At 46.2% G+C, this 71,824-nt stretch overlaps 3 protein-coding genes and 3 non-coding genes across 6 annotated transcripts; 3 read left to right on the forward strand and 3 right to left on the reverse strand.

The window, feature by feature from the left end:
• Positions 1 to 19,614: 19,614 nt before the first annotated feature.
• On the forward strand, positions 19,615 to 19,721 carry LOC136511148 (small nucleolar RNA R71). Its single transcript, XR_010772652.1, has one exon. It is a non-coding gene; the product is annotated as a small nucleolar RNA R71 (small nucleolar RNA).
• A 15,597-nt stretch (positions 19,722 to 35,318) lies between these two features.
• Positions 35,319 to 35,819, forward strand: LOC136451680 (uncharacterized). Its single transcript, XM_066452369.1, has one exon. It carries the CDS (start codon positions 35,319 to 35,321, stop codon positions 35,817 to 35,819), a length of 501 nt encoding a protein of 166 aa, XP_066308466.1.
• A 9,428-nt stretch (positions 35,820 to 45,247) lies between these two features.
• Positions 45,248 to 48,328, forward strand: LOC136451685 (fe(2+) transport protein 2-like). Its single transcript, XM_066452375.1, has 4 exons — positions 45,248 to 45,304; positions 46,472 to 47,128; positions 47,244 to 47,730; positions 47,877 to 48,328. Exons 1-4 carry the CDS (start codon positions 45,248 to 45,250, stop codon positions 47,972 to 47,974), a joined length of 1,299 nt encoding a protein of 432 aa, XP_066308472.1. The 3' UTR covers positions 47,975 to 48,328.
• A 9,893-nt stretch (positions 48,329 to 58,221) lies between these two features.
• Positions 58,222 to 58,364, reverse strand: LOC136512344 (small nucleolar RNA F1/F2/snoR5a). The gene has a single exon (XR_010773061.1). It is a non-coding gene; the product is annotated as a small nucleolar RNA F1/F2/snoR5a (small nucleolar RNA).
• Positions 58,365 to 58,604: 240 nt separating this feature from the next.
• On the reverse strand, positions 58,605 to 58,693 carry LOC136512051 (small nucleolar RNA Z195/SNORD33/SNORD32 family). The gene has a single exon (XR_010772969.1). It is a non-coding gene; the product is annotated as a small nucleolar RNA Z195/SNORD33/SNORD32 family (small nucleolar RNA).
• Positions 58,694 to 65,695: 7,002 nt separating this feature from the next.
• On the reverse strand, positions 65,696 to 67,297 carry LOC136472059 (uncharacterized). Its single transcript, XM_066469791.1, has 2 exons — positions 66,553 to 67,297; positions 65,696 to 66,032 (listed from the first exon to the last, which is right to left on the reverse strand). The coding sequence occupies exons 1-2, from the start codon at positions 67,001 to 67,003 to the stop codon at positions 65,977 to 65,979; spliced, it is 507 nt and encodes a 168-aa protein (XP_066325888.1). The 5' UTR covers positions 67,004 to 67,297; the 3' UTR covers positions 65,696 to 65,976.
• Positions 67,298 to 71,824: the final 4,527 nt, after the last annotated feature.

The following is a 71,824-nucleotide window of genomic DNA, read 5'->3' on the forward strand; positions in this document are numbered from 1 at the left end:
AGTTTCATACTTCAGTTTGTACAACATGTTCAAACATTATAAACATGTAGAATACGTATATTATTAGCAGCGTAGAATGTGTATTCGAAAACCTATTCGAAAACCAAAATGAATCATCAATTGAAAATAGAAACAAAAAAAATGAAAAAAATGAAAACCTTTAGTCCTGGTTGGTAATACCAACCGGGACTAAAGGGCCGGCCCACGTGGCCAGGCCGAGAGGCCTCTTTAGCCCCAGTTGATATTACCAACCGGGACTAAAGGTGGACCTTTAGTCCCGGGCGTGAAACCGGGACTAAAGGAGGGGCCCTTTAGTCCCTGATTCGTGCTCCCGGTTCCAAAACCGGGACTGAAGGGGGTTGAGAACCGGGAGTACAGCTAGTTTCTCTACTAGTGAAGGATGGTACTCTGTGGATGTGTGTGGGTTACCACCCTCTTAATGCGCTAATAGTTAAGAACAAGTATCCTTTTTCCCGCATAGATACTTTGTTCGATCAACTAGCCGGTGCTAAGGTGTTCTCAAAGATTGACATCCGATCAGGCTATCATCAGATCAAGATCAGACCACATGATATACCAAAGATGGCTTTTTCTACTAGGTATGGGTTGTATGAGTACCTAGTGATGTCTTTTGGTCTCACCAATGCTCCTGCCTTCTTCATGTACATGATGAATTCAGTCTTTATGCCGGAGCTAGACAAGTTTGTGGTAGTATTCATTGATGATATCCTGATATATTCCAAGAATGATGAAGAGCATGCTCAACACCTTTGGATAGTACTGGCTCAACTCTAGGAGAACAAGCTGTATGCCATATTCAGCAAGTGTGAATTTTGGTTAGATGGAGTGCGGTTTTTGGGGCATGTGTTGACACCTGACGGCATTTCGGTAGATCCCAGCAAGGTACAAGATGTGTTGGATTAGAAGTCTCCTAAGTCTGTGCATCAGATTCGTCAGTTCCTTGGTCTCGCTGGATACTATCAGTGTTTCATCCCGGATTTCTCCAAGATAGCCCAGCCAATGACCAAGCTGCTCTAAAAAGAAGCAAAGTTTGACTAGAGCCTAGCCTATGAAGAAGCCTTCCAAGCTCTGAAGACATTTCTGACCACTGCCCCTGTGTTGGCCCAACCAGATATTGACTGACCCTTTGATGTATATTGTGATGCCTTGAAGATGGGGCTAGGGTGTGTGCTTATGCAAGACGGGCATGTGATAGCTTATGCTTCGCACCAACTAAAAAAGCATGAGGTGAATTACCCCACTCGTGACTTAGAGCTGGCTGTTGTGGTCCACGCTCTGAAGATTTGGAGGCACTATCTGTTGGGCAACAAAGTGCATATCTTTACACATCACAAGAGCCTCAAGTATATTTTCACCGAGTCTGAGCTGAATATGAGGCAAAGGAGATGGTTAGAATTGATAAAGGATTACAACTTGGAAGTCTATTATCACCCAGGAAAGGCCAATGTAGTGGCTGATGCTTTGAGCCAAAAGTCACACTAGGTTGAGGAAACACCTTTGTCCTCAACCACACAGAGGTATTGGCTCACATTGCATTGATCTCAGAATTACTGGAACAGATTATTCAGGAGCAAAGGGAAGACCCCAAAGAAATTCCCCACATCAAAAAATTGATTGCTGAAGGGCGTGGCCCCCACTTTAGTGTTGATCAGTAGGGACTAGTGAGATACAAGGATATACTGGTGGTTCCATCCAATGAGCTAAGAAGAAAGATTTTGAATGAAGCTCACCATTCAAAACTATCTATCCATCCTGGCAGCAACAAGATATATCATGATCTGCGCCATTTGTACTGGTGGTCCAACATGAAGCAGGACATCACCCGGCACGTCGCGGAGTGTGACACTTGTGGTAGGGTTAAAGCAGATTATATGCATACTCTAGGATATTTGCAGCCCTTGCCCATTCCTATTTGGAAGTGGGAAGATATTTCCATGCGTATGTTGGAAAAACAAGCGTTGTCACTAGACCGTAGCCTACCATCCAACACGCAGAGCACGGAGCTCATAGCACGTTTGGTGGGATGTTGGACCCTTGGTGTCCTCCGGAGTTCTCATTGCAAAAAACATGCTGTTCAGTAGCCAACTTGAGTAACATGGCGAGGAAAATAGTTCAAGTGGCGTCCGAGCAGTTAGTTCATGCCTAAAATCTAGGCCTTGACTAGCCTGTAGTCCATAACGTCGAGCGTAGAGGCCCTGACACGTGTAGGATGAACAGGCGTGACCAAGGAACCGCAGCCGACCAACCGTAACGCAGAGCGTGGAGCCCCTAAGCGCGCGTAGGATGTAGTCGGAGACTGGGTCTTCTCCATAGAAAACAGAAGGAAAAAACGTGTGCTGCTCGAAGATTGGCGAGCTATGTTTTGAAATTTGGAGCGAAAGATCGTCGTCGTTTTTGGTAGAAAAACCTGTGTGATCCAGAGAAAACATAGTAGGCGATTTATGGGGAAATCGTACTCGGCGAATTGGAGAAATCGTGTTCGGCGATTTTTAGAGTTAACGTGCTCGGTGATTTGGAGAGATCGTGCTCGGCGATTTGGAGAGATCGTGCTTGGCGATTTGGAGAGATCGTGCTCGGCGATTTGGAGAGATCGTGCTCGGCGATTTGGAGAAATCATGCTCGGCGATTTGGGCGTACTTGGCGAGCGTATTGGAGGCCGGCACGGAGTGGCGTATAGCCCGCTAATGGTAAGTGAAGCTTATGATGAAGGAAAAAATGGAGAAAAATTATGGAGACCAGAACTTTATTAATATTAAAGTAAAGAATACATATCTATGTTATTTCAGGGGTAGAAACGTGTAAGGTGCTCTATGTGCCAGGAGTTTGGAACATCGAGTCCATCTAAGTCGCATAAGCGATAAGACCCTGGTCGAGTAACACCTTTTACGACGTAAGGGCCCTCCCATGGTGAAGACAGCTTGTGAAGCCCTTCGGTTTTTTGTTTCCGACGTAAGACGAGGTCGCCGATCGCGAACGAACGACCTTTGACGTTACGGTTGTAATACCTCCGCAGACCTTCGAGGTACTTGGATGTATGAACGCAAGTAATCAGACGTTCTTCCTCGCCCCGATCAATGTCTTCTATCCAAACAGCTGCCGCTTGGTCTTCATCATAGTTTTCTACTCTGGGTGCTCGGAATGCAATATCCGCTGGAAGTATGGCCTCTGAGCCGTAGACCATAAAATATGGAGATACGCCGGTACTGCGACTAGCTTGAGTGCGCAGTCCCTAGACCACAGCTGGTAGTTCTTTGAGCCATCTGCCCGGATGTTTTTCTTCTTTTTGATAGAGCCTTTTTTTTGAGGGCGTCAAGGATCATACCATTGGCTCGTTCGACCTGGCCGTTAGCTCTAGGATGAGCAACGGAAACGTATTTAACAGAGATGCATCGTTCTTCGCAGAAGTCCCAAAAATGATGGCCGGTAAAAGTTGTCCCGAGGTCGGTGATGATGCTGTTCGGGAGACCAAATCTGTGTACGATGTCTTCAAAGAGTTCGACTGCTTTCTTAGCAGTAGCTGCGACGAGTGATTTGTACTCAATCCACTTGGAGAACTTATCAATGGCGACGTACACATACCGGAAACCACCTGGCGCTAGTTTGAAAGGTCTGATCATATCCAGTCCCCAGCATGAGAATGGCCAGGAAGCTGGGATGGTCTGTAGTTCCTGTGCCGGTACATGTATTTGCTTAGCAAAAAACTGACAACCCTCACATCGTCGAACGATATTTTCCGCATCGGAGATGGCCGTGGGCCAGTAAAAACCTGCTCGGAAAGCTTTGCCGACCAGTGTTCTCGAAGCCGCATGATTGCCACATGAGCCAGAGTGAATTTCGGAGAGTAGCTTCACACCGTCGTCTTAGATGATGCACTTCTGCAGTATCCCTTCCTTGGCACTTTTCCTCATCAGGCTGCTGTCTACCAACACGTAGTGCTTACTTCGGTGAATTAGTCGTTCGGTTTTGATTTTGTCGGCGGGTACTTCGCCGTTGGAGAGGTATTTGATGAACTGTTCCCTCCAATCGGCGACCTGCGAAGGTATCGCGAGCACCAACTGCTCGGCAGGGGGTACTTCTACAACTTTCTTATCTTCTTTAATGGATGGTGTCAAGAGGTCCTGAACGAAAACCCCCGGCGGAGCCGCGGTGCGAGAAGATCCTATCTTTGATAGCTGGTCGGCTATTTGGTTTTGATCCCGTACCACATGATGGTACTCGATGCCATAGAATTTCCCTTCAAGCTTCCTGATTTCGGCGCAGTATGCGTCCATCTTCTCACTGGAACAGGACCAATCTTTATTGAGCTGATTGATAACCAGCGCGGAATCCCCATATACCATGAGGCGTTTGACGCCGAGCTCGACGGCTATACGGAGGCCGTGGAGACATGCTTCATATTCTGCGGCGTTGTTGGAGACCGGGAAATGTATGCGAAGAACATATCAGAGTTTATCCTTTGTTGGTGTGATGAACAGAATGCCCGCACCAGCACCATTGATATTAAGGGCGCCGTCGAAGTACATCACCCAGTGCTCGGGGCAAGTGGCGGCGATGGGTTCTTGGATTTCGGTCCACTCAGCGATGAAATCGGCAAGCGCCTGTGACTTTATGGTCGGTCTGCTTCTGAAGTCAATGGAGTAGGTGCCGAGCTCAACAGCCCACTTGATGATACGACCATTGGCCTCTTTATTGCGGAGAATATCCCCTAGAGGGAACTCAGTGACCACGGCGATCTTGTAGTATTTGAAGTAATGTCGGAGCTTGCGTGAGGTGATCAAAATTGCATATAACAGCTTTTGCACCTGAGGATAACGAGTTTTGGGCTCATTAAGTACCTCGCTGATGAAATAGACCGGACGTTGTACCTTGTAGGCGTGTCCAGTTTCCTCGTGTTCGACGACAATAGCCGTACTAACAACTCAAGAAGTGGCAGCGATGTAGACCAGCAGAGTTTCATCTGGTCGTGGCGCTGTCATGATCGGCGATTTTGTTAGAAACAATTTGAGCTGCTCGAAAGCTGTGTCTGCCTCCTCCGACCAAGAAAAAGCTCAGAGGCCTTGAGGAGCTTGAAGAAGGGTAGCCCTTTTTCACTGAGGCGCGAGATAAATCGGCTTAACGTAGCCATGCAGCCTGTAAGCTTCTATATATCCTTGACACACGTCGGCCGTTTCATGTTGGTGATGGAGAAGACCTTATCAGGGTTTGGTTCAATGCCCTGAGCGCTGACGATGTAGCCTAGCAGGATACCGGATGGAACTCCAAAGATGCACTTTGAAGGGTTCAGCTTCCATCGGTATTTGCTCAAGTTTGTGAAAGTTTCTTCAAGGTCGGCAATGAGTTTGTCAGCGGTTTTAGTCTTGACGACCACGTCATCGATGTAGGCCTCGACGTTATGGCCAATCTGTTGGTCGAGGCACGTCTGGATAGCCCTTTGGTAGGTCGCTCCAGCGTTCTTTAGTCCGAAGGACATAGTAGTGTAGCAGTATGCACCGAAAGGCGTAATGAAAGATGTTTTGACCTGGTCTTCCTTCTTGAGGGAGATCTGATGGTAGCCGGAGTAATAGTCAAGAAAGGAGAGCAATTCATAGTCAGCGGTGGAGTCTACAACCTCGTCTATCCGAGGTAGGCCGAAGGGGTCTTTAGGGCAGTGTTTGTTAAGATCAGTATAATCAACACACATTCTCCATTCTTTATTCTTTTTCTTAACAAGAATAGGATTAGCTAACCAATCTGGATGATACACTTCTTTTATAAATCCGGCAGCTAAGAGCCGTTTTATTTCTACCCTAATAGCCTCCTTTTTGTCCGGCGCGAATCGGCGAAGTTTTTGCTTGATCGGTTTAGCGGTCGGTGAGACATTCAAGGAGTGCTCGATCTTCTCCCTTGGTACCCCCGGCATGTCTGCAGGTTTCCAAGCAAACACATTGGCGTTGGCACGTAGGAAGGAGACGAGCGCGCTTTCCTATTTGGGGTCAAGGTGAGCCCCAATTTTCACCATCTTGGAAGGGTTGTCGAGGCCGAGGCCGATCTCCTTGACTTCCTTGGACTTGGCGGAGGCACGAGGAGGTTCCGAGATCTCCATGTCATCAGCAGACGGCATCTTGGCTTTGGCGATCACGCTAGCCATCTGGATGGAGAGGTCGGTGGCTTCGGCGAGGGCGAGACTTTCTGTCTCGCATGCATAGGCGACGGAGAGGTTGGCTCGCAAAGATAGGACCCCTGTGGGCGAAGGCATCTTTAACACCAAATACACGTAGTGCGGAACGGCCATGAACTTGGCCAGAGCCGGTCGCCCTAGTATGGCATGATAGGCGGTGTCGAAGTCTGCGACGTAGAAGTTGATGTGCTCCACTCGGTAGTTGGTTGCCGTGCCAAACTGTACTGGTAGGGTAATCTCCCCAAGCGGTCTGGATGCCCTGCCAGGTACCACGCCCCAGAAGGAGGAGTCTGAAGGTGTGAGATCTTTTGGACTGAGGCCGAGCTCCCTTAGGGCCTCGGTGAAGAGTAGATTCAAAGCGCTCCCACCGTCGGCGAGGACTTTTCTGAAGAGCACCTTCTAGACAGTCGCGTCAAGGACGAGGGGAAAACGCCCTGTGTAGGGTATGTCCGCCCACTGGTCGGCCCTGCTGAAGGTGATGGAGATTTCGGACCATGGGCGATAGCTGGGGTTAGCGGTAGTTTCTTCTGAAACGACGGCGAGCACTCGTTGGGCGGCGAGCTTCCATTCCCTTCTGCTCTTGTTGGAGGCGAAACCCCCGAAGATGGTGGCAACCACCTTGCTGTGGTCCTGGAAGGCATTATTGTTATCCCCAGGAGGTTGGCGTCCTCCGTTCCCGCCATTGTAATCGTTGTACTTTTTCTCCTGGAACTCCTTAGCCAAACCAAGGCAGTCCTTCATCTTGTGTTTGGCATTCTTGTGCAGGGGGCACGGTCCGTCAAGGATCTTCTTGTACTACTCATCGTAGTTACGCTTTGCGTGCGGCTCATTGATGTTGGCAACAAAGTGATCTGGTCGGCGGCGGCGATTTTGACTAGCTTTGTATCCATCTGGCCGATCTCGTCCGCTGTCCCGATGGAAACTGCGGTCATCATAGCGGCGACCGTTGTGCTGTCGGTCGTTGTTACGATCGTCGTGGCAGCGATCATTGTGCTATTGGTCGTCGTTGCGGTCGTTGTGGCAGCGAGGCGGGCGATTAGTGCCCGTATCTTCATTAAAATGCACCTCCGCTTCCTCGGTGTCGGCGTACTGGTTGGCAGTTGTGATCATCTCGCCGATTCCAGTAGGTGGCTTCCTATTGAACTTAGAACGGAGTTCTCGGTGATGAAGTCCTCGGACGAAGGAGGTGATGACTTCGGCTTCCGTGATATTGGGGATAGAATTCCTCATCTCGGAGAAGCGTCTGATGTAGCTACGGAGTAGTTCGGACGGCTTTTGGGTGATGCGGTTGAGATCGTGCTTGGTACCCGGCCGCCTGCATGTGGCCATGTAGTTGTCGGTGAAAACTCTTTTCAGATCTTCCCAAGATCTGATGGAGTCTGGGGCAAGGCTTGTGAACCAGCTCATGGCGGCTGGCGTGAGCATGACAGGGAGATAATTTGCCATGACATTGGTGTCTCCTCCGGCGGTGCGGACGGCGGTGGCATAAGCCTGCAGCCACTGAGTTGGATTCATCCTCCCTTCATAGGGCTCGACCCCAGTGATTTTGAAGCCACGGGGCCACTGGAGCATTTGGAGCGCCCTGGTGAAAGCTGGGGGCCCTTCCGGGCTGTCGGGGCTGACATCGGCAGTATTGCCGGCGGCGATCAGCTCCAGAGCTGAGTCTGGGTTGCCGTACTCTTGCTCGTACTCCTGGCGACGTCATACTTCATCTTCATGGCGTCCAAAACGTCGTTGATCGATACACCGTCGTGCATCCCGAAGGTTACTGAGGTGCACTCTAGCGTCCTGTTCGACCTCTTGGTCGTGCTAGCGATGATGCTCGGTGTGGTGGCCTCCAACTCCCCCCTGGGGAGGTAGTGACTGGTTGGCGAAGCGGCTTTGACTAGGGCAGCGATTAGATCTAGGATCGACTGATCGGCGGATCACGCTCGTGGAGCATGAAGGTCTCTGAACTTCTTGGATCTCATTAACTTGACAGTGTGCCGCTTTAAGCATAGCGGCGACCTTGGCGAGTTCGGGCGTCTGCGGTAGGTGAGCAAGTTCGTTGGTGGCCACGGCCAGATTGGCGCTCGGAGTCTTGAAAATGTCGTGGCCGTCAACGCGGAGGAATTCTTCGTTTAGGTTGCGATGGAGGGGCCTTCCTTCTGAATCGAACTGGTTATCATGAGCAGCCTTGGCCATCGCAATGGCGTGCTCGTTATCACGTCGTTGCGCATGGTTGGCATTCCTGTTTTCATGGGCGGCGCGTTCCTCATCTATTTTGCCATTCTAAGGGGGGCTGTCGATACTGACGTTGAAGATTGCGCCACCCCGGAAAGGCAGGAGAGGAGGTTGCTTGGTGAAGGTCTCGGCGAGGGGCTCGGTGGAGCCTTGAGACTCGGAGTCCGGATTTTCCTCAAGGATAGTTTGGAGGGATGCTCTGGGACCCCGGCTGGTGTGCAGCATGTTGACGGTTGGTGGAAGCTGGTCAGCGAGCTGGTCGACAAATTTGCCTCTCAGGGCGTCCTGATATGTAGCGGCGGTGTTGGCGAGCCCAAAGGGTAGGGCAGCGAGCCCTGAGGTTTCCCGAGCACTAAACACCGACAGATCGGGATCGGAAGGTGGTCGGTGCTGAACAAGGGTGTCCAGAGCTGACTCAGCAATGGAGAGGCAATCGGCGAGTTTCAGGCCGACCTGATCGATAGACTCGATCAGATCGTCATTGTTGACGTGCCTCCTCCGATAGCGAGGAAGCGAGCGGCGAGTGGCTGATGAAGTTAGCCCCAGAAGTGGCTCCGAGATTGGATCTACAGTCGGAGGTGCGAGGGTGGTCGGCGCAGAATGGATCTACACCGGCTCGAGAAGCTCTCCAACTCCATCGGTGTTGATGACCCATATGATGGATCCGACCGTGAAGATCTAGCCGGGCTGTGGGAGGAACAAAGAGTCTATGGAAAAAGCCATCTTGTTCGACAAGAAAACAACACGCACACCCCTACCTGGTGCACCAACTATCGACATAATATCATCGACAGTCCACCGAAGGGTATCCTGCGATGGTAGATTGATCGGCAGAAGAGCGTGTAATCAAGAACAAGAAGGCAACAGAGACACACGAGTTATATAGGTTCAGGCCGTCAGTATGACATAATACCTTACTCCTATGGTCTGTTGGTTTGTATTAGCTATCGTATGATTTGCTATGATTTCGTAGGGGGTCCCTGCCCGCCTTATATAGTCCGGGGGGCAAGGTTACAAGATGGTTAGATCTGAGAGATAACCGGAAAGTAATAATAGATTACAAGAAACACGGGATCGTGCATATCCTATCAGACTACATGACATCTTCCGGATATCCTTCCCATGCCTTGCGGGAGGCGCCGAGCAGAATCGTGCCCCGCAAGGCTCCTTCTCGTGGGCCGGATTGCCCCTGGAGGCGTAGCCCATGTGGCCTGCCATGGGTATCCGGGGTCATACCCCCTACAGCTTGCCTTGCACATCTAAGGGCTATGATTCTATTTGGGTCATTATGGACCGTCTCACTAAGTCAGCTCATTTCATCCTGGTGGACACCAAATATACAGCCAAGAAGTATGCAGAGATATATTTTGATCGGATTGTGACCTTACATGGAGTTCCACTTACTATCATCTCCGATAGAGGGTCCGTTTTTGTCTCCTATTTTTGGGAGCAACTACAACAATGCCTTGGTACTTGCCTCCTCAAAAGCTCCGCATATCATCCTCAGACTGATGGTCAAACTAAAAGGGTGAACCAGGTGCTCGAGAATATGTTGAGAGCTTGTGTCATTTCTTTTCCTCAGAAGTGGGATAAATGCCTAAAATTCGCTGAATTTTCTTACAATAATAGCTACCAAGAGGGCATTCGCATGGCATCGTTTGAAGTTCTATATGGCAAGAAGTGTAGAACACCACTTAACTGGGTTGAAGTGGGCGACCGTGGTTACTTTGGTCCAAAATTCATCAAAGAGGCTCAAGAACAAGTCACCATTATTTGGAGTCACTTGAAGGCAGCTCAGAGCCGACAGAAGTCTTATGCGGACAAGCGAAGAAGGCTTTTGTAGTTTGGAGTGGGAGATTATGTGTATCTCAAGGTGTCTCCTATGAGAGGGGTGCATCGGCTTGGTATCCATGGCAACTTAGCTCCCCGATATGTGGGTCCATACAAGATTTTGGCACAGTGTGGCCTAGTGGCGTATCGACTCCAGCTCCCCAATATCTTGTCTGCGGTACATGATGTGTTTCACGTCTCCTAGTTGAAGAAATGTCTGCGGGTGCCTGATGAAGCTGTGAAAATTGAAGGGCTTCACCTCTAGCCTGATTTGACTTATGTTGAGCACCCTATCAAAATCCTAGACAAGAAAGAAAGAGTGACCAGAAACAGTGTGGTAAAGTTCTACAAGGTGCAGTGGCAAAACCACTCCGAGGATGAGGCCATGTGGGAACATGAGAGATATATATTGAAGCATTACCCCACCTTCTCTCTGGTCCTAATAGTTAGTTGTTGCGTCGAAATGTATTTCCTATCTCCTTCTCACACTAGGCACATGAAATCTCGGGTCGAGATTTTATTTTAGGGGGGTAGATTTGTAACACTCTTGGTGTTACATTGTATAGTTTTTACTAAAACACTGCATGAGCATCATACTTGTTTGTACATGGGTGTATTATACGGTATAAATCAACGTGCGACACTTGAAACGTTCTTCCAAAACAAGAAACAAATGTTACATTTCATGTCGCTTTATAGCGTTTAGTATTCTAAGTGAATTTTTATCGAACAAAAATGCTATAGAACGTTTATGCGAACTTTAATAAAGTTTATAGTAAGAACTTCGTAGGCAATGATAAAATACGTGCGGTCGAGGACGGGGTTCGCTAGCTAGTGTATCGGGTAACTTGAAAATCGCATTCGACGCGTAATCGTTAGGACTTAGCCAAAATTTGCCACATCGGACAATGCGTTGACGAAGCTACGTTCGGCAATTTTTGTAGAACGATCGGGTTAAGAAGTGGCAAGATGCTTTGGCTTAGTTTGATAGCCCTAGGTACCCTCTTGAGTGTAGAATAGCTAGTTTGACTCTTGAATCATTGGGTTTAAGTTTTTGAATGGCTTTAAAAAGCATGCAAGTCACGGGTTGAGCAATGCCAGCGCCTGGGGCGTGGTCACTGCACGGCTCTCAGCACTGCCGCACTAGCCGTAGTCACGCCTGCGCGCGCACACCCACACGTTGGCTCTGCGCTGCCGACCAAGGTCTCCTGCTACCGTGCTCTGGCACACGGCACACGCGTGCTGGGCCCGACCATGCCTGCTTGCTCTACCCCTTCCCATCGCTTCTGCCTGAAGCTGCTACTCACCGCTGTGTCGCGTCGCGTTGCGTCGCTCGCACTGTGCACCGTCCGGCGCTGCCGTCCAGCTACTGCTCCCATTGACGTCGGCTGTGCGCATGTGTGGGTTTGCCCTGCTTGCCTCGGTCTCATGCTTGCACATGAGGCCACGCCAAAAGGTCTAGTCATGTCACTTGGGAGGTCACCGGCCAGCCGAGCCATGCCAAAGCCAACCAATGCACGAGTCCCCTTTCCGTGTACCGAGTATGTTTAGTGGTCGAGTGGAAGGACAACTTCATGCCTAAGTGGCCACTGTTGCGGTGGTACAAGGGAGGGGTGTCAAGTGGAATTTTTGCCGTCACCGGCCGCCATAAGTCTGTAGGTGCTGCCCCTACAATTGGCCTCGCATACTCCACCGTTTTCCAATTAACCGTGCACACTACAAGCTCAGATAGTTAGCTTTCGATTAGAGTCGTCCCGATGTTTGTTTGGCCTACAGTGAGGTGAGGCGGGCGTTCCCCTCATGGTGGTCCGCCATGGCCACCGAAGTGGGCGCACGGCTAGGGTGTCATGTGGTGCTTCGCTGTTTCAATTAGGTTGTGCATTATGCAGTGATTGACTTGGTGACCTCGCTCATGTAGTGGCTTCACCGGTGGAGCCACGGGTCGCTAGGAACATCGTCGCCACTCTCACCACCTGTTAGTGTATTTAGATTACAATTAGCTATGACAATGGTAGGTTCATAAAATTCCAACTAGAAAAGCTTAGTATTATGTAGATTAATAATTGTAGGAATTTTTGTGGTAAATTGGTGATAGCTATAGCTATAAAATTTTTACAGTAGGCTCACTAGATTATTATGTACTTGCTATAAATTTTGTAGCTTTAGAGTAGGTTGATAAATAGAGTAGCTATTACCTTTGCTTTATCATATATAGTGTAAATCAGCATTAGGAGTAAGAATACATGTAGTTGCTATAATAATGTATACCATACTTCATACTTGTTATTGGTAACAATAGATAACTTAGTACCATGGTCGGTAGCACTAGCTTAGTAGTTAGATAGATGTACTTTATTTTAAGAGTTGTTGTAGCTACATTACTAAGTATTGCATCATCATTTCATGCATGTAGATCACGAGTTGGTAGAGTTCATGCCTGTCGATGAACAGGAGTATGAGAAGTCATCGAGGAGTACAAGGAGGAGATCCTCGTGCAGGAGGGAGCCCCAGAGCCTTTTGGTGCTAACTTTGCTGACCCGTCGCCTACCCAAGGCAAGCCCCGGAGCATAACCCCTATTTTATTATCACTTAATATATATACATATGATGTGCATTTAAGTTATAGGCATTTTATGGAAACTACATGCATAAATATATCTACCCTTGAGTCCTACTAGTAAAGGTCGAGTAGCTGTTATGCTCAGGATATCGGTAGCGTGAGTAACCTGCCATTACTCGCAAATAGGTGATAAATATGATCATTCATGATAAAATGGTGGAAAGGAAAAATGGTGACCGAGTAGGGATATGGTTTGGGTACTGTTGGGTGTAAGGGGTTGTGTCCTGCGGCCAACAGGGCATAGCTCGGTTACACTTTTTCCATGTCTGTGTCAATTAAGAACTGGTCATTGCCTAAGTCTCGAGGCAAGTCACAGATCTATTATCTCGAGCACATACTTGGGTATGGGCATAGGGAAGACTCATTGCTCTCTTGTCGTGGATCCGGCTCTTTCTAGACTGACTGATTGGAGGCAGGGATGGTGGAGGTCCTTGCACTACACTGAGTCTGGGACTCAGGAGTGGTGGCTTGGAGTCCAAGTTTGGACGGGGACCTAGACACCCAGGATAGGATGGTGATGGGTTAGTCCTGCTTGTGCCTTGGGTACAAGTGGGGTGTGTGTTTTTAGGGTACCCAGCTGGGGGCATTGATTCATGAATCACCGGGCAATACGGTATGGCTTGTTTTTGGGTCTAGCATCGTAGTAAGAACTAAAACATGGAAGATGATGAAATGGAACTGATTGCTCAACTCCTGCTTGAAAGTAGAACAGTGCTTATATAGACTGGATAGATAATAACTTAATACGGCTGATAATAATAACATAACTATGGACTCACTATTAGTATTGCTTTCTGCTAAAAGAAAACCAGCAAACCATAAAGCTTCTCATATTCCTTGGAGTCAGGAAATTATTCCCACTAGTCGAATAAGTCTTGCGAGTATATTGTGTACTCAGGGTTTATTTACCCATGTTGCACGTGATGCATGAGAAGTATGTTTGTGTGGAGGATTCTTCTGGTGGGCTCAGACAGATCCTCATTCTTATCGCTAGACATTTATTTTAAATTCCACTATTTACCATTCCGCACTCTGACCTTTGGTAATGTAATAATGTAATTTCTAAGAAACTCTGATGTATGAAATGGGCCTGTATTGTAACTCATTCTTATTATTGGATCCTTGGGAAAATGTGGATCTTTCGGGTTCTTCCTTGGGGTGTGCCCGACGGATACCACCGCTGTAACTCGCTCTCGGGGTGCTTAGTGTCTGGTGGAAGACGAGCGCCTCCGTAAGCGAGCTATTTTGGGCGGTTCTGCCACATGAATGATGTTATGCCTTTTCTTCTCCTATAACTAAAGCTTATGTGGAGCTCGTATTAGTGGTAATTGCATAAAGAGAGCATACTCGCAATACATATATTGTAAAGTCAAACATCGGATCCAAAGAGAGTTAAGTCATACAATCAAATCAAGATGTGCATGTGTGTGGAATATGGTGGATATATATAGTGGCTATCCTAATTCTACTATGCTCCTTCAAAATATATCTCTCATTTAAAACTTTGAAACAATTGCAAGAAAATATGGGCTATCTTATTCGTCTTATTTATTTTTTTCAGGCGGGCATCTAAGTACCCATTGTTTTAATACTTTGGACACTTGTCCATTTTTTCAATACTCTTTCTTTTCTTCTTTCTTCTCTTTTTTTAATGAATAACTTTTGCATAGCCCATGCCTTTTTTCTGCAGCAAACTTTTGAGAGATAGCAATAAGAACTTGGAGCATTTATTTGGTGGAAACCTATGAAGCATATTTTTGGTATTTTCTCCCAACATTGGAGTAAAACATTTTTTGGGTGGATCTAGATGGAAGGCATGTTTTTGCGCCTACCCATAGTGTAGGAGTAGTGCATATGTGGGTGATGTGTACGTGATCTTTATTTTAAGAGTATGACAAACCTCTCATAAGGCATCAACAAAGCTTGACTAAACTCAATGCAAAACAAGTAGCATATAAGTGGAAGTTTTCCTAGCCTAGATAAACATGTTTGGCTCTAGTAGGAATTCAAGCTTTATCATACATGATCTCATTATGTTGCTCTTTTATGTTTTTTCAAAAAAAATCTCCAAAATTTAGTATCACTTGGAACAAGATAAATAGCAGCTCAGACCTTCCCATATCATATCCATCAATTACCTAGACTTAGATCAAGCACATGCTACCCATGAGTTTTAAGTTCAAAGCAAATTCTTATGTCAAATCAATTTCATCCAAAACTCGAGAGAATTCAAGGCTGAAAACTAGGTACTTGAAAGGAATTATAATAGAGCAACTATTCATCATTCCCATCATGTGAGATCATCTTCAAGTTCTATTTATTTATTGACTCTTAAAAACAAACTAAAGCACACCTTAAGCAAACTATATACACACTCTTTTTATTTGATTTTCATCATTTTTAGATCATGCCATAGTAATATATATATAAGACTAAGGCAAAATTTTATTTTGTTTTCTTAGTTTTGTATTTTTTAACTAATACAAATTCAAAAATTAAATAAACTAATAAACTAATAAAATACTAGAAAGAAAACTTATCTTAGGTAAATGGGGGCTCCTCCTCCAAGCTGGGTGTTGCTATGGTCCTTTAGCGAGGCGGGTGATCAATGTGGATATGGCCAAACAAGTAGTTCTAGTTGTCATTCTCTTGTTGCTGTTGTTGCTGGATGGCGATGAGGCGTTGTCCTGCTTCTTCTTACCACTGGGAATGTTGGTGAAGAGTGTTTCAGATCTCCTATTGGTTCTCCTCGATGGTGGAGAGCCTGGTGTCAAAATGAGCATACTCCATCTGCTGCTCATGATAACCTATGGGATGGTCATGGTAGCCACGGGCAGAGAAGGACATGCGTCCTCCCTGGTGGCGACTAGAGACCTCATAAGACTGCTGCTAGTAGTAGTCAAAATTGCTGTCCTATCATTGCCCACTTGGGCCTTGTTGCTAGGAACTCTCTGAATGATACGGAGAAGGATGCTCCCACCTAGCATGCCTAGGTTGGTGTAGACAGGAAGATCTCGGCTAGTCCTAGCCTGCATGCATAGGATGGTGCACCTGGGAAGGTCCTGCTTGATCAAATTATATGTAGCCAGTGAAGCCAGAGCCTTCTAGAATGGGGTCATCTCTACAATACCGAGGTTGCAGGTTGCGAGTGATCCTTGTAGAGGCACTCCTGCGAGGTGCTTGCTCTATTTTCTACAAATCAAAGACAAATGAATCTACCACATATAGACCGAGGTTTCGGTCTAGTAACAGAAACTCATTTGTGTAATCCATATACATCATGACTATTTTCCCATCCTCGCCCTTTTTTAACATGTGTGCATGACTAAAATAGCCATAATCAATAATCTATCGGGGACTGTCAATGTATGTAATAGAAGCGTTTGCTAGCAAACCCAAATTTCTAGCTATGCGGGTGACCAAAGAAGTGCACCAAACATCTCCCTTAAGTCCCAAAAATTTCTGCCCATTGTGCCATCATGAATTTTATAGGTGAAACCTTCTTTATTTTAACCATGGCATATAATAACTTTAGTTCATCATTCCTAACTGTGTGGAAGTCATTTCTAGGAAAAAGTGAAAATCCTAGCCATTTGTGCATGAACCACAAAGTAGGGTGGTGAATGTCATTGGTGCGAGGGCGGTAGCAAACAATTTCTTTCAATATCTCCCTCTAAAACTTATTCCTATCAAAGTCTTGTATAGCTGAGTCTACATCAGTTATGCACTAAGCAGGGAATCCTAGAAGCTCACTAAAGTTCTTCTAGGGAAAAGAAAATTGTTTCCCAAAGAACCTAAATGAGACTTCCGAGTCGATGGGTTGTAAAGTGCAAAAAAATTCAATAGTCTAAAGCTTGCACCCTGACTCATCTATTTCCCATGCATCCTCCCATCCTACAGCCTTGAAAATAAGTTCAAATTCGGAGTCCATACCAATGGACTAAAGTAGTGCTGGATCGAAGGCAGGGGTGAGGACAAAATCCCGGTCCTTCAACTTCTTGTAGATGTCTTCTCCCTATTATTCTAGAGCTTGAGCTAGTTTTCTTGTAGAAGAATGTTCCTCTCCATGGGGGCTGATCAGGACGGTGCTCCAACAGTGGGAGATAGAGGATCAACCTCCATGTCAGTGCTTTCTTGGGACGAAGAACTTCTTGTTGAACGGAACGATATCGCCCGCTTGAGCTTGCCAGCGATTTTGCTTATTTTCCTGCAAAATAGACCACAACTCGTGGAACGGGATTAGGAAAATAAAAATGTTAGTGGTTAGACGTTCCAAAACTTAGTCGTCCAGAGATTAGTCGCCCGAGATTGCCTAGTGAATATTCTAATCAAGATTTTGGCACGTCTTCCACCCTAATTCTTTTTAATTTCCTCTCTTGATTTGGACAACACTATCACTCTTAAACTCTATTTTTCTTGCTTAAATTTCAGCAGCACCTCTTCTCTCTTTCTCAAGACTTTAGCACTACTTTCACACTCAAACTTCCTTTCTCCAACACTACTTCTACCAAAGGGAATTCAACTATGAAATTTTGAACTAGAATTTTGAGCTTGGAAGGTTGTTTTTGTGTTGTGTTGGAGGCCGGGAGCAGCAAGGAAGGAGTGGGATTTATAGCTGAGGCAGTAGCAGGATGGCTGGCCTAGTGGTGGGGCCAATCGACCCCACAAGGTGGCCAAATGGCCTCTCCATTTTCCTGGTGGATCTTTATTTCATCCTTAAGCAAAATATCAGCTCCGTTGGTGCTTCTTTCGGTGGAGATATGACAGAATGGAGTTGAGTGGGAATGGAAGTGAATAATGGAGGTTGAGTGGAGATGGAGGTGATGGGTGGTGGTTGAGTGGGTCCCACGTGTCTCCCGTATTTCTACCGTATATATGCAATGCAAAAATATTTTATGATACTATGAAGTATAACAGGATGAATGATGATATTTTTAAAATTTTTATGCCTCCGCGGTAAATATTTCTTATGGGTTTTTACTCCATAAATATTATTTTTATGGGTCGTAATTTTTTAGTATGCCATGATGAGAATTGTTTATTTCATTTTTCTAATGCAAGTTTTAAGAAGTAGATATGCCGAAGTAAAAATATAATGCGAAAAGTAAATATGGATAACTATCGAGTTACCTCTCGGCGAGGGTTTAGAATTTTAAGTCCACCGAACCAGACTTCTCCGTTCGGGTTCATTCTTCAGGTGTATCCTTCGGTCCCAGAGATGGAGACCTTGATACTTGCTTCTCATTCCATTCCAAATTGGAGCATTGTTCCGGTCTTGCTTGAAAGCGAACCACTCTTCCTTTCCGTTAATATGGAATTTGATCTCTCCAACTCCGACATCAATGTGCGCATTTGTAGTGCTTAGGAAGGGTCTCTCAAGAATGAGTGGTGTCTTCATGTCATCCTACATGTCAAGTACCATAAAATCTACAGGAACAAAGAGATTTTGTATTTTTACCAGAATATTCTCAGCGATTCCTGTAGGGTAGCAGACCAATTGGTTGGCTAGTTGTAAGCACATTGATGTTGGTGTGAGCATTGAGTAGTTGAGCTTGTCAAAGGCCTTCTTGGGCATGACACTAACACTTGCTCCAAGATCGCATAACGCATTCTCAAAGTTCTGGCTCCCGATCAAACAATCGATAGTGGAACATCCTGAATCCTTCTTCTTGATAGGTGAAGTGTTTAGGATGGCCACACTACACTCCTCCGTTAACTTGATTACCTCAGTGGAGGGTAGTGGTCTATTATTGTTGAGGATATCTCGGAGATACTTCGCGTAGGTAGGCACCTGTATGGCATCTAGAAACAGAATATTGATATATAACTTTTGAATTACCTCTACAAATGTACCAAACTGCTCATCCATTTTTGGCTTTTCTATTTCTGCATGGAAACGGTAGGAAGGTTGTGTCATAGAAATCTTGTTGTAACTCTTGCTCTTGTGGCCCAACTTCTTTGTCGTTCTCCTTCTCCTCTTCCTACACTACCACTGGTGTCTTACCTGTCCTTGTCGGATATGGTGGATCATGAGTAGACTTGCCATCTCTTGTGGTTATGGCATTGACCTTCTCAAGGTTAGTGGCAAAAGGCAAAGAAGTGGCCAACTAGGCTAATTGAGATTCTATCTTTTTATTATAGCTAAGTTGGTCTTGTATGACAGAAGAAAAACTATCCATTTTAGTATTTATATTTTCTAGGACCTTATCATTAAAAGTAAGCTTTTTAAAAATATTCTCATTAATCCTAGCTTGTTCTAAGATTAAGTCTCTTAAGGATGATTATTTAGGATTGGAAGAATTATAATAATTACCTAGGTACTTACCTTGGTAAGTTGACCATTGTTGTTGTTTCCATCCTTGTCTCTGTTGTTGTGAACCTGAATTGTTGCCAATGATGTTTACATCCTCTTGCGATTTAGGGAATTCAATCCCCAAATACTCTTCACATGTGTTTTGAGCATTGAAAGCATCTTAAATGGCCTGACGATCTTTCTTGTAATTGTCTTACTGTTCGAGCCAATTCAACAAGATGTCCATCTTGGTTGACAGTGCACACACCTCTTCTGGTACTTCTTTGCTCTTATTGCATAATTGAATGTTGCATGATGACCAGCCTTGACTAGAGGCTATCTTTTCCATAAGAGTTTTAGCTTTTCCAAGGGTGAGTGGCATAAATGATCCTCCAGCAGTGGCATCGAGTTGTTCATGGGCTTTCTAAGTCAATCCATGATTGAAACTTTGCATAAGCAACCAATCTTCCATTCCATGATGAGAGCAATCTAAAACATACTCTTGAAAATGTTCCCATGCTTCTGAAATGGTCTCTCCTTTCTGCTGTTGAAAGTTTGAGATCTTTCCTCTTAAGGCATTGGTCTTGCCTATAGGGAAAAACTTTTCTAGGAAGGCCTTTGAACACTTTGCCCATGTATTGATGTGATCTTTGTTGGTGTAGAACCATTGCTTCTATCTTCCCACTAGTGAGAATAGAAATAAGCGAAGTAGTATGATGTCTTGAGCGACGTCCTTGATGACGACCGTGCTACTTATCTCCAGGAAATTCTGAAGATTAGCACTAGCATCTTCATGTGCCTTTTCACTAAATGGGGTAGCTTGCACCATGTTGATGAGGCCTGGCTTGAGCTCGAACTCAAGATTATCGGTTTTGAGTGTTGGTCCAGTGCGAATGTTCTTGGTGTTTGGAGCAGAGAACTCACGTAGAGTCTTGTAAGCTATAGCTTTAGAAACTGGTGTTGAGCTTCCTCATGATTTGGTTGATTCTGATTGATGGAAATTATTGGTAAATCACAACCAATCCTGCAATACCATGTATAAGATATGAACAAAGACAAACACGGGTAAGCCTGCTAAAGCAAATGTTATGATTTTATCAATAAGTATTTATTTGGTCAGTTATCTTAGCCATGCGCCCTTCTCCAGCAACGACGCCAGAAATTCTTGTTGGCATTTCTTAGCATCACTCTTAACTAAGTTGTCATCCCTAGCATGATGCTAAAAATGTAGTATTGATAATTATGAGAACACTTATAAACTATATATATAAGGTATCCGCAAGCACACAGATAATATACCATTGTAGCATTTCACCCGGGAGTATATCGAGTATCATTATTTATTTTTTATCCATAGGGAGGAGCTATGGGGTTATGTTGGCATAGAGATATTGACAAATATGTATACTTATGATAAAACCACTCTTATGCTATGGCAGGGTAAGTCAAGTGATATGTAAATGATAAGTGTAAGGTAATAATGGTGTTCCAGAGATAGAAATAGATACTCATAAAATATAGTAAGGCTAAGCATGAGATTTGTTAAGAGCAAAAGATTCCTAAGTCATTACTTATCTACTTAGTCTTTTGTACAACCAAGTATATACACTCTTGTCTATAGTATAACTAACTTTGGATCTATGCATAAGGAACATTACTAAGGAAGATTAAGAACAGAGCTTGTCTTCCTTCGCAATCATGTTCTACGTGCTCTATAAACGAGGAGTGGACTACAAAGGACTCAATGGGAGTGTCACATCCATAATCTACCACATGACCCAGAGTGCAGAATGCATCCATAGGCAAACAATATCTAAGCACCATGCTTACAGAATGTCGACCACTTAACTCTCTCGAGAATAGAGCTAAGAGCTTTGTGAACATATGCATATATTCATCATTAATCATAACTATATCATGCATATTACTAGAGCAAACTAGGAACATAATAAATAGCAACATAATATTGAAGTAGCACAAAGTCATAAATAAAGAGATACAATAGCTATACCAGTCTCCAGACGGTAGATCCAGAATCCTTAGCGATAGCCCAAACTCTACTTGAACCATGATAGCTAGCCTATACTAGAAACTTGAAGAATTGGAGCTCTCTTCTCTTCTCTCTAGAAACCCTAATTTCTGGTCTAATCTTGACTTATGGCAGCATGCTCTGGAGGGGGCAGGGGCTAGTTATATAGGCTAGAGTGTCCAACATGAGCCCTTAGATCAAACCGACTTAAAGGACGGTGTAGATGCATCCTAGGAGGCGATGGGAAACCAACTTTTGAAGAAGGCTGACAGGTGGGTCCCCTAGGGGTCGAGCGGCCTCCTAGTGGGGCTAGCCAGCCCCACCTAGCAGTGGCTTAGCCCTCGCTTCGGTATGGAGTCCTCTTGAGTCTTCTAGAACCTTCTAGAGTTGATTTTGCTGTGAATAAGCGTGATTTTATTTGATGATTTGATCATCCTTGACGGTTCTCTGGATAAACCCTGCTGAAATCATAGATTCACCAAAACTCATGGAAATTATCAGTTTGAACCCCTAAGTCTATGTTGGTAATCCTTTTTATTCATTTATACAAGTAAAGTTGACTGTTTATGTTGGATGATAACTACCGTCAATAGCCAACTAAGCTGCACAAAAGCTACACCAAGGAGTGTACAAAAGGTGAGAGTGGATGAGGGAGGTGGAGGAACTATACATCTCAATAGTCAACCCCCTCTTGGCCTTGCTGTTCTAGATGGATAGAACTACATATAGTAGTTCTTGGCAAGGTAGTTCCTCAGTCAAATGTCCCTATAGCTGATTGCCATGTTCACAAAGCCCTTGCCAAGGGCCTTGTTCTCCAGCAGGTAGGTGTAGACAATAATGAGAGCTTCAGTGGTGAAGCCAGGCATCTCCAACACTACAAGGTATAGGTCATGATCCACATGTGCAGGCCCAGTCTCTAAGTGCAGAGGCAACATTGTTGACAGCATCAGTCATGTTAGTCATTATGAGCATCTCTTCCTCACTAAAGTTACCCCTCTTTCTCTTGACTCCAACATTGGAAGTCAACAGCTCAGTTGCCTTGCTGCCCTCACCTAGCTCAGGGCTACCTTTGACATCAGCAACAATGGTGAAGCCCTAGCCCTCTATCTTAGCAGCAACACTGTCAACATTATTGACCCCAAGTGGCTCACTGGAACCTAGGGCAAACCTACTAGTGGCCATGGAAGAACCAAATATGGTCTCCATCTCAGTGTAGAACCTGATTGGGGTGTTGAGGAATTCAACATCCTTAGGATGGTCCTGCAGTCATGTGTGCTAAATTAAATAAGCAGGGAAGAAGAGAATAAGTGGCCAGAAGAGGAAGAGAGAAGAGAGAAAGGCAATTGACTCTTTTTCTACCTTATAGTGGCCTATGTAGTGCTCAGGTTCAAGCATTATGGCATTCACAACATGATCAAACAATGCACCACTAAGAACCTTCAACTTCACAACCCTAGCCCACTTCTGCCTCCACTTCCACAAGTGACTGTACACTTGAGTAGGGCTCATAGCTTCACCATAGTACTACTTGAGAGCCTTCGCCACATGGTTCACATCTTTATCCTTGAAGCACTTGTCAGCCCTACTCCCATCAGACACTATCTGGGCCATCCTCCTATGGACAAACCTAGAGGTGTTGTTATTCCATCTCATGGGGGGCCTAGCACCACCAGCACCCCCTAGGTAGGCACTACCTCAGGTGCATTAGCCCCCACATCCACCACCTCTAGTACAGCAACAACCCCAGTTGGCCCAGCACCAGCTAGCCCAGCACAAGCCACAGCAGCCATATTAGTAGCCCCCACAAACTCAGCCATCCTAATAATGTCAGCATCCATGACATGAAGGCAAGTATCAACAATAGATAGTATATGAACAACAGATAGAAGATGAACAAGACAAAGAAGATGAACAACAGATAAAACATTTACACTAGATTGGTCTCAGTCATGTCCATGAAAACAAAATCATCATAAAAATAATTCCACATTGGTCTCAGTCATGTCCCACGGTTATTATAGATGATGAATACACCACATGAGTTCCATATCTAGGGTCTACAAACTGAAATTATACAAGAATGCAAAGCATGAATCAAACCCTAGAAGTACTCCTACCATCCCTCCTATTAGACATGCTAATGGAGTCCTAGGACACCATGTCTCCCATAGGCTGTGTTTCATCACCCTCAGGCTGGCTGCCTAGGAAGCCTTCCTCTTCTAGCACTACTTCGTCCATGCCAAACCCAATGATCCAATTATGGAGAATACAATAGGCCAGTACAAGCTTCACTTGAGTCTTGTATGTGTGGAAAGGTTTGTTGTCTAGGATACGAAATCTGTTCTTGAGTGCACCAAAAGCTCTCCACTGTCACCCTAAGGGATGAATGCCTTAGGTTGAACAGTTCCTTGGCATTGGTAGGATAATTGCGGCTCCCAAATTCAGACAAGTGGTACCTCACCCCCTATAGGGAGGGAGGAAACTAGTGCGATAAGCATAGCCAGCATCTACTAGGTAAAACTTCCCTAAAGTGGACCAAAAGATATACTACAGTGAAGGTGTGTGGCAAGTTAAAGGACAACAGTGTATGGACTAATAATTTCAGTTACCTTCAGGAACTATGAACCCATCATTCCTATCAATTGCATCAGCAAGAATGAGTGCATCATGGGCAGAGCCGTCCCAGCCAGCTAGGACATAGGTGAACTTGAGATCAAAGTCTATAGCAGCCATCACATTTTGTGTGGGGTTGTGTTTCCTACCCCTGAAAGCCTACTGCATGTGTCTAGGCATCCTTGCCAACACATGTGTGCTATCAATGGTACCAACACAGTCCTAAAAATGTGTAGGATAGTGGATAAGTGCAAACACAAAAATTGATTAAACCTAAGGCAGATAAACATGATTAACAAGTACATGCATATATGGGTACCATCTCTGGCTACCTATGATTTTTGGATGTGTGGCAGTGGTAGGAGGCTTGATCATTTCATTCCTAAGCTCACCAACAGCATAGAGAACTTGGTGGAAGACTCTACTAACTGTCTCAATGGACCTCCTAAAAGACTGGTGAACTGCCCTGAACCTCTGGTTGTGACCAACCACATGGAGGAACATTGCAACTTGCTCCTCAATAGAACACCCACTGGTTTCTCTAACAAGGCCTCTACCTCTAAATAGGCTACATAGAGCAAAAAAGGAGCTTTGGTCATATGCAACATAGCCAAACACTCAGCATCAGTGCTGTTAAATATCATTTGGAGGGTGGATAGCCTATGCTGCTGGCTTAATGACCTAGGACCATAAGGGACAAGCTCTAGCTATGCCCTAATTCTTCTTAGTCTAGTGACAAAAAAAGAAAGCATAACCACAACCATGGTAGCTGCTTGCCTGGCCATCATCTCATATTGTGCAGTTGGATCCATCTACATGCATTCAACATTCAAAGATACAACTCAGCTGTAGTAGACCCTGGTTGGCCTCAACATGAAAGTTCAATCATTCATATCAAAAGCTAACAACACGGCTGCATAAAAAGAATGCCTCTAGTGCATTGGACATAATCATCATTCACCATGAAAGAATTAACATTTCAGCATACAGTAGACAGATTCATCATCGACCATATGAAAAGAACCAACAATGCAGCATAAATGTTTCAGTGATCAAAATCAACATTCATAGCAACTACACAAGCATGATGTACCCAAACAATCATTCCACAGAGACAAATCGAAATCAAAATAGGGCAACAGGAAACCCTAGAATGAAAGCAAAGGGGATTTGGGGGGATTTCACCTCAGGGGAGTCGACGGAGACATGAAGAAGCGCAAAGACGGAGAAGAAGAAGAGTCGTAGTGGAAGCAGAAGTAGATTTGGTATGGGATGAAGCAAATCGACCCCAACCGAGACCAGCCGCACCACTGAAGGAGGAAGACGACCGTGTCCACAGAGCCTGACGGGAGGCGTAGTAGCACCACGGACAAGCAGATCCTAACCACCTGAATGAAGATGAAGACCGGAGAGGAAGAAGCCTGCCCCGCCGCGCCGCACCACCACCACACCAACACCACCGGTCACTCAACGCGAATGCAGTGGGGAAGACGGAGCTAGAGGAGGGAGAAGAAGGCAACGAGGGAGGAGGGCGACATATATAAAGGTAGCGGATTTCGGCGAGGAGCGTGGGAGGAAGTTTCATGGTTCCCGCACGAGCTACCACTGCTGCCCCAAAATCACCCGCGCGAGGATGGAGGGAGCCTGGCTCCAAAGAAATGAACCCTAGGAGTGTTCCCCCGAATGCAGGAGAGAGAGTGCGCTTTGCATGCGCGAAGCCGGGCCAGCAGCTGGGCCAAGCAAATCAAGCAGGCCAGGTTATAGCTGGGGAGAGCCGGCCACCCTGTTGGCCCTATAACAAATAGGCCTCAAATGGCGGGTGGCAGCCCGAGCCTGGACCGACCGAGGAGCCTGTTTGGCATGTTTCCCTCCACCCATTTGGTTGCCTTCCTCCCCTTTTCCCTCTTCCTTCTCCAAAGCTTGAGCTCATCCCACAGAGACCTTGATCCGGTGGCAATGAGCTCAATTTCGATGGTTGGGGAGCTCGATTCGGTGGAGGGAAAGCTCGATCCAAGGGCGAAGAGGTCGAATCGGGAGGTGAGGAGTTAGATTCCGGCAAAAAAAGAGGTGATGAGCAGGAACCGGAGTTCAGGGGGTGATATGTTTTCTGGCTAGCTGGGTGCAAGGTGCAAGCCATTGATGTTGCTATCACGGGAGGGGAGCTCGGGGATGGCCAGAGGCAAGAGCGGTCAGCGCGAGTCCACGCGAGTAACCTTGCCGGGCCGGGTGAGATTTCTAGGTCAGGCGAGGCATGCGACTTCTATATTTTTTGTTTGGAGAAGAGGAGCTCTGTCCAAAAAAATTATTCAACAAAATAAGAATTACAAATTCCATCATGAGGCTCTAAAAACCACACATATCTATCTATCCATAAATTTATAGAGCTTCTAGCTAATAAGTGAGCGCCGTCGTTTGATTTTCGTCCCTTGAAAACAAAATCTGCTCTTGTGAAGCTCCTCTGTCTAGCATTGATCTCCCAAACTATGAGACCGTACTTGCTGAAACCCTCACCCAGGATGCTCCTCACCGCGTTGGCAAAATCGCTCGCAACCCTGAACGAGTGTAAGCCAAGATCACTAGCCCAGGCTAGCCCTTCATGGCACGCTACTGCCTCCACGTAGGTGTATCCTTCCATCACGAGAGGGGAGCTCGGGGATGACCAGAGACAAGAGCGGTCAGCGTGAGTAACCTTGCCAGACCAGGTGAGATTTCTAGGCCAGACAAGGCATGAGGCTTCTAACTCAAAAGGAACTCAAAATGCATGTTCCTACTCCTTTTCCTCCCCGCCAAAAGGCCCAATAGGCCAGGAACCCAAATTCTCCCTCAAAATCCACACCAAGAGACATCGACGTCTCCCGCACGCTCGCACTTCTCGGCTTGTTGCTTGCTCCTCCTCATGACCAGTATTCCTTTCCCTATTCCCCAACTCCAAACCCTATACCCTGCTAGAGAGGGAGTCAAGGCGCAAGCACAGCATGGCAGCCCGTAGTGGCAGTTGGGACAGTGCACTAGCCGCCAGTCGTGGATATGGAGTCACCCTAGTGCTGCAGCAACCAACACCTCATTTCGCTTGACAAGTGTCACAGAATGGATGGATCAAGCTTCAAGCTATACAAAGTATGAACTATTGGATAAACATCAATCAATGGGTTCTGATCTGGGAAAAAAGATATCAACTTTGAATATCTGGGCGAGTAGAATTAGAGAAACTAAGGCATAGAACCATTCTGCAAGACAAAAGTGATACTTTTTGCATACACGCGGAGACCTACCATGCTGAACACTCTATTTTACTCTCTTTCCATACAAATGGTTCTTAATACTAGCACCAAACTCGAATGTGCAACGATCATGTTTTCATAAGCAAAGATTAAAAAAATCATTTTTGTCATGCGACAGCATTGCAAATGCATAACCTATCCCTAAAAAAGATGATCCTGTTAGTTTGATCTCCACCAATTGGCCCAATGACCAATTGGGCCCTTGGATCAGCGCTCTAATCGGGGGCGCCCAACCGCTCCATGGTTGGTGGCCCCCTATCGCACAACACTATAAAGGGAGGTGGGGGCAGGGGCTCTATCTACGAGGTTGACCTGAGCTGCTGTAACCCACTCCCAAGAGAAACTCTAATCCAATCAAAGGAGAGCGTGCTGCCAGCGATGGGAAGCTGCCACCGACCGCACCGTCGCTTTTGCAATGCCACCACCACGCCTACGCTGTTACGAAACAGAGGCTACGTCGTTGTAGCACCATGGCTGCAATTGCCCTAGGGGTGAGGTACATCAATGGTTCCCCATCTAAGTAAGAACTTTATTCCCCTGATCTATGATTTTGAGGTACTATGATGCTTACAATGGTATCAGAGCTGGTTTCTAGTGTAGATCTAGATCAGGGTAGTAGCAGTTTAGAACAAGTTGAGAGAGATCCAATTCGGATCAAGGCAGAAGGGTTAACCGAACCCTAACCCTAGAAAACCAAGGACAGAAAGGGGAGGACCTACCAGGGTTTCTCCACCACCGTCGCACCACCACTGCGTGGAAAGAAAGTTCCAACGAGATGCTGACGTGCGGGTTCGAAAGGCCTAGAATATGAATAGTGGGTTTGTCCTAACCCTAACCGGTTGAATCTACGACCGAGGAAGGGGAAGGAGCAAAGAGACAAAAGGTTTGAACCCTAACCCTAACCCTAATCCCCAATCAGCAAAGAACCAAGAAGAACACAGCAAGATCCAAAGACAGAAGAGGGAAAGGGGAAGAGGGGAAGAGGCCTACCTTGGCGCTCCACCGTGCTTGGGAGCACGCGCACCGCCGTCGCATCGCCATCATGCGGGAAGGTGACCCCGCCACCGCTCGAAATCCACCCGAGCCGCGCTGGCTCACCGACGTTCTACTGCGCCGCGCGTGCTCAGGGCACCACCGCAAGGCCACTCGACGGCGGCGTGCTCACCCTCGGGTGAACGCGCGTGCCGGCGAGGGGGCCTGTGGCGGCGCCGTTACTTTCCTCTGGCTGTCGCTGTGCTCTAGCCCTCGACTGCGCCACGAGAGAGGAGAGAGAGACAAAGAGAGAAGAGGAAGACCTGAATGACCTAGGGTTTCTGGGAGAGTCAGCCATCGCCGATTTTGTTCGAGCAAAACGCGCGCGTGGCCGTCGGATGAAGATGGATGACGGAGAGTAGCCGGACCGGAGGTCGGCCCAGGTGGGCGTGCATGGCCGCGTGGCTTTGCCGGCCTAGGCCTAGGTTACGGCCTAGGTGTGGGCAGCGCGCATGCAAGGGAGCTGGGTCGGGCGGCTTTTGTTGTTTTGGGCCGAGAACCAGTCAAGATTGAGCCCAGTTTTTTTTCTTTTTTGTTTTCCAGTAAATGGTTATTTCTAGAAAATGAAAAATGGCTCAAAGAAAATAGAAGAAATGTGAATTTTCTTGCGGGTAAAATTCACAAATTATCTTTAAGTTTTCGCTACAAAGTTTAATGTTTATTATCTTCCAATTAAATTCGAACCAATGGGAGAATTTAATTTGAAGAGCAGTTATATTTAGAAAATTATGATTATATTAATTCTCTAATTAAATTAGAACCAACAGAAAATTTTAATTAGAGGAGTAGTCTGTTTTTTGTTTGTGTTAAATTATGGCATTGTCATTTTTTGACCAACGTTGATGATGATAATATTATAACGAATTTAAGTTTGAAGTTTAAATCTCTAGAAAATCTTACACCAATGTGGTGAATTTTTCAGAGAGTTGATAAGGACCAAGAAATGCTCCTGAACTAAAAGAATGTATTTATTATTAAGTTTTCGCTGCAATGATGTTGATTATTTTCTAATTAAATTCAAACCAATGGGAGAATATAATTTTGAAGAGTAGTTATATGGATTTCAAGTTAATTTATGAGTTTTATGCATTAATTCTACTTTCTGCCCAACGGTGATATATAATTGATGTAGAAGCATATTGTATGTTTTATTTTAACCGACGAGATCACTCGGCTGCATGCCAATGGGCTGCAATGCTGGGGTATGTGAATGAAAAGGCTTGATTCAAGCCAGTTCAGGGCAGTTTTGTTAGTTTACTAATTTTCTAATTAAATTGAAACCAACAGAAAGATTTAATTGGAACATAAAGTATAAGTGAATGCTTTAGTCGTCATGACTAAGTTTTCGTATAGATGCATCCCGCATGGGGAGAAGTTTTGGTATAGTAATTGTGCTAGTCCATCCAGCAAGGCGGGAGAAGTTTTGTGATTATTCACATGTATTGTATCCCGCATAGCGAGACAAGTTTGGGTAGCTCTTACGCTGTCCTAGTATTGACCTTGGCACAATAGAAATGCATAGTCATGGTCAATACTAACCAAAAAGATAAGAAAAGATGCAAGTGTGACTTGCAAAAGTATCGCTAATGAAAGACCTCATTGAGTTTTTAAAGTGAATTAAGGAAAGTGTACTCCTAAATGGATCAAGAAATAACTTTGTTTACATGACACAATCATATGAATGAAGTAAGTTATAAGTGTCTCCCCGTTTATAGGCTTTTTGAATAGTTATCAAAATTATGGCAGTAAAGTTCATGCCATATTTCGAGGGAGAGAATATAAAGATTAATTAAGAAAGATACTCTTCATTAAGAGTGAGATAAAGATCAATGATACCCCTAAGCAGAGAAATAGCTAAATTCCTAGATTTTTTAAAGTTCCGATAGAAAAATAGCGTAGTCAGTCTCAAGGATGTTAAGGTGGTGCTTAAAGCGCCATATGAGATTTTAACAGATTAAATCCAAAATAAGATATTTAAAGTTACACTATCTTTAGAAAAGATAGGAAGATCTAGGGGAGCATGGTATATAGAGGTATGTGGAGACCTAAGACTTGAAGAGAAGAGGGACTGTGTGCCCACTCTAGTGACTCAGGAGTAACAAGTTTCTTACTACCTATTGATGTTGTATGACTAATACAACACCTGTTGTTGGCTCTTCGAAGAAGATAAATAATGTAAACAAGGATCTTGTGATACAGGAGCCTGTAGAATTAATTTCCTCTTAGCAATGAAGAGCAACAACAGCCCTATATAAAAGTGACAGTAGCTGAGGCCCCAAAAGGTCTCAAAGAATTAGTAAACCAGTTTTTCCAATGACTATGAAGTTTATGTTAGTAAAGAAATTCAAATGGAGGGTGATCCCACCTCATTTGAAGAAGCCATGTGAAGCGTTTACTCGTTTAAATGGCAAGAAGCTATGAAAGTTGAAATGAATTCGATGAGTACCAACAATGTTTGGGACTTAGAAGTAATTCCTAATGGAGCCAAAATAGTAGGCTGTAAAAGGGTCTACAAGACAAAACATGACTCCAAAGGGAATATAGAAAGATATAAAGCACGACTTGTGGCAATATGCTTTACACAAAGAATGAATAGATTACAATGAGAGTTTTCTCTCTAGTCTTATGTAAGGATTCTTTTAGAATCATAATTGTGTTTAATGGCACATTATGATTTAGAGTTACATTAGATGGATGTAAAGACGACATACCTCAACGGGGATTTACATGAAAACAATATGTGGAAATCCATTTATGGGTTAAAAGTAAGTCTCATTTGAAGTTGATGAAACAATGAGAAAGTTTGGGTTTTAAAGAAAATGAGAAGGACAATAGCGTTTATGCGTAGTTCAAGAATGGAAAATTCATTTTTCACATCTTGTGAATAGATGACATTCTACTCACTAGTAGTGATGTAAATCTAGTTTTTAGAGAAGTAGAAGTTTTGTCCTCAAGTTTTAATGTGAATGATCTTGGTGAAGCGTCATTGGTTCTAGGAATCGAAATTCACCAAGATAGAAGTAAATAGGGTATTAGAACTATCGCAAAGACATACTTAGAAAAGATTCTGAAAAAATAAAGTATGCATGCGAGTAAACCTACGCCTGCTCCTATAGTCAAGGGTAATAGATTGGGAACTTTAAGTGTTCCAGAAACCGATATGATATCGATCAAAAGAATATGGTTCCATATGCTTCAGCTGTTGAAAGCTTGATGTGTGTACAAGTACAAGTAAGAACTTACCCTTACATAGTTCATGTATCCGGTATATTTTGGCAGAAGTCCAGTTCAGATATAGATCACTGGAATTGAGTTGAGAATGTCTTGCAATTTAGCAAAGTATCATAGGTCTCATGCTGAGTAAGAAAAAAAAGTACTCTCAAATAGTTAAGGGTACAAAAGTTAAGTCTTGATGAGTTATGTAGTAAAATCCACAGCAGTTGCTAACGCTCATAGTTGGAGTATTATTGTGGATAAGCTCCAAAGAAATAGTTGTGGTGTCATCAGTGATGCATACCATAGTATAGCTTGTCATGAGGCTTAAGGAACAGGCAAAAAGAGGTTAAGGAAATATGTACCCGAACAACAAGTCAAGTGTACCTAGATAACAAGTCAATGGTAGACAACAACAATAACCATTTAAAGTAAGTTAACTCCTAAGACAACAAGTCAAGTGTACTACTAAACACATTGACACTAAGGTATATGTTGTAAAGGAGAAAATTCAGAATCATTTTGAAAGCATTGAGCATATAAGTACCGAATAAGTACTTGTGGATCCGCTTACCAAAGGCTAACCATCCAGTGTGTTTAGAGAACACACAGTCGACTTGGGTTTATGGGAAAGTCTATGATTTCTGGATACTAAGGGCCTAGTTGAGTATCTGTTTCAAAACAGAGAGGTGCGTTGTAGCTGTTTAATCTAATGGCAATAGACCATGACGATGAGGCACGCTCTATGCACTGATCTGTGATAGAATAGGAACAAGATGAAGAAAGTCATCGGGTCATGGGAAGAGCTGAAGAAAGTCTTCACTGACAACTATATGGCCACGTGTACTCGACATGGCACGAAGCATGATCTCAGCCGCATCAACCAGAAGCCATCCAAGCTCCTCCGCAGCTACATCCGGTGTTTCTCCGAGATGAGGAACTCTATCCCCAACATCATGGAAGCTAAAGTCATCACCGCCTTTATCCAAGGACTCCACCATCGCGAGCTTCGCTCCAAATTCAACCGCAAGCAGCCCATCGGTATCAGCAAAATGATAACTACTGCCAACCAGTACACCGACGCTGAGGAAGCCGAGGTGTGCTTCAATGAGGATGCAGGCACTCAGCGCCCGCCTCACCGTTATGACGATCGCCCTGACGACCGACGTCACAGCGACCGTCGCCCCGACGACCGCAGCTACCATCGCGATAGCGGCCACGATCGGACAAGAGGACATAGGCCTGGCCAAAATTGCCATCGCTGGCCAGAACACATCATCGCTGTCGTTAGTCAACCTCGCGCCAAGCGCAACTACGACGAACAGTACCAAAAGATCCTCAACGGCCCATGCCCTCTTCACAAGAATGCCAAACACAAGATGAAGGACTGCATTGGTCTAGCTAGGGAGTTCTAGGACAAGAGGCTCGATGACAACACCAATGATGGAGCTGGAGGTCGCCGACCACCTAAGGGCAACAACAATGCCTTTCAGGACCACGATAAGGTGGTCGCCACCATCTTTGGGGGCCTTGCCTCCACTGAGAGTAGAAGAGAACAGAAGCTCACCGCCTGATGAGTGCTCGCTGTCACTTCAGAGGAAACCACCGCCGACCCTAGCTATCGCCCATGGTCCGAGGTCCCCATCACATTCAACAGGGCCGACCAATGGGTAGACATACCCTACACAGGGCGTTTCCCCCTCGTTCTCGACGCAACCATCCAGAAGGTGCTCTTCAGAAAAGTCCTTGTTGACGGTGGCAGTGCTTTGAACCTACTCTTCGCCGGGGCCCTAAGGGAGTTGGGCCTTGCGATATCAGATCTCACACCCTCAGACTCCTCCTTCTAGGGTGTGGTACCTAGAAGGGCATCCAGACCACTTGGAGAGATCACCCTACTAGTACAATTCGACACGGTAAGTAACTACCGCGTCGAGCAGATCAACTTCTACGTCGCCGACTTCGACACCGCCTACCACGCCATACTTGGCTGGCCAGCTCTAGCCAAGTTCATGGTTGTACCGCACTACGCGTATCTAGTGTTGAAGATGCCTTCACCTGTAGGAGTCCTAGCTCTGCGGGCCAACCTCTCCGTTGCCTACGCCTGCGAGACAGAGAGTCTCGCTCTCGCCGAAGCCACCGACCTCTCCATCCAGATGGCCAGCGTGGTCACCGAAGCCAAGACAACGCCTGCCAATGACATGGAGATTCTAGAGCTAGAGCTTCCCCGCGCCTCCACCAAGTCCAAGGAAATCAAGGAGGTCAGCCTCGGCCTCGATGATGTCTCCAAGACCATAAAGATAGGGGCTCACCTTGACCCCAAATAGGAAAGCACGCTCGTCTCCTTCCTACATGCCAACACCGATGTGTTTGCTTGGAAACCTATAGACATGCCGGGGGTACCACAGGAGAAGACCGAGCACTCCTTGAATGTCTCGCCGACTGCCAAACCGATCAAGCAGAAACTCCACCGATTCATGCCAGACAAGAAGGAGGCTATTAGGGTAGAAATAAAATGGCTCTTAGCTGCTGGGTTTATAAAAGAAGTGTATCATCCAGATTGGTTAGCAAACCCTGTTCTCGTTCGAAAAAAGAATAAAGAATGGAGAATGTGCGTTGATTATACTGATCTTAACAAACACTGCCCTAAAGACCCCTTCGGCTTGCCTCAGATAGACGAGGTTGTAGACTCTACCGCCGGCTATGAACTACTCTCCTTCCTCGACTGTTACTCTGGCTATCATCAGATCTCCCTCAAGGAAGAAGACCAGATCAAGACGTCGTTCATTACGCCTTTCGGTGCATACTGCTACAACTGTCCTTCGGACTCAAGAACGTTGGGGCTACCTATCAAAGGGCCATCCAGACGTGCCTCGACCAACAGATCGGCCACAACATCGAAGCCTACATCGATGACGTGGTCGTCAAGACCAAAACAACCGACAACCTTATCGCCGACCTCGAAGAAACCTTCGCCAACCTGAATAAGTACCGATGGAAGCTGAACCCTTCAAAGTGCGTCTTTGGAGTTCCATCCGGTATACTGCTAGGTTACATCATCAGTGCTCGAGGCATCGAGCCTAATCCTGACAAGGTCTCCGCCATCACCAATATGAAACGGCCAACATGCGTCATGGATCTACAAAAGCTTACAGGTTGCATGGCTGCTTTAAGTCGCTTCATATCATGCCTTGGCGAAAAAGGGTTACCTTTCTTCAAGCTCCTCAAGGCCTCCGAGTGCTTTTCCTAGTCAGAGGAGGCAGACTCAGCTTTCGAGCAGCTCAAGTTGTTCTTAACAAAGCCGCCGATCATGACAGCGCCAAGACTAGATGAGACAAATATACATCGCCGCCACTTCTCGCGTCGTGAGCACAGCTATTGTCGTCGAACGCGAAGAGGCCGGGCATGCTTATAAAGTACAATGTCTGGTTTACTTCATCAGCGAGGTACTTAATGAGCCCAAAACTCGTTATCCTCAGGTACAAAAGTTGTTATACGCCATTCTTATTACGTCGCGCAAACTCTGACACTACTTCGAATACTACAAGATCGTCGTGGTCACTGAGTTCCCTCTGGGGGACATTCTCTGCAACAAAGAGGCCAATGGCCGCATCATTAAATGGGCTATTGAGCTCGGCACATATTCCATCGAATTCAGAAGCAGACCTACCATTAAGTCACAGGCGCTTGCTGACTTCGTCGCTGAATGGACCGAGATCCAAGAGCCCATCGCCGCTGCTTGCCCCGAACACTAGGTGATGTACTTCGACGGTGCCCTTAACATCAATGGTGCTGGTGCGGGCATTCTGTTCATTATGCCGACCAAGGATAAGCTACGTTATGTTCTCCGGATACACTTCCCGGCCTCCAACAACGCCATGGAATACGAAGCATGTCTCCATGGTCTTCGTATAGCTATCGAGCTCAGCATCAAATGCCTCATGGTGTACGGGGACTCCATGCTGGTTATCAACCAGCTCAACAAGGACTGGTCCTGTTCCAGCGAGAAGATGGATGCTTACTGCACTGAAATCAGAAAGCTTGAAGGGAAATTCTACGACATCGCGTATCACCACGTGGTACGTGACCAAAATCAACTCGCCGACCACTTATCCAAGCTGGGTTCTTCTCGCGTCGCGATCCCACCGGGGGTGTTCATTCAAGATCTCCCGGTGCCATCCATCAAAGAAGATAAGGAAGTCGAAGAGGTTCCCCCTGCCGAGCAGTTGGTACTTGCGGTACCTTCGCCGGTGATCGATTGGAGGGAGCAATTCATCAAGTACCTCACCAGCGCCAAGGTACCCGCAGACAAGACTGAAACTGAACGCCTAGTTTGTCGAAGCAAGCTTTACGTGCTGGTGAATGGTAGCTTGATGAGGAAAAGTGCCAAGGAAGGGATACTGCAGAAATGCATCACCCAAGAGGAGGGAGTACAGCTACTTCTTGAAATTCACTCTAGTTCTTGCGGCAACCATGCTGCCTCGAGAACACTGGTCGGCAAGGCTTTCTGAGCTGGTTTTTATTAGCCCACAGCCATCACTGATGCAGAAGACCTTGTCCGACGTTGTGAAGGGTGCCAATTCTTCGCTAAGCAAATACACGTGCCGGCGCAAGAGCTGCAAACCATCCTAGCTTCCTGGCCCTTCGCATGTTGGGGACTGGACATGATCGGGCCTTTCAAGCCAGCACCAGGTGGTTTTCGGTACATATAAGTCGCCATTGACAAGTTCTCCAAGTGAATTGAATATAAACCGCTCGTCTCGGCTACTGCAAAGAAGGTAGTTGAGCTCTTCGAAGATATCATCCACAGATTTGGTCTACCAAACAGCATCATCACCAATCTTGGAACTACGTTTACTGGCCATCACTTCTGGGACTTCTGCGAAGACCATTGCATCTCCGTCAAATATGTCTCCGTTGCCCATCCAAGAGCCAACAGCCAGGTCGAACGGGCAAACAGTATGATCCTTGATGCCCTCAAAAAGCGCCTGTATCAAAAAGAAGAAAAGCACCTAGGCAGATGGCTCAAGGAGCTTCCAGCTATAGTCTAGGGACTGCATACTCAAGCTAGTCGCAGCACCGACGTGACTCCATACTTTTTGGTCTACGGCTCAGAAGCCATACTACCAGCAGATGTTACTTTCTGAGCACCTAGAGTGGAAAACTATAATGAAGAGCAGGCCGAGGCTGTTTGGTCTGAGGACGTCGACAGGGCCGAGGAAGAACGCCTAATCACTTGCATCCGTATAGCTAAATATCTGGAAGGCTTGCGGAGGTACTATAACCAAAATGTCAAAGGTCGTTCATTTGCTGTCAGCGATCTCGTTCTCCGCAGAAAACAAAAAACTGACGGGTTGCACAAGCTCTCTTCCCCTTGGGAAGGGCCTTATGTCGTCAAAGAGGTTACTCGACTAGGTTCTTATCACCTAAGTGACTTCAAAGGAGTCGATGTTCCCAACTCGTGGCACATCGAACACCTTATACGTTTCTATCCTTGAAACACTCTAGATATGTACTCTACAATTTTATATTTAGTAAAGTTTTGGTCTCCATAACTTGTCTCCGTTTTGTCTCTATTGTGGTTTAACACCCACTTGTGGTCGCCGAGCTCTATGCTACTTCATGATGAACTCCAATACGTAATCGCCGTAACTGCGCCGACCACATTTCTCCAAATCGCCGAACACGATTTCTCCAAAATCGCCGAACACGATTTCTCCAAAATCGCCGAACACGATTTCTCCAAATCACCGAACACGATTTCTCCACAATCGCTAAACAGGATTCTCCAAATCGCCGAGCATGTTTTCTCTAAATCGCCAAACATTTTTCTTGATCGGAGAGCAACATCCTTTCTTTTCTGTTCTCTTTGGAGACGACCCAGTCTCCGATCTCTCCCTACACGTGCTACGGGCTCCACGCTCTGCGTTATGGGTGGTCGGCTGTGGTCCCTTGGTCACACCTATTTGTCCTACATGTCTATGGGCTCTGTGCTCGACATTATGGACTATGGGTCAGCCAAGGCCGAGAGTTCAACATAGAATACATTGCTCGGACGCCGCTTATGCTGCCTTTATCTCCAAGTTTGTATAACAACTACCGAGCAGCACACGTTCCGCACTGTTTTTTATGGAAAAGACCCAGTCCCAATTTTTTCCTACACGTGCCACGGGCTCTGCGCTCTGCGTCATGGGTGGTCGGCTGCGGTTCCTGGGTCACGTCTGTTACTCCTACACATGCACGGGCTCCGCGCTCGACGTTATGGACTATGGGCTGGCCAAGGCCATAAGGATCAGTAGCAAACCAACTGTTCAGACGTTATTTGAACTATGCATAATCGCGTCAGGATTGAAACTGCGAAGATTTTTTTGCCGAACTACAAGCAAACTGCATATATTGCATATACATGCACCTTATAACATTTATTCGATGAATAATTGTTTCTTGCGCTTTCACGCGTTCTAATTACACTATCGAGCTTTTACATATGATAATCTATGAGCAGATTACTGAGCTTCGCCGTTACCATCCGTCTCACCAAACAGGTCTATATCGCCGGCCAACATCTTTGCTGCGTCCTCCACTTCGTCCTCCAGCTACTGTGTCCTCGTGTCGTCCAGTCCTTCGGCGAACCCACCCCCTATCGACTGAAGGTCGATGGTCGGGTAATGGGACTGAACAACTGCGAGGACATGGGTAGTGATGGTCGTAATGGCATCATGGTAGAAGGTCTTGAAGTTCTCCCATGCTGCCTTGCACCTCTAGATTATGGTGTCGGGACATTGCCGCCTACCGTCGTGCTGAGCGGCCGGTTCTAGGTCGACACAGGCAAGCACTGGCTTAATTGCGGCGATTACAGCGTCGAAGTTCTCCTTTTGGACCTTGGCCTCCTGCACTAGCACGTCGAACTGTGCTTTGGCTTTATGACAATAGCCTGCAATCGTTACAATGATCCATTATATAAGGAAGCTACTTCAACAGTAATTCCGACAAGGAGGAATTCACCTTTCAGCTCCTCAGCAAGTTTGTTCGCCCACTCTGCTTCCTTTGCCTTCTCCTAGCGAAGTTGATCGATGACCTGGCACATCTGGCCAAGCTCAACGTCTTGCTCTATAAACACAATAGTTGTCAACAAAACTGCTGCTGTTCGGTAATACAAAACTACATTCGTTGATGTACCGTACCTGCTTTCTGTTTGGATACACTATCGAGCTGTTCGGTTTTCCTCTCTAGGTGCTTGGAAGCACTTTTTAGTTGGTCGGAGACAGCGGCCAGCTGCTCGAACTGGCTCCACATCTGCTCGGACATAGCCGCCAGCTTTTTGGTCAGGACCCCCTTCTGGTATTCTAGGTCCCACGCGTTCGACTCCACAAGGTCTCATTCGCGATGGGCTCTCTAGATATTCTTCTCCGAGAGGTTCCTAGCCTCTTTGAGTTTTTCGTTCTCCTCAGCAAGGGGCTCCATTCTCTTTATCAGCTGGCGACGTTGCTCGGCAACACGAGATATTTCCTGCAAAATGCACGATGACAATATCGTTAACCAATTCCAATAAACAACCCGGACCTTTCCAGACGAAGTATTCACCTTGATTTGTTTCATCACACCGGTAAGGGCAGTCTCCAGTCTCCTGAACTCCTTGGTGGTGTCCTCCTCTTCGACAATCACTATTTCATCGCCGCACTTTCGGAGGATCCAAACTGCTTGGGGTCGAGGTTCGTCACGCACGATCTCCTCCACCTTGTCCTCCTCTGTTGTAGCCGGGGACACCACCTGGGGGCTCGGTGGTCGGATAGCAGGTCCGACCATGCCCTCCGAAGCATCGGGGACTGTCGTCTGCTCCTTCGGCGTCGAAAGCTTTTCTGCTCCGGATTCTACCATTGTCAAAGGTGCTGTCACTGACTCGTTCACCGTTGTAGGCAGTTGCTCGCCGCCATCAAGCCCACTAGGGGTAGCAATTGGCTCTCCCGCGTGCTCTTGAGCACTCGGGGACTCCAGGATGTGGTCTACTGGTATCTCCACTGCTCTAGGGCCAGTTTCTGGTTGCTGCTCAGTCTGAGCTGGCGGGGCTGGATCTGTTGTTCGCCTTGCACTGTATCAAATCAGTTATTCAGTCACAACAGAAGTAAGGAAAATACAGCAAAGTAACGTCAGCACAAGGACACTCACGGTTTGGTCTGACGGTTCAATTTCTTGAACCGGCGGTGCTGGCCTGAGCCTCCGGGTGTAGCCGCGGGGTTGACTTCTGTGTTCGACGGGGGAATTCTCAGCTCTTCCTCGGTCAGCCTCGGTTCCGCCTGCTGCTCTAGGTCTGCTTCCGTTTGTTGCTCGGGGACTTCCATTGTCCGCCTCGCGTGGACTTTCGTCGTCTGCTGTGCGGAAATTCCCTCTGCTTGTTGCTCGGGGACTCTCCTTGTCGGAGCTTCATGGATTTCTTCGCCTACCCCGGTTTGTTCCTCTGCATGTGGGCTGCGTGGAGGATTTTTCGTGCTCGGGGGAGGGTTTGCGATAATCTCATCGTCGTCAGACCAATCGAACACCGCGATCCTTTGTGTTCGATTGGTCTGATCATCATCAAGTGAGATACCACCTGGTTTGCGGGGAGCGGTAGCCGCTGTTTTTCTCTTTTTTTTGGGCCGGCTCATCTGCCGCCGGCCTCTTCCCCTGGATTTTTGCTAACATCGGGGAGGACTCTCCGTCCGACCAGTATCCATACCTCCGGACTCCAAGGAGACGACAACAGAGCTTTCTTCAGGTTGAACTAGTCGTCGTACATCCACTGACGGTGGCCAATCGTTTCTTGGCACACCCGAGAAATACACTCCCCTGTCCTGTGAATGGATCTTCACATGAGTAGGATCAGTTTATTGCTCGGCAAATGACAACATGTCAAAAAAAACTTCTCAGAAACACATAGTCGGGATATTCACCTGAGGAGGCAGATTCTTGCAATTGAAGGGCTTTGTGTACCCTGACAACCTGAAGGAGGCTAGCAGAGCGAATAGCTCGGCAGTCCGCTCTTCGACGTCGTTCCTGGACAGTATTCTGGCCTCTCTCGGGTACCGTCGGTCTCCCCTTTGAATTCAAAGCCTGGGTGCGCCCTCTCTTTACAGGGCTGTATGCGGCGCACTATGAAACTTGCCGCCACCAATCCACCATTGGTCTTTACACCCTTTATCAAGCCGAGGAGTTCATTCACTTGCTCCATGTCGTCGTTGCTCGGCAGCTCCGACCAACTCCTCTGGCTTTCTGGGATGTGGTCGGCGTTACAACGAACCGCTGGGTGGCTTTGTTTCATGTAGAACCATCTAGTGTTCCACCCCTTCAGCGACGTGTTCAGCGGTACGGTAAGGTATTCACTCGTCATTCCATCCCAAAGCTGGAGATACACCCCGCCGACCACCTTGGAACCAGTGCCGCCTCTCTTCTTCAGCCAGAATAGGTGACGGAAAAGATTGAAATGGGGTAGGATTCCGAGGTATGCCTCACAAAAGTGGATGAAGATTGAGATGTGCAAAATGGTATTGGGGTGGAGATTGCACAGAGTAACCCCCCAGAGCTCCAACAGATCCCTCAGAAATGGGTGAACAAGAAACCCTAACCCACGCCAGAAATAGTCTTCGAATACCACTGCTTCGTCAGTATGAGGCGTGGGAAAGGACTCACCGAGGGCTGGCCACCATCCGGCGGTAGCACGGTCGGGGAGAACGCCGGCTTCCACCAATCGGTTCAGCTCAGCTTCTCCTGTTTGTGACGCCACCCACTCCTCGTCGCATCGGGCCACGGCGTCCGCCTTCTTAGGACTCGTCTTCTTCGATTTCGCAGCTCCTCTCTTCGGCACCATCTCTCATATCTGGTTAGGGTTTGGCGGCGGAGGCAAATGTGGTTGCGGATTCGGCGACGCGAGAGATGAGGAGGAAGATGAAGTGGAAAAGGTGGGAACGGGGTCTGCGGCGGCACTATTATATAGGATTTTCTCCACCGTTCCGCATTCAAGGGTTTTTTTGGGAACCATTCCCGTGATCTGCGCCGCTCCAATTTCTCCGATACGGCATATGGGCCGTTACCTGGGCTTCTGCGCAACCGCAGCCCATGTCGCTCATTTATCGCTGCCATCAGTTGCTCGCCAAAATATCGTCGACTTCTCCGCCATTTATTGAGGCTCAGTAACTAACACTGTACAGCCGTTACTCCCGTTTTTTCTCCACGGTTCGATTTCTCCGATGACTCCACCTATAGCTTGGGGACTGGCGGCCTGCTCCGTTGGTCTTTGATTGTTTTTTCTATTTCTGACCCTGGCACCACGTAACTGCGTCACCCACTGTCAGGCTCGGGAACTAAGTGGGCACACTTCACCTTGCGGTGAATGTGCTTTGTCTCTTTTTGGGCCAAGCCTGGGGACTGGCTGCCTGCTCAGCTGGTTTTCTACTATTCTTCTAGTTTCTGACCCTGGCACCACATGACTACATCATCTGCTGTTAGGCTCGGGGACTAAGTGGGCACACTTCACCTCGCGGTGAGTGTGCGGGATTTTTTCTAGAAGACTACATGCCTATAGAGGAAGATTGACTCCTACAACTTTGTTCGGACTCTAAGTGGGCACACTTGGTCCACTGTGGAGGAATTTTTGATTCTGAACTTGAGCTCCTTATACCCTTATGGCAAGCCATACTTAGGTCACACTGCTCGGCGATAGGCCACGCTGCTCGGCGACAGGTCACGCTGCTCGGTGACAGGTCATGCTGCTCGGCAACGGTTCACACTGCTCGGCGACGGTTCATGCTGCTCGGCAGTTCAGCATGGTGGTTGGACCATGAGCTTGACTGCTCGGCGTTATTCGCACCTACTCGGACGAGCTCAAGACGACGTTGCACAACGGGTACAAGGTGCTCGGGGACTAGCTGTGGGTGTACGACCCCGGATACCCATGGCAGACCACATGGGCTGCACCCCTAGGGGTGGCCTAGCCCACAAGAAGAAGCCTTGCGGGGCACGACTCTGCTCGGCGCCTTCCGCAAGACATCGGGAATATATCCCAAAGATATTACGAGATCTGTTAGGATATGCATAATCCCAAGATTCCTGTAATCAGTTATTACTTTCCGGTTATCTCTCAGATCTAACTGACTTGTAACCCTGCCTCCCGGACTATATAAGGCGGGCAGGGACCCCCTCTAAAATCATGGCATATCATACGATAGCTAATACAAACCAACAGACCACAGGAGTAGGGTATTACGTCATACTGACGGCCTGGACCTGTCTAACTCGTGTCTCTGTTGCCTTCTTGTTCTTGATCTCACGCTCCTCTGCCGATCAATCTACCTTCGTGGGATACCCCTCGGAGGACTGTCGACGATATTCTATCGACAATAAAGTAAGTAAGTTAAGTTCGGCCAATTGGGCCCTTGGATCAGCGCGCTGATCGAGGGCGCCCAACCGCTTCATGGTTGGTGGGCCCCGTTGCACAGCACTATAAAGGGAGGTGGGGGCAGGGACTCTATCTACGAGGTTGACCTGAGCTGCCATAACCTGCTCCCAAGAGAAACCCTAATCCGATCAAAGGAGAGCATGCTGCCAACGACGAGAAGCCGCCACCGACCTCACCGTCGCTTCTGCAACGCCACCACCACGCCTACGCTGTTACGAAACAGAGGCTACGTCGTTGCGGCACCACGGCCGCAATTGCCCTAGGGGCGAGGTACATCAACAGTTCCCCATCTAAGTAAGAACTTTATCCCCTGATCTACGATTTAGAGGTACTATGACGCTTACATATCCCTTCTTCCTATACATTACTAAGGAATAGTAGTCTTTCTTTTATAGGTGAAATTTGACTGGATTTTAGTTTATACCCTTCCTTGATTATATGAGACCAAAAACAAGAAATGACAAGAAAGTTCTATATGAATAAAGAAATAGAAGAAAATTACGATGTGGAAAAACAAGAGGTTTTATTTGTTCTTTGAGCAAAAAGATAAAGATCGAAGAGACAAGCTTAGAGAACTAGAGAGCGCTGGCGTGATTCTTTTGGATGCATGGTGCGTGACTGTGCAAAATTCTCTGGTCTTTTCGGGTTTTCCTTCCACCAATGTGCTGGTTTGGCAATACAAAAAGTTACCAAGTCATTTGTCGACTTCACCTCCTGTTGCATCGATAGCTTGACGCTAATTAGTGTCATACATGAGGAGTCAGAGTAGTTGAGGGCTGTTGTGTTAAGGCCTAGTGTCGATCTCAGGTGATAGGGCCATATGTCATATGTGTGAGTGGGTATAAATAGTACAAGAAGTTGTTTGTAGTGAGAAGTGGAATGTTTTTTCTTAGACTTAAATGGCTTGATATGTTTTATAATAGTATAAATATAGACAAATCATATACATGTAGGGGTGGGAATGAGTTTTTTAGACCACTAGGTAAGAAAATAATATAAAAAGAATAATATCATGATAACGTATATATGAACGTGTGTGTGTACTATCACCCAAACAAGATATTGTGAGGGCTGGCCATTTTTGCCCCTACAACTAGTGGACTACAATGAACACACAACAAACCTATAAACCTACAACTTTGTCGCTAGTTAAAATCTTCCTCTGCCCATTCCTCGCCCTCGGCATATCCTCTAGTTCTAGTCGTTCCTGCTGTTGCCTTGCCAACTCCTCATCTCCTCTAGTGTCATGCACATAGCTTTCTGCAGTGGGCTTCGAACCAGTGGCTTTCCACTTCTCCCATTCATCAAGGGTAAAAACCTGAGCATCTTCTTCCTTACCTTTGCCCTTGACAAATTATAACGAGTAAATTGATATGAAAGGTAAGGTTTTGGAGTCTGACCTTATTTTGGTCTGCTATATATCTTGAGCAATCGCTTGCTTTCTTTAAAGCAGAGTTTAAAACTCGTTTAAAAAAATATATATCTTGAGCAATTTGCTTAGATTCAACCTTGCTTTCAATAGTGTCTTTGTCCACATTGTTCGAATCCTCATTCATTTGTTTGACACCAGAGTTAACTGGCACATGGTCATGAGCAACTGCCAACTTCCTCTATGAAAGGTAGACAGATCACAAGTTACGAAAAGACATCACCAAAGCCTAGAGGTTTTGCAAGTAAGAAATAGGAAAGTTTTTACTACTCAAGAAATAATAGCACCTAACAGATGAGAAAAATGTAGGTATAAAGAACAAGTACAACTGTGCAAGCCTGTGAGAAACCTAAGGACCAGGTTTTCCATCCAAAGAGATGGAGAGCTCCATGTTTCTCAAAAATGACAATGAACCAGTATGTTATCCGATTAATGGTGCTTGTTCAGATTTAAACTTAACAGTGACTTCCTATTAAATTTCAACAAAATCTATATATTTCTTTTCATGAGGAAATAATCCTGAAGTGACATGCAGATTTCACCGCATCAACCAAATGTAAATTTCTGTTGACTTCTGATGCTGCATTTTACTGAATGATGTCTTCACACAAGTTTTCCATTTTTGCTGGTGCCACACAAAGGTTCCTTTTAGGGTCCCCTCATTCAGGAGCTTCATTGGATAAGTCTTGGATTCAGCATCTTTGTTACACACCCATCAGCACAGCAACACCCCAGCTCTGTATTAAGAGCAAAGCAAATAATAGCAAGAAAACACCTGACACATGTTTGTTGATGGCTTACATCACCCATTTGTTGTTGCTTAATACTTATGTCATCCAAACTGACATGCCAGATGACTTGAGTGGAATGTAGAAACTGGGTTTTTTTTTTTTTGGAATACTGGTCCCTACTGCCTAATGCCATGCAAACTTTGAGCAACCTGTAATGTTTGCATTCAAGTTCTGCACCTCAACACATTCATCGTTGATCAGAAAAGACTTTAGGCAGAGAGAGGTACAACTATAGAAGAGCACAGGATAACGGAACCAACGAAATCAGAGATATCAAAATAGGGAATTACCATGAAGGGTGCTGAAAAGGTCGCCGACACTGAACTCTACAGACCATTGGTCCACGGCGTATGTGCAGATACTTGTCCAAAGTGCAGTGTTCAGTTCCTTGCTGATATCAGAAACCGCAAAGCTAGTTTATGCATGCACATTTTTGCAAGATAATTCCATGGTTCCCCATGTGCTCAGCCAAAAAATCGTCTAAAAAAATTGTGTTGCAGTTTGAGAAATGAGATTGCAAAAGGAAAATCTGGCCTTAAAAAATAGCTTGCAGGTCCATTTCACATTTAAAACTGTTTGCTTGTTCATCTGTTTATCGTTCTGCCTGGCACAAAGAAGCATTGTAAAAGCCCTGTGAACAAAACACATAATGGAGAAATTCACCGAAACTTAAAAACGAAGTGAACAATAACAGCAGCTAGCCAGCTAGCATGATGATGCTGAGTGGGACTTTGCGGTTATTTTCAGAGACTAAAATAGAGATGTTTATGACTCACTAAACCCAGACATCTAGTGGCATACAAAATTTCTGAAAACTCCTTGTTCTACGAGCAAGATTAAGAATTGGTGGATGTTGATTACCATGCTGGTGGCCCATGCGTCACCTCCGCTCCGACACTGCCATGCGTGGGGCCCCTGCGTTACCGAATATCGACAGGAAGTACTGAAGGATAATAGTTCCTAGGATCAAATTGACATCAGTAACTGCCAGCTCACCGTTTTTTAGCAACAAGTTGACAGGGTGTGCTCTGACAAATTCTAGCACCAAACTGACGCCCTGTTCGCTTCAGTTTGCTCTCACTCTCAGAACAAATAAGCTTCAACCTACTTATCAGCCGCAGAAATGATCAGCCGAAACAGCTCCGGAGTTTTAAGCTTAGCTTTGATCCACCAGCAGCAGCCCACAGTGTTTGACGTCTTCTCCCTGCATTCACGTGATGAGGACCCCAGCGAACGGATCGGAGTTCGCTGCCCATGCGCCAGCTGCGGAGCGAGCCGGCCCATGTGCATCCCAACGAGCAGAGCGGAGTTCGAGCTGCAGAGCGGGCCGGCCCATGGGCATCCCAGCGAGCGGAGCCGAGTTCGCGGCCCATGCGCTTGCATGCGCGAGCTGTAGAGCGGGCGAGAAGACCTGCAACAGTACCGACGACCTTCGCTCCCCGCGAACCTCGCTACAGGCCGTTTTCTCGTTAGCGGGATGGAATGTTGATAATCCGTTGTACAGCAGTAGATTAGAATAGGAGGAAGGAGAAAAGGTCTCTTCACCCCGACGGGCACACACAAGAGCCGGGCGCATGCGGTGGTCCGGAGGAGCCTCAAGCACCGCCCGCCGATGGCGGCGCATGCGGTGGTCCGGCCGTCGGGGGCAAATGCCACAGCGTCGCCAACGCGCTGCGCCTGAAGCTGATCGCCATCGCGTCGATCCTCCTCGCCAGCGTTATCGGCGTGTGCCTGCCGCTCTTCTCCCGCTCTGTGCCGGCGCTCCGCCCCGGCGGCAACGCCTTCGTCGTCGTCAAGGCCTTCACGTCGGGGGTCATCCTCGGCACCGGCTACGTGCACGTGCTGCCGGACTCCTTCAACGACCTCGACTCGCCCTGCCTGCCCCGGAGGCCCTGGGCGGAGTTCCCGTTCACGGGGTTTGTCGCGATGCTCGCCGCCTTGGTCACGCTCATGGTGGACTCGATCATGCTCTCGTTCCACAGCCGGGGCGACAGGGGCAAGGGAAGGGCTTCGGTCGCGCGCCATGGCCATGACAGCTGCCCTCCGCAGGTGCACTGTCACGGGCACGGGCATCTAGAGATGAGTGAGGCGAGGCCGGAGGCCGAGGACAAGGTGGAGGAGGACGTGGAGGCCGGCAAGGTGCAGCTGAGCAGGAACCGTGTCATTGCTCAGGTAATCGATCCATCTAGTTGCATACACTAATATAAGTTTCTGTACTGCATCGTACGTTTTGATTTTTGAAGCTCCGTTCATCGTTGTTGATCTTCGCGTCGCCCTGGGTGCGCAGGTCCTGGAGATGGGCATCGTGGTGCACTCGGTGGTGATCGGCCTCGGCATGGGCGCGTCGCAGAACGTGTGCACGATCCGTCCCCTCGTGGCGGCGCTCTGCTTCCACCAGCTCTTCGAGGGCATGGGCCTCGGCGGCTGCATCTTGCAGACCGAGTACGGCGCCAGGATGAAGTCAGGGCTGGTCTTCTTCTTCGCCACGACGACGCCGTTCGGGATCGCGCTGGGGCTGGCGCTCACCAAGGTGTATAGTGACACCAGCCCGACGGCGCTGATCGTCGTTGGGCTAGCTTCTCAACGAGGCCTCGGCGGGGCTGCTCCACTACATGGCGCTCGTCGGCCTCCTTGGCGCGGACTTCATGAGGCCCAAGCTGCAGAGCAGCGTCAGGCTCCAGATGGTCTCCTTCCTGGCCGTGCTCCTCGGCGCCGGCGGCATGTCCGTCATGGCCATGTGGGCGTGATGTGTCCGGCCTTCGTGAGCTCCGAGAGTATTTTTCCTAAAAACATGGTTTTTTCTAACTTCTAAAAAAATATTATGAGGAATAAACAAGTTCATCTCCAAAAATTTCTAATAATTTATTTTAAAAATCATATTTCAAAAGCATGTTCCAATCATTCAATGACATTTTCCTAGATACGGTCATCTTCTACCTGAGAACAAGAGTACACGAGAGCTGGGAGCCGCGACGAACGCGCCGGCGAGCAGGATCCGCAGCGGCCCGTAGCTGTTGAAAGGGAAGCATACGGCGCCGCCGCCCGTGCCCGCGGCCGTCGCGCGGTGGAATAGGTCGAGCTCGAGCGACGGTGGGAGTTGCATGGCCTGCGTCATGCGGTCGGTGCCACCACCTACGGTTGGCTGTGCTTTGGGGGAATTTTTACTGATTGCTAAAAAATTAGGAGGATGGGTTATGAGTTATTGGAGAAGAATTTTTTTTCTAATATTTCTAAAAACAAGGATTAGAAAAGATGTTTAGAGAATTTTTGGAGATGCTCGGCGGAAAAAAGGCCCAATCAATCAGGTTCAGCTGCCCGTATATTATGTGTTTGCTGCCACTCGCATCACATGTTCGGTTGCTCAACATGTCAATAAGGGGAAATCTAAGGGGGTGTTTGGTTCGAGCTACTAAACTTTAGTAGCTACTAAACGGTTTAGTGTTCGGTTGCTCAACATGTCAATAAGGGGAAATCTAAGAGGGTATTTGGTTCGAGCTACTAAACTTTAGTAGCTACTAAATGGTTTAGTCACTTTTAGTAACTCCAGAGTTATTAGAGAGAACTAAAACTCTTTTAGTAGCTTTTAATCATAGTGTTTAGTTAAAAAGCTATTAAAATAACTAAAAGCTACTAAATTTAGTACCTACCAGATAAACCCCCTAAATGTCAAGCGGTTGCTCTGTTGGCTTTGGGCACACGAATTTTCAGCCATCCTATGTATCTTTGGCCTGGTTTAGATTCTAAATTTTTGTAATCTGGATACTGTAGCACGTTTCGTTTGTATTTGACAAACTTTGTCCGATCATGGACTAACTAGGCTCAAAAGATTCGTCTCGTGATTTACAACCAAACTGTGTAATTAGTTATTTTTTTTACCTACATTTAATGCTCCATACATGCGTCCAAAAATTGATGTAATGAAGAGAGGGTAAAAAAACTCGGAATTCGGAGTTGGTCTAAACAAGGCCTTTGGTTGTTTGGTGCGCGTCACATCGTGAAGCCCATCCGGATGTTGATTTGTTCTGTTTTCTTAGGCTCAGTTTAGTTGGTTGAAATTTGGAAATTTAGCTACTATAGCACTTTCGTTTTTATTTGGCAATTAGTATTCAATTATGGACTAATTAGGCTCAAAACGTTCGTCTCGCGATTTTCAACCAAACTGTACAATTAGTTTTTTTCGTCTACATTTAATACTCCATGCACGTATCGTAAGATTTGATGTGTTGGCTACTATAACACTTTTTGAGAAAACTTTTTGAACTACACTAGCCAGTGCGGAACTCAGCTGACATGACAGGGGAGGGCAGAAGCGGCATCACGAGGAGGGCAGCGCGTGGATTCTTAGGTGGTGAGACTGAGGCGTGTTTTTAAGCATCAGGAAGCTTGTGAAGTGACCTGAGTTCCACTGTGATTAGAGGACAAACTTGCAAATGTTTTTTTTGACCTTTTCCCAAAAATGGTACTACTAGCATATATCATGTTGCTGACTACTAATCTGTTCAAGAAACGTGGCAGAAATTCAAAAGGCTTTATTACCTAATAAAGCCATGTGGTAACTTAAAAGTTAATTGTATTTAGTGTTTTACATGTACAATCTGTTCGTTTGCTCGTATCTGACTTATAAGCCATGGCTTATTAGCCAACGAACAATATTTTTCTCTCACACCAAACCAGCCAACAGTACTTTCAGTCATGGCTTATAAGCCAAACCAGCCCAAATGAACATGACGGTAATTGTGGCTGACGATTTATCTGCAAGTCTGAAATGAATTGACCCAAATTCAAAAAAAATAACTAGGGTTGCATAAATGTTTTCTATTTTAGTCTTGTTAATTTCCAATTTGGGTAATGGTGGTTTTCTTTTTCTTATTTGTTGTCCTCCGCCTTATTACATATAAAATAAATTATGTGTTTGTATTTAAAATTTACTATTCATTTGTATTTAGTTTTTTTTTAATTTTAGGGGCTTGGGGTTTTGTACTCTAGATTTTATTTTCCCTAGTTTTAAGTATTTATATACAAGAAAGGTTGGTATGACAGGATTTTGTATTTATGGGTGATTAATGCCCTTGTATTTAGTGTTAATTAGTGTTCTATGTTTTGGGTTTATCAAGGTTCTTATTTAAGGGTGATCAGGTTATTTTATTTAGGGTTCAATAATGTTTTCCATTTAGTTGGGTAGTTGTGGGATTATTTTTATGTGTTGTTACTATGTCTACCACCCAGTTGAAAGCCTTTTGTGCTTTATGTTTACTTCAAGGGTTACGACTATGTTTTGCCCTTCAATTGTCATCTTGTTGTGGTGTGGGGTACCTTCTCAAGTGTTGTTACTATGTTTGCCATCCCAGTTCAAAGATGTGTGATTTAGGTTTGCACTTTAAGGGTTATAACTTTGTTTTGTTATTGTGTTGTGGGATTATTTTTAAGGATTATTGTTTTTTTGTTGTTTCGGTTTTTATTTTCTTTTTTAGGTTTTGTTATGTTGTTTATTAAATTTTATTATTCTTTATAATTTGCCCCCTATGCTTCTTTTATATGTTTGCAATACAGAAGTTGTGTTTTTGTTGCTTCCTTATCATGTTAAGGCCATGACATGTATTTTATGCTATGTTGTTTTGTTGTTATTTTGGCCCATAGTTAGTAGCTTGCTTTTTTATATATCAACAATGCAGAGTTTTTTTTGTTTTGCAGCCATGGTAGGAATTTTGTGCTATATTGTTCTATTGTTGGAGTTGTTTTTATAATCCCCCATCCCACCCTCAAGTTGGCGGCTTGTTTTTTTTAATATGATGTTCGCAATGTAGGAGCTTCTATTTTTGTTGCTTCTTGAATATAGTCGTTAGGGCCTAATTATGTAGCTTGGGGCTTGCAAAATAACATTTAGGGCTCATGTGTAGCCCCTAGTGGAGAGGGACATAGAGCTAGTCACTCACTTGGCCCTCTCCCTACTACTATCCTTGGCTCTCTCTTCTTCTCTCCTTCGCCCTCTCATTCTTGTTGGTTAAACCAACAAACAGCTTTGCATGAGAGTACCCTATATGCCGTGTGATATCAGTAACTAATTTGGGTAAAAAAATACATCAATATATTTAAACTTAAGGGAATTAAACCTCCAGATACACACACAACAAATGCAAATCATAAGTTATATGTAGACAGAATTGTAAACCTAGATAAACTACTAATACTATGTGTAGTGACGTTTGTGACATCACCAACTCAGCCATTATTGCAGAGTTAGGTCAGACTATCTATTAAGTCCCACAAAATAGGTGCAGAAAAATTTAGAGCAAAAATAATGATTAGCCAGTGCATGGTGTGGCTGGGCACTACCTAGTCCATGTAAGAAAGGTGATCATTTCACTCAAATTTTAAAAATGTGATCATGAGAGAATCCAGACATCTACACGTTGGAACGTACGAAAACATGTTTAACATAATAACAATGTTGGATTTGCTCCAAGGCTAAAGCTATGCACTCTATGCGGCAATTTAAGTCAAATGCCACATGACAGAGGCACACAGGACAAAGCTGCTAACCAAATTAAACTCATAAGGATTTCCTTGAACACTTAAGGGCCAAGGACCAGACACTACTACATTTAGACCTTTCACAGCCACGTCGTAACCCCAATCGCAGTGCAATTTCGGCCTCGGTAGTAAGCTGCCAACGGTGATGGTCTGAGACCGACTATGGTGTACACTATACCACAGTGTTGCCTTATGATCCATCCATGATAAGGTCCTTACTTCTGTCGCATTGGAGCATGACCCGGCTGTGTGGGTATACACTAACACCGCCGCACTGGCAAATGATCCGCCTATGTGGAGGCTATCATCATCGTCGTGTGGGCACATCAACCACCAGTGTAGTGGTCACCAGCACCGTCGCTTTGTACTTCGACTCGACTGTCTACGGTGCAGGTTCGTTGTCCCTTCGACTATCGAGACGTCTATAGAGGTAAACATCACAGTCGCCTTGCACAACGACCCGATTGTGTGCAGTGCGTGTTCACCGTCGCTTTGGCGGCCAACACATCTATGTCGAGGTGGACATCACCGTCGCTTCAACATATGAACTGTCTAGTCATAGGTAGTTGCAGTACAATCCGTTTGTGAAGATCCTTTAGTCGGTGTCGGGTTACTAAGCGATTCGGTGATGATACACTATTGACCCCTGCCACATGAGATGAATAGCGGCAGTGATGGCCATCTGCTTCGCCAACGGTGAGTGGTACGGCGGTGATGACAAAACAGCTAATGGCCCTAACATCCGACAATGACAGAATTGCATCCGGTTTTCATAATTTATTTACTAATTCAGTTGGGCCTTAATAACTTATTGAACGCACACCATACAGATATAATCATTACACACCATTCATCATGTCCACAACGAAGAGTATTTTTTATAATAACAAGTGACACTAACATAACAATTGTGTCAACTCAAGAATTAACACAAGCGGTACATAGATAGGAGAATAAAGGCTCTGCTCCCTACAGACTTACATAACGAAAATGAGGTAGATGTGCTCTGCTCCTTCAGATTGCCACTCCTGCTTGCAAGGCACAACTTTCTTTAGCTTGGTAGCCAATGCACTATGAAACCTATCTTCTTTCTCCTTTAGCCATTGCAAGAAAATTGTTCAAAAGCAATCAGACTCCACAACCTGCATAAAGTAGCAGCATTAATAATATTCAAAATACAATTGCTTTAGTTACCAATCTAAAATTGGACTATATATAGAATCAAAACAAGTCCCTACCTAAAGAAAGACATGTTGTAACAAGAAAAAATAGCATATGCAACTTTACTGTTGTCCTATTGATTCCATGGACAAGGGAACATAAAGAAGATAGTGAGGTCCCTCCGAACATATCCTCCAGGTAGGTCTAGGATACCACATGACTTGGGCAGGGAGGATAAGAAATTTTCTACGGTTCATGTCATATGCGATCAGTGTTCTGTCCTCGCCAACAAGGAAAATTAAATTCCATTCAAGGTGAACTGCAATCACTCTGTAGTCTGCATCGCAAACATCCTAACGAAATTGAATATTGTTCTGTCCAAATATCTCCAGCATGGTCACCGTATGCTTCAATGTCCAGTTATCAGTACCATAGTCTTTTAGGATCTAGAATGAAAGCTGAGACTTCCTGAACATACTAGTAGTACATAAACACAACTAACCCTAAGCTTCATAGATGGAGATTGCTTCACCACATGGCCTATGAATTTTCCTCCATGTCTTTCCCTAAATATCAATAGCAACTATCTAGGACAACTCTAGCCAGTGCATAAAACCATTAAGAAACACACTTGTTGAATATGTGCATACAACACCCTCGCCCCATTTAGATTCCTTAAACATCTATGCTGCACTCTTAAATGAGTAGATGCTCACATCTACGGACTCACCCGCCCTCTTCTTCCCATATTCAATTGCATGAAAGTGCGAGGATACTATCGGATCAAACCCCAAGCGAGCTGAACCAAAAGAACGGTTGTTACCTGGCACTAACCATCATTTGTTAGTCACCGAATTGCAAACAACATAGCGAAAACCAACGCACCAGCAGAGGATGAGCCCATAGCAGCAATCTGAGATCACAACATCCCGAATGGGGAAAAGCAAGAAGGTCAAGGAGGGGTGTTCACCAGTGATGCTGGTGAACTTACGTTTGCCTTTCCAGCTGCGATAGAAGAATTCGGCGATAATCTAGGGCAGCTCTTTATAGTACTCGGATTCAGAGATGAGGTGGTTCTAGGAGCGACAGACACACTTGCAGCTGCACAAGGAGCGAATGGTGAGGCGGCGGAGGATGAGGACCAAGACATGGTCTGTGAGGACGACCACTTCATTCCTCTTATTGGGGGCCTCCTCCTCCATCTTGACTAGGATCTAGTGGAGCAGGGTCAGCGATGGAAGCGGTGGCGTTGTCGCCTGAATCAGAGATGGTGCACCTGCGGAGATTAGATCATGTGCTCCTTAGTAAATAGATGGAAGCTTGCTTCGTACTCATATGAGTGAAGAGGGGAATAAAAATCTAAGAAACATGGAGGGAAGTGCGAAAGCATTACCATTGCCTTCGGATCTTGCGGGATAGAGCTGGAGTGGCACGGCGGTGATGAGTACCAGCCTGTTCATCGGTGGATCTGTGTGGGCCCTTCTGGTGAGGTGTACCGACACGTGGTACTTGCTTGTCGACAATGAGTGCTGGCTTGCACCTCGCCGAGTAAGGGCGGCCACATAGTTCAGCACTGGGGAGCAGGAGCGACGATGAGGAACAAAAACTATGGGCAAGGAGAAAGACACAGGGTGGGGAGCATGCTTTGTAAGCAACAGTACCAGACGCAGGAATGAAAATTGTGCACAACTTTGTAAAAACTCGCGGGACTCACGCGCGGGCTTGGAAATTGATGAAAGTGTTACCATCCAGACCATCTGCAGGTGGCGGTGAAGGCTACCGACGGTGGTGAATGGGTCCTACCAAGATGTTAGCGCCTACGACGACCGTGTCATACATGTAAAAGGCGCACAAATGGAACGTTCCAGGCAACAGTAAACATAGAGATGTTCAAAGTTCAAACAGTAAACACAGAGATGTTCCACGCAAGGCGCAGAGACGCTACTCCACTGTCGCCCCCGTAGGCGCCACCACGTGGACGGTAGCGACTGCTGCCTGGTTGAGGGTGTCGAAGCGACGGCTATTTTCCTTCGACCACTAGGCGGCGACGCGGGCGTTGTCATCGGCATCCCGGCGAAGGAGTATCGCCTCCGCACATAAACTAGATCGTGCCCAAATACCCTAGCACATGTACCCTCGTTACTTACTACAAAAACCAGTATCATTTGATCTAATTGCGCACATGTAAATCGTCACTCGTTCTACCCGACTATAACTAGAAAATGTTAGATTAAGTACGAAATAAACTAGAACTGAGTCAAACATTCAACAATAAGGTCGTTAAAGGAACTCTTTATTAATAAATTCAATGATACTACCAAATGTACAATAACAAAGACCTTACGAGTATGGGGGGTAACCCATACCCCTAGGAGCAATGGAAGGAGGAGGAGAAGTAGAGCAACGAGGATATCTATTCCCACATATGGCTCACGAATGCAATCCAGATGATGCTCGGGCCCTTGCTCTAGTAAAAGCTCTGGAAGATCCACTGGCACCAGGGCCCATGCTCCAATGAAAGCTCTCCATGGTTTCGATTCCGCATGCCCTAACCGCGGATCTAGCAGCCTCAACAAGCATAGGACGAGGCCATTGCAGCAATCTAAGACAGCTACACTATCAATGGGGAAGGGCAAGAAGGACAAGTCAGGGCGTTCATCGGTGACGCTAGTGAAGTTTTGCTTGCCATTCACGCCGTCATAGAAGAAGCGACCACAGTCTAGGGCAGCACCTTATGGTTGTCGGATATGAGGCAGTTCTAGGAGCAACAGACACATTTCTAGCAGAACAAGGAGCGAGCAAGGAGGTGGTAGAGGATCTCGAGAACGACATCCTCTGTGAGGCTGGCTAGTGCGTTCCAGTTGTTGGAGGCCTCCTCCATTTTGAAGAGCCTACGATCATCAATGTGCAGTGGGATGAGAGCTTCCTTACTAATGAGATCACTAAAGAGGAAAATAATCCGACAAAGATCAATCAGTGAAGTACGAAAGCATTACCCTTGCCTTTGGATCTAGCGGCGGCGTGGCGTGAGGCGTGCAATGGTTCACACAAATTGCGAGAGAGGAACAATGCGCCAATCTTGAAGATGGAGAAGTGGAAGTAACAGTGATACAACTATGTTGTGCGTAGTAGTTGGGAAGTAACTCACGCTAAATTTACTACCGCCGGTGCACCAAATAGTCGTGTAGGGCCGATGGCCATAACTCCTTACCCAGTCGGCTTGGCTTTCCATACGATGGAGAAAATACCACTACCGCATCTATTGTTAACCCATGGGTGGTCGTAGAAGTTCCAACTATCGGTTTCCTTCCTTAGGAGGCCTTGCTATCGGTCCAACCGATGGTGGAAGTATAACACCGTCGCTTCTATCGCTACGGCAAAGAAAATGGTGATAATGGTATCTCAATCTATAGTAGTGATAGGTGACATGGTGCCTGTTCACTTCACCAAGCCGATGGACGGTGCTGGGTCACCATGCAAGGAGAGAGTAACCCATCGTTGTGGCTGGTGCCAGAATGAAGCTCAAACAGCACACCAAAGCCGACACGGTTGTGTGCAGCCTAGGTCGACAGGAGGTGGGATCGAGGCTAAACCTTAGCAGCCATGTTCCCGTTCCCGTCCCTATTCCTAGAACAGGAACGGGAACTTGGGGTATCATTTTATAACGTGGGAACGAGAACATTCGCGTTTCCTATGTTCCCGAAATGTGGAACATGGGAATGGGAACGTGGATCATGTTCCCGTTCCCAGGCTGCTAAGGGCTGAACTCACCTAAAATTGGCACACATGCTGCTGCATTCATGAATCCTAATCGACTTGGTGGGTGGAGATGGATTAGGGAGGGAGGGAAAACCTAAGTTTCCGGCGGCGTGGAGGTGGTGCCACGTCCGGCGGCCGTGCATCCGGTGGCGTTGAGGCAGCGGCCCGGCTGCGTCGAGGCGTCGTCCGGTTGTGGGCGTTGCTTCGCAGTAGGGAGGGAGAGCCGTCGTCGGATCGGGGCGTGGACAACGCCGTGGGCGCAAACAGTGAGGTCGACACGTGTTGGTCCTTCTCCTTCTCGGCGAGGCGGCGGAACGGTCTTCTCGGCGAGCGGATCGGGGATTGGCGAGCGCGGGGCAAGGACGACGGTGCTAGTGCACCCGAGCGGCTTCAAGGCAAGGAGGAGGCATGGGCGAGCGGCGGCGTGGGAGAGTTGGAGGCAGCTGCGCGCGCGTTCCCGTGAGGAAGCGTGCTTTTAGAGCGGGATGGCGGGATCGTGGGAGGAGATGGTGCCTGATTAGAGGGGATTGAGCTTGATTGGTGCGAGCGGGCGTCCGGGTCCAGTGGCATTTTCTATGGCATTTGGAGGGAAACAGTTGTTCGGGTCCAGCTTGCGCGGAGGTAGCGAGCGCGCTGGGGAAGCATGCGAGTGGTCGCGCGCCCTGTGAACGAATGGTTTATAAATGTTTTAGTTGTAGAGAGAGCAAAATAGATGTATATAAAAAAATATTCAAAGTGGCTTACAATTTGGAACAGAGGGTGTAGTTGATCACGGGTTCATGTTTTATTATTAAAACCTGAAAGAATCACAAATTAAGATAATAATAAGCATATAGATAAATAGAAAAATTCTGAAATAATTAATATTCAAAATTGTCAGTCGAAAATTATGTTGTATGGAGTAACTTTCTTTTTGTAATAATATACGAACATAAACGGCAGCTATATTATTTAAGCTGCTCACCTACGATAATGGATATGCGTTCTAATAAATATTATTATCTTATACTGCTGTCGGAGCTTCATTTCTTGATTGATGCTCATTTTAAATGCATCGCTGATATTGTTGGGGCAACGAGGTTATTGATCAACTGTTACATTTTGGACAGCGGTTCACTTAGGAAACTAGTAAAACTTTTCCATGCATCGGTTTTTTCTTGGCAAAATGGTGTTTGAAATGCGGTAGCCATTTTAGCCTTTATTTAGTTACAAACACCTACTATTTAGGAATTAAACATTTCACTTTCAATATCTTTATGTTAATGTTTGGATGTGATTATTCTCTAACAATTAACAAAGGACCCAACGTTATTTTCTTCCAATTTGGATTATTTCAGTGCTACGCATAATGGGGCCAAATAGAAAGCTCATCCTCATGGAATAAAATGAAACAAGACGTGGCATCAGATTAGCTCATCCTCATGGATTAAAATGAGGACGTGGCATCAGATAAACATGTCATTTGGCTTGAGGGCGTGTTTGCTTGGCCTCCAGGCCTGAAAGCGCCGGTGCTGATCGCTGCCTGGGAAGCTTCGATCCAAACAGCCCAGTCCGCAGCGTTTCGTTATTGCGAGGCCATCCTGTATCTGCTGTATTGACCAGTTGAAGGCCCTGGACGTGTTCATGTTCAGATTCATGCAAATCTGAATTGACTTTTGTTAGGTGCATGCCGGTATAGTAATCTTGAGCAGTTCACTTATTTCGATCTCTCTTAATGTCAAAGAATGGTATATCCAATTGCAAGTGCGAATTCAGACTCAGCTCATGGATTTTAGTGTATAAAAAATGAAAAATAGTCGACAGATATGCCAAACAAATGTCGCGGGGGAATAGTAACAGGAAGCTCATGGTTGAAGAGCAGCCAGTGTCGCAAAGAACCCGCCCATCTCTGTCTGCCACTCTTACGAGACGCCAGGCCATGGAAACGAGACCAGGCATCAGATACCACATGGCATGCGTTTCATTTCACTTGGTTTCACTCAATTCAGTCAAAAGAACTTCCATGAAACACCCACACGGCAGAAAAACCAAAGACGAGCAAGCAAGGGCGCAATCTCTCAGCCGAAAGATGGTGATTTTTGTTGTGCGATAATCACCGATTATCTCAGCACAATTATACGACTTCATCACCGATTGCTCCAGCAAACGAAGAAAGATCCAGATCCAGCCAAAACGTTCGGAACCGAAAAAGAGATTGGGGAGATCAGATGGTAGTGCATGTAATTTGGCAATCATCATCTGGTGATGCAGAGGATGGTTTATGGATTGAGATTCCTCACTTCGCCCCAAAACACAAACAGGAAAACTCCAGAAAACACAACCAACACCGATAACAACAACAGGAAACCAAACAAGAGGGCGATAAGAAACAGATTCACTTCACCAATTCCGGCGGTCGAGCCAAGAGCGGCGCGCACGGGTTACGGCTGCGTAGCTAGTGAGAGAAGGATGGGTCGTTTATATAGGCGGCGGCCGCCTAGGGTTACGCTGCTCCCTGTCGCGGGCCTGGCCCATCTAATGGTATAGCAAATGGCCTTGAAGGACCTCGGCTAAATTCAGCCCATATAAGAAATTAGAAATTAGATCATGTGAGCAGCGAGCCTAAGGCCACAAGCCCACGAGACCACACCAGTGCCGCGCGTGCAACAGGAGAAGAAGGCTCACGCGACTTACCGCTCCACACCGTCGTGCTCAGTCACAGTCAGTGCCCTTTCGCGCTAGCCGGCCTCCCGCCTCCCCAGTCCCCAGTCCCCACTCCCCACGCGCCGTCCGGTCCTCGGACTCTCGGAGACAAGGCATGAAGCGCAAGACAGAACGGATCGTGGACAGGCGCTGGCACATTTTACACCCACGTGCCGAACAAACAAGCCGAGTGACGAAGCTACAGAAAAATATAGGCAAATAAGTTATTAAAAGGTTTACTAAAATAAATACCATTAGGATGACTAAAAATATCAACATAGACAAAATACATCGTTTCACTTCAAAATTTTGAATATCCTCGACAATTTGATGGCTTTTAAAAAAAAAGAAAAGAAATTACCCTGTCCCAATTTCAAGTAGCCCACACCCTATTGCCTTGCTCATTTCTTTAAGATTAATATCTCTAATTATGTCCTGGTCTCTTGGATGATCCACCCACCACATTTAGTAAAATGAAAATCCTATTAAAGAAATCAGTAACCCCTTTATGCTTCCTCGCAGTAGCCACAAGGACTAACATCGGTTACATAATAAGTTGAACTACTTTATCTCATTGTCAAAGATTGCAAGCCAGTGAACTCACGTTTCATATTGTTTGCATTGCCATATCCTTGGCCTCAGACTTGCTTTAAGCTTAACTTAAGATTAGCCAATAGTGCATCAATAGCAGACTTTAGATGGGCAGATGTTGCTCCAGTCACACGAACAAGACCAACAAATCTCTCTTTGACAATTCCACATTTATCTACATATCTCAAGACAACTGCTATTTGATCTTTCCAAGAAACATCTCTGGACTCATCAACTAGTAAGCAAAGAACACCATCTCCAATTTCTTCTAGAATAGCATGTAGCACTTCATTTGCAAAATAATGTACAATATCCCTTTGTATTTCAGGAGCAATCAAAAGACTATTATCTGATTTTATGTTTGGTTATTGACTTTCTTAAGGCTGAATTTTGCTCCGCTATGAAATGACCAAATTCTCTGAAGTTCCCTTTATTTTTTTGAACGACCTAGGAGAGCTAGGTGTCATTTCATTAAGAAGAAGAAATGTGGGCTTCAAGGGAAGGTCATGAGACCATAACCATTGAAGTTTCCTTTATTTAAGAAATCTTTTGACTCATCGTAGCCCTGTAAATGCAATCCTCACTGCAATAATATTATGGCAACATGAATGTGGCAGAACCGCCCCAAATACCTCACGGAAGCGCTCATCTTCCACCAGACACTAAGCACCCCGAGAGCGAGTTACATCGGCGGTATCCGTCGGACACACCTTCTCCCAAAAGATCCATATTTTTCTCAAGGATCCAATAATGAAAATGAGTTACAATACAGGTCCATTTCATACATCAGAGTTTCTTAGAAATTACATTATTACATTACCAAATGTCAGAGTGCGAAATGATTAACAACGGAATTTAAAATAAACATCTAGCGATAAGAATGAGGATCCGTCTGAGCCCACCAGAAGAATCCTCCACACAAAGGTACTTCTCATGCATCACCTGCAACATGGGTAAATAAACCCTGAGTACACAATGTACTCGCAAGACTTATCCGACTAGTGGGAATAATTTTCCGACTCCAAAGAATATGATAAGCTTTATGGTTTGCTGGTTTTCTTTTAGCAGAAAGCGATTCTAATAGTGAGTCCTTATTTATGTTATAATTATCAGCCGTGTTAAGTTATTATCTATCCAGTCTATATAAGCAACTGTTCTACTTTAAAGCAAGAGTTGAGCAATCAGTTCCATTTCATCACCTTTCATCTTTCAGTTCTTATACGGTGCTAGACTCAAAAATAAGCCGTACCGGATTGCCCGACGATTCGCGAATCAATGCCCCCAGCTGGGTACCCCGAAAACACACGCCCCGCTTGTACCACAGGCAGTGTTCGCCTACACGGCCGTGTAGACCGATTACTCGGCGTGTAATCGCTACTCGGTAGCCGAACGTGCAGTTTAGGCCATAAACGGTAGGTTACACGGAATCGCCGTGTAAACGGTAAAAAACGGTCGTGTAGGCTCCGTCCAAACTTGGACTCTAAGCCCCCACTCCTGAGTCCCGGACTCAGTGCGGTGCAAGGACCTCCACCATCCCTGCCTCCAATCAGTCGGTCCGGAAAGAGCCGGTTCCACGACAAGAGGGCTACGAGTCTTCCCTGCGCCCATACCCAAGTATGTGCTCGGAATAATAGATCTGTGACTTGCCTCGAGACTTAGGCAACGACCGGTCCTTAATTGACACAGATAGGGAAAAAGTGTAACCGGGCTATGCCCTGTTGGCCGTAGGACACAACCCCTTACACCCACCAATACCCAAACCATATCCCTGCCCGGTCACCATTTTCTTTTCTACCATTTTATCATGAGTGATCATATTTATCACCTATTTGCGAGTAACGGCAGGTTACTCACGCTACCGATATCCTGAGCATAGCAACTACTCGGCCTATACTAGTAGGACTCATGGGTAGATATATTTATGCACGTAGTTTCCATAAAATGCCTGTAACTTAAATGCATATCATATATATATATTCAGTGATTCACAAAATATGGGTTATGCACCGGGGTTTGCCTTGGGCAGGCGACGAGTCAGTAAGGTCAGCACCAAACGGCTCCGGGGCTCCCTCCTACACGAGGATCTCCTCCTCGTACTCCTCAATGACTTCGTCGTACTCCTGTTCGTCGACGGGCACGAATTCTACCAGCTCGTGATCTACATGCATGAAATGATGATGCCATGCATAGTAATATAGCAACAGCAACTCTTAAAATAAAAGTACATTTGTTTAACTACTAAGCTAGTGCTACCGACCAAGGTACTAAGTTATCTATTGTTATAAAAAACAAGTATGAAGTATGGCATACATTATTATAGCAACTACCGGTATTCTTACCCCTAATGCTGATTTACGCTATATATGATAAAGCAAGGATAACAGCTACTCTATTTATCATCCTACTCTAGGGCTACAAAATTTACAGCAAGTATATAATAATCTAGTGAGCCTACTGTAAAATTTTCATAGCCATATCTATCACCAATCTACCACAAAAATTCCTACAATTATTAATCTATATAATACTAAGCTCTCTAGTTTGAATTTATGACCCCATCACCATCATAGCTAACTGTAATCTAACTATACTAACAGATAGATGGCATTTTTGTGAATCTAACAAAATTGGTTTCACTATTTTTGGACAACTACACAATTTACTACCATTTATCAAAAGTCAGCTCAAACTAATATTGAATAAACATTCACGAATTTACTGGAAAAATTGAAACTGATTCCTATCTCGTGGCCCAACGTGAGCGGCTCGGCCCAACTAGGCGCAACGCGCGCCCGCATGGCGCGGCCCACGTGGGGGCACGGCACAGCCGGACGCCGACGGCCCACGGCGGGAAGGACCCGCGCGCCGGTCAATATGCAGAAACACCCTCGGACTACTTCGCAATCACCCGAGCGCTAAGCGCACTGTTCCGCTAGTCTAACTCTTACAGCTACGCCCTCGGAAAATCAAACCTTCACAACAGTGATGCCCCCCACACCAGCGCGCGCTCCGGCATGGCGGCGCTGGCACTGGCGGCTACGTCGGCCACAACAGACCTTCCCCGCCCTAACTAGCAAGCTAACCCTTACCTAGGAGTGAACGCGAAGCGCCGGGCGAAGGAAGCGTGAGCCAGGACGCTGCAGCGAGGTCGGACCACGGTGGCAGAGAACCTGCAACCACGGCGACGGTGTTCCGGTGAATGACAGCAAAGCCAGGGCAAAAGAGGTAACTAGTGAGGTCAAGTGACTCACCACAAAACCCCTCGAGGCGACGGTTCGATCGAAGATGGCCCGAGCCGAGCTGGCTACGTGCGCACGGGCGGTGCGGCGGCACACGATAATGGCACGACCGCGTCAGGGAAGGTTGGGCTGCGGTAGCGCTTCGAACGAGGTGCGCAGGGGGCTTAGCAGGTGGAGACGAGGCCGGTGGTGCAAGGAATTGCCACGAGATGCTCTAGATAAGCGGCTTGCCGACGGCGCATGACAACCCGGTCTTAAGGACCCGGCGGAGCGGCAGCTCCAAATTAGAGCACGACAAGGCTAGGTTCGCTACAAGGTGGTGTCGGTTGGGTGGCTGGATACACAGCGGAGCCGGGGGCGGAGTTAATTGCACTGCGATGGCTTCACTACGGCGAAATCGGAGGAGCGGTCCCGGCGACATGGCGACTGGGAAATAGGGGAAATGAGGCGCGGCTTGGCTCGGCGCTGTCGTGAATGTCAACGCAAAGCACAGGCGCGCACGGCGATGGGGAACAGCGGGGCGCGCACAAGATGTTGGTCACACTGCCCAGCACGCTAGCCGATGGTGGCTCGGCACTGAGCGCCGCAGAGGATGGCAGGTCCAGGTAAATGACGGCATAGCGTGGCAGCGGACACGGATTTGATGGCGAAGTAGGCAGCCGTCCCACGCGCGTGCAGCCACGAGGCGTCAACGGCAATAGTGGCCGCGTAGACGGTGCGTGTGAGCGCGCTTGGCGAGCAGCGACACCAGCTCGGCGAGGCGGCAGCGAGCAGAAAGCGCAGGTGGACGCGACGGCGGCAGAAGCAACCATGCCCACCGGCGCAGTGCACGTGCATGCGTGCACCAGGCACAGCAGCAGTGGGGCAGTGCCGGACAGCGCGCAGTGCGAGCGACGCGACGGCGAGCAGTAGCCTCGGGCGGACGCGATGGAGGGGGGCAGAGCAGCCAGGCATGGCCGGGCCCAGCGCGCGCGCGTGCCGTGTGCCAGAGCACGGCAGCAGGAGACCTTGGCCGGCATCGTAGAGCCAACGTGCGGTGTGCGCGCGCGCAGGCACGACGGGCGGCCGGCGCGGCACGCCGAGAGACGGGCGGTGACCGCGCCCCGGGCGCTGGCATTGCTAAACACATGACTTACACGCTTTTTAAAGCCGTTCAAAAACTCAAACCCGATGATTCAAAAGTCAAACTAGTTATTCTACACTCAAGAGGGTACCTAGGGCTGTCGAACTAGGCCAAAGCATCATGCCACTTCTTAACCCAATCGCTCTACAAAATTGCCGATCATGGCTTCGTCGACCCATTTATAGACTTACGCGAAATGACTAAACCTCGAACGGTTTCGCGTCGAATTCCATTTTCGAGCTATTTGATATACTAGCTAGCGAACCTCGTCCTCGACCGCACGTATTTCATCACCGCCTACGAAGTTCGGGCTACCAACTTTACTACGTTCCGCCGATACGTTCCGTAGCATTTCTGTTCGATAAAAATTCACTTAGAACCCTAAACGATACAAAGAGACATGAAATGTAACATTTGTTTCTTGTTTCGGATGAACGTTTCAAGTGTCGTACGTTGATTTATACCCTAGATTACACCCATGTACAAACAAGTACGATGCTCATGCAGTGTTTTAGCAAAAACTATTCAATGTAACACCGAGAGTGTTACAATGAATAGACCCATTCAACCCAAGATAATTCTTTACTAGATTCACTCACACTATGAAAAGCAACATCAATATGCAAATTTCTTTGTAACAAATCATCACACACTTCTTCAATGCGATATAGTGTGTGCCACCGACATCTCCTACATGAATTCTTAGCCTTTCTTTTTTATGAAAAGTGTTCCAACCATTTTTAACTAATGCTTCATAATCGGCATTCTTCTTATCTCTAAATAAGAAACAACAAAAACAATATGCTCTATCTTTAGACTCACTATATTCAAGCCAATCAAACTCATCAAACCATTCTGGAACAAATCTTCTTGGAGCTCCTCCAATTTGTGTCACAGCAAAATCAAGTGTACGAGGTTGGCAAGGCCTATCCTCCAAGTACTTCTCACTCACTCTCTGAGATTAATAATCATCAATTTGTTTCCTTAATCCTGGATCATTTTTTATCTCCTCCCAATTGAAACCATCCAAACAAGAATTATGAGGATTATTGGCATTATAGCTTTCCTTTTAAAATACCGTAACATCAAGTAACTTGCAATTAGCAAATAACAAAGGAACGTAAATATGTACTGCAACCCAAATAGCCTAAACCGTAACACAGTTGTAAAAGTAAAACAATAACCTATTGTGGTTTTAGTTGAGAATTGAGAAATCATATTAATTCAGAAAGAGAAGAAGAAGCACAGGGCATCTCAGATAGCCAATGCTGCAGCTTCAATGGCTCTGTGAGAGAAGGAGAGGGGTGAGAGAGAAAAAAGATCATGTGAACAGTGCTCAACAGTGTTGCGTCAGTAGGAGCTGGAGTTGTGGGAATCTATAACAAGCGGGGCCAAAGTTCATCGATTGGCCTTCCTGCTAACTTCTTTGATCGGCTGGCTGGGCTGCTCTTGCTGGGCTGTTGGTGATGCAGCTTATTGGGCTTTGGGTGGTGCATATAGGGCCAAATCTTAGGTGCTATATGGTGAAAAAAAATGAGGGTGGTGCATCTGCACCCACAAGGCTAACAATCCTATTTCTACCCACCGTCCCACCAGACGTTCAACCCAAGAAAATTTCATACCAGTTGTTGAAAAGAGAAAGGAAACCAGAGCACTGGTACATTCAGACAGAAGGATTCACAGCTCTGATGCTAACCTATATAAAGTTCTGGAGCACACTACTTTAAGTGCTCATACACCAACTGGCAAGCTACTACTTTAAGTTCTCATACAGAAGATCCAGAAAGCATGAAAGTTGCACAACAAGATCAGCAGCAAAGTCACAGATCCTCAGGAGTTAACCCCTCAGAAACCCCACACATGCCATATGTGTTCACCATCAACAATTCTTATCTTTCAAGATAGAAGACCATGCAACAACACTTGAGGCGTTCTCATGCACCCGCATTTGGTCCATCGCCCTCAATTCCAAAGATTCCTCCTCTCAGTGCTGCAGGAACGTAACACACGGATCTAAGAAAATTATATCAATAAATGGACGAATCAATGTACCCTGAACAAACATTTGTTTCTTGCCAAGGGCCCAAGTTACATCAAATAGTTAACCAAACAGCTCCATATATAGCATATTATTTATTCACCAGTCCAAATCTCCATCACCAGTTCACCCGAAATTTGCACAAAAATCATTTAGCGGCACTACTAAAACGTAGTAATGGGCACAACAGTAGCCTCCGTGGAGATAGAAGTGCAATAATAATTAATTATTATGTAGTGAGCTTTTACGTTTCTTGTTTGTTGGATACCTTCATGGATTAGCCAAAATCAGATCAATTGCCAACACCCCATCATCCATCCATACCATGTATAACAGATGACTACATAACTGAGTGTTCTTGAGCACACATACACCATGCATGCATAGTCCATATTTTCATGGTATTAACTGAAACATTACTGATTCTAGATACCAGAAAATTGAAATCTGAGTAGAGATGTACTGTATGAACCTGGAATGCAGTAGGTTATGTAAGGAACCACACCAAAGAGGCGATCGTCAGTCTCCGCTTTCGTCACCTGGTTAGATCTCAGATTGACAAGGGACAAGCCAACACCAGCCGTCCACACGAAGAAGACCCCAACGCCATAGGCAATCAAGTAGGGCAACCCATTACCATGCGTGTTCAGTCTAATGGCTTTCCTCTGTACCCATGCTGCTACGCCGTCAGCGCCGACCTCCCTCGCCCACAGCCGCAGCCCGTGCCCGCGCACGGCAGCGAATCCCAGCCTACCATCATCCATGCTCATGAGCACAGCGTTCCCCTGGAAGTCGACGGAGCATTGAGGTGGCCTCTCAATCACGGAGAATCCTCGTGCGGCCACATCATACATGAGGATGCTGGCGCTCCCGTCAAAGAGGAAGTGGAGCGCGTTCCCCACGCGGGCAGCGGGCACGGTCATCAGCCATTCACTTCAGGGCGGGATCTGAGCAGAGGTCGGCTCACCCCATGTGCCATCGGCAGACGAGTAGACGCAGGAGAAGGTTCCGTCCTTGTCGGTGCCCACCAAGACGACTAGGAACGGCCTGCGGTGGCAGCCGACGAGATGGTCGCACGCGCCGCCGCCGGTGGCCTCAGCGTCAGTGGCGCGGACCAGCGCGGCACTCCAGATGTCTGGGTGCGGGCACCGTCGCACCCGTGGCAGCTTCAGCCACGAGCCAGTGATAGGGCACCACACCCAAAGGTGTTTGGTTGATCTCAGAGAGTGTAGGAATTATTGATTCTATTCCATATCAATGCATCGGCACATATATAGGCCGGGGTGGCTCATAAGCCAACCGCACAGGCATGCCACTAATCAAGGTTAACCTACTATAATTACACTTGCTATAATTACAATAGGCTAACATTCCCCCGCAGTCTAATCGGGAGCATCGCTAACATTCAGGCTGGACCGAAACTCCTGAAATAGTGAGGTAGGAAGGCCCTTGGTAAAGACATCGGCGTACCGCGATGTCGTAGGAACATGTAGGACCCGAACTTGACCGAGGGCGACCTTCTCTCGAACAAAATGGAGATCAATCTCAACATGCTTCGTCCACTGATGCTGCACTGGGTTGCCGGAGAGATATACAACACTGATATTGTCGTAATAGACCAAGGTGGCACGGCGAGGGGGTGGCGAAGCTAAAGAAGCAGCTGACGCAGCCAGGTAGCTTCAGCAATACCATTCGCCACAGCACGATATTCAGCTTCGGCACTCGATCTGGAGACCGTATGCTGACGCTTGGAAGACTAGGACACCAAGTTATCCCTGAGAAATAGTGCGTAGCCAGAGGTCGACCGGCGAGTGTCAGGACAGCCAGCCCAGTCGGCATCCGTGTAAACAACAAGATCTGCAGGTGAAGATCGGCGCATGGTCAGCCCAAGTGATAGTGTGCCCTGCAAGTAGCGCAGGATCCGCTTGAGAGCAGCGAGGTGCGGCTCCCGAGGATCATGCATATAGAGGCATGTCTACTGAACTGCAAAGGCAATGTCTGGTCGGGTGAAAGTCAGATACTGCAGAGCGCCAGCTAAGCTGCGGTACTGTGTAGCGTCAGCAATAGGCGGTCCATCAGCAGATAATTTGGAGTGTAGATCAACAGGCGTGCTGCACGGCTTGCACGCACTCATCCCGGCGCAACACATGAAACCACTCCATGTGTTTGCCTTGGCCACATTTAAGAAATCGTGCACGCCCCTCATGAACTCTGGGGAGCGGCGGTCAGCGTTGTACATCCATTGCCGGTTCATCTGCATTACGTACATGCCGTACAATATATCAAAAACTTGTAATAACCCATATTATACAACATGCATGGTTAGTAGTTAATTAATAGATCCAAAATATCCATCAATCAACATGATTAATTAATATCCTATACCACACAGCTGTTTCACGTACTCTCGAACATTAATTTGTTAAAGCCTTGATACAATGTAGACAATCCTAAATAGCACTAAACAAACTAAACCTACAATACACTTCAGCAGAATAAGAATTTTGCGACCAATTCCAACTAAAACAGACATATCATTCTTCTGCTGGTTCACTGCCTCATCATACACAGGTGCACTCTCATCAGCAGCATCAGTCTCCTTTGCAAGAGATTTTTGGATGTGCTCAATATACTCTTCCTCCCAGTACCAACCGTCACATGATCCAGTGCCATCCCACTGAAATTACAACAACAAATCAAGAACTTTAATCAAAATCATCATGAAAAATAGCTACAAACCATAGCAAAATATGACAAAAAATTACTCACTTCGTGATACGGACACGTGTAGAAGATGCACCCTTGGTTGGGACCCTTCTTCTTTACCCTGTACTCCCTCATAATCTTCTGCCCACACTTGCCGCACGCAATGAGAGGGAGGTCTAGACTCAGTCGCTTAGAGACCCCATGCGAGGCCGAGGACCTGGAAGCAGTCGCCATCTACGACTCTCTATACTCATTTTCATCAACTAATATAAGTTTCTCATGTTGTGAACCATGAAATTAAATGAGCTATATATTAAAAAACCTTTTATTTCTCAATTTACTAAACCATGCATGAAATGAGGCAATGAAAGGTGCATACTAGTTTTGATGAGCTACTATAAGATTCCTTCATCTACATATGCAAACTATCAAGTGATTTTGAGCTCAAATGCCATATAAATCAAAAACATCCACCATTATTCCCAATCTAAAAAACCAAAAATTTCTCTATTTCTAGACCATGAAATGAGGCAATGAAAGGTGCATACTAGTTTTGATGAACTACTATAAGCTTCCTTCATCTTCATATTCAAACTATCGAGTGATTTCGAGCTCAAATGGTATATAAAAAAAATCCACCATCATTCCCAATCTAAAAAACCATAAATTTCTCTATTTCTAGAACAAAAAATGAGCCATACTAGTGATGAAACATGTGAGGATAAAGTTGGTAGCCTTTAGAACCGAAGAATGGATGGAGGAATGAAGTCTTCACCAATCCCGCAAGCATGAACTCATTCCACAAGCAAGAACAGAGAGCAGGCAGAGAGCTTGAAATGGCTCGGGCTGGGAGAGGAAGAAGGAGAAAGTATATAGCACGGGACATGTAGTCTCGGTTTGTGGTATAAACCCGAACTATAGGTAGCGTTCTAGTCCCAGTTGGAGCCATCAACCGGGATTAAAGGTTTAGTCACGGCTGGTAGCTCCAACCGGGACTGTAAGGTGACCTTTAGTCCCGGTTTGAACCACGAACCGGGACTAAAGGTCCCCTCCTGCAAAAGCTGCGCCTCTAGCCATTGAGCAGGGGACTTTAGTCCCGGTTAGTTTCTCTAATGCAAAAGCTATGGAGAGAATTCCTTATTTGACACTGGGAAAATGAGTCGTTCCTTTCTTGACCCTGAAATTTTCTTCGTTCCCTATTTGACACTCACTTCAACTTTCATCCCTAATTTGACACTACCGTCAAATCCGTTAGCTAACGGTGTTAACTGGATGTTAAAAAGACATTTTTGCCCCTACAAAAAAAGCGGCGAAGCAAATTTGAGAGGAAAAAAAAACCTACACTCGCCTCTGATGCATGCGCCCAGCTGCAAAAAAAAGGCGTAGGTTTTTTTTCCTCTCAAATTTGCTTCGCCGCTTTTTTTTCTAGGGGCAAAAACGTCTTTTTAACGGCCAGTTAACACCGTTAGCTAACGGATTTGACGGTAGTGTCAAATTATGGATGAAAGTTGAAGTGAGTGTCAAATAGGGAACGAAGAAAATTTCAGGGCCAAGACAGGAACGACTCATTTTCTCAGTGTCAAATAAGGAATTCTCTCAAAGCTATGCCTCTAGCCGTTGGGCAGGGGACTTTAGTCCCGGTTAGTTGCTCCAACCGAGACTAATTATGTCTTTAGTCCCGGGTCCAAAAATGACCAGGACTAAAGCCTAGAACTAAAAGTCTGTTCTCTACTAGCGTGTCAACACGAACTTGTCATAGTTTTCACCATACAACCGCCATTACCAAAGGGAAAACACCATCCGTCTGCATGCACCCTTTTCTTATGTTTGATTCACACAAGTCGACATATCTATACGGGTCTTTGGTCTTTAGAGCTAAAAATTAGCTTGCTAAGCTTGTTTAAAAAAATAGTCTATATAGATTTTGTTAGATTTCATGGTCTAAACTTTAGTTGGCTAAAGTCTAGTGTCAAACTTTAGACCGCTTTAGTCTATTTTTATGGTCTAACGAACAAAAGCTCTTTTTACGAGGTTGGTTAAACTTTAGACTATTTATTTGGAGCTTTGAGCTAAAATAATCTAAAGTTTAAACTTTAGACTATGTGATCCAAACAATCCCTTTGCCCTACCGTTTAGATAAGTTAGGACTAATTTTGAATAATTTTTTTAGCTAACAATTAGCCCTTATACCAAACAAACCATATATCTATACCTAATATTAAATTAAACCTAATATTAAAGAACCAAAACTTCATTCCTATTTTCAGTCTATCATCCCTCCCTGCTCTTTCATCTCTGTTCGTCATCTCTCACTCTCACTGTCCTCTCGCTTTACTAAGTTTGAAGTTGCAAGACTAATTATTAGCTCATTAACCTCTCCCATTACTAAGATTGAATCTGCAAAAAAAAAATATTAGCACCACACCACACATATCCATCTGAGTCGGATCGATCGTCTTGGACCAATCTGGTCCAGAAATCATATTTTCCCCGAGTATGCAAAGATTTGCGCATCATTATATTTAAAAGAAGAGTTTAACTATACAAACGACACACCTCTATCGAGCGCCCAAGAAGGTCGACAAAGACAGCATAAGACTGGACCGTCCTAGTATGCGGACTCAAGCTCTGATATTGCACAAATGGTATACAACCGAGATCCAGAAACAATAATGATACGCCATGGGCGTATGTCCCGTGACTCAATCCCGTCCTGACACGACTCCCACACATGTGCAGGAACGGCCCCCATCTCTCTAAAAAATTCCCACTCCGCTCATCCGCCCGACCCCTTCCCATACCGCCTGCCCATCTCCGGTCGTGCTGCGCCCCATCCTCCGCGAGCGAACGACGCTGGACGATTGCTGCCGATCGAGCAGCAGCGCTGGAGTAGCAACAGCCATGCTGACGGGCGCGTGCCTAGGCCGCGAGCAAGTGCGGAAGAATCGTAGGAGGATCGATGGGCGTAAGCGCGCAGAGCGACGTCTCCCTGACTCAAGCTTGCTGACTAACGTAGTTCCCTACCAGGTAGGCCATGG

Source organism: Miscanthus floridulus, chromosome 1 (assembly GCF_019320115.1).
Source record: "Miscanthus floridulus cultivar M001 chromosome 1, ASM1932011v1, whole genome shotgun sequence".
Classification (NCBI taxonomy): domain Eukaryota; kingdom Viridiplantae; phylum Streptophyta; class Magnoliopsida; order Poales; family Poaceae; genus Miscanthus; species Miscanthus floridulus.

Bases quoted from the DNA above. Each gene is read 5' to 3' on its own strand.
- LOC136451680 (XM_066452369.1), top strand. From the start codon at position 35,319: ATGGATGCTTACTGCACTGAAATCAGAAAGCTTGAAGGGAAATTCTAC.
- LOC136451685 (XM_066452375.1), top strand. From the start codon at position 45,248: ATGAAGGGTGCTGAAAAGGTCGCCGACACTGAACTCTACAGACCATTG. The intron at 45,305-46,471 runs GTATGTGCAGAT...GCAGTAGATTAG, and splicing joins ACAGACCATTGGTCCACGGC to AATAGGAGGAAGGAGAAAAG. The intron at 47,129-47,243 runs GTAATCGATCCA...CTGGGTGCGCAG, and splicing joins GGAACCGTGTCATTGCTCAG to GTCCTGGAGATGGGCATCGT.
- LOC136472059 (XM_066469791.1), bottom strand. From the start codon at position 67,003: ATGACCGTGCCCGCTGCCCGCGTGGGGAACGCGCTCCACTTCCTCTTT. The intron at 66,033-66,552 runs GTTCATACAGTA...ACGTTCCTGCAG, and splicing joins CATAACCTACTGCATTCCAG to CACTGAGAGGAGGAATCTTT.